Source organism: Leptodactylus fuscus, chromosome 11, assembly GCF_031893055.1.
Source record: "Leptodactylus fuscus isolate aLepFus1 chromosome 11, aLepFus1.hap2, whole genome shotgun sequence".
NCBI lineage: Eukaryota > Metazoa > Chordata > Amphibia > Anura > Leptodactylidae > Leptodactylus > Leptodactylus fuscus.
In genome coordinates, this window is record NC_134275.1 from 10,660,790 (window position 1) to 10,725,092 (window position 64,303).

Consider the following 64,303-nt stretch of genomic DNA (forward strand, 5'->3'; position numbering starts at 1 on the left):
GAGATAGATAGAGAGATAGATAGATAGATAGATAGGAGATAGATAGATAGATAGATAGATAGGAGATAGATAGATAGATAGATAGATAGATAGATAGATAGATAGGACATAGATAGATAGATAGATAGATAGATAGGAGATAGATAGATAGATAGATAGATAGATAGATAGGAGATAGATAGATAGATAGGAGATAGATAGATAGACAGATAGGAGATAGATAGATAGATAGATAGATAGATAGATAGATAGGAGATAGATAGATAGATAGATAGATAGATAGATAGATGATAGATAGATAGATAGATAGATAGGAGATAGATAGATAGATAGATAGATAGGAGATAGATAGATAGATAGATAGATAGATAGATAGATAGGAGATGTAGAGAGAAAGATATGAGCTATATGATAGATAAATATTATATAGATTTAGAAATAGATAGAGAGATTAAACTAGAAATTTCGATACGTGATAGATAATTATTTCTGACATAGAACATATTAGTATTCCTCATTATCGTCTAATAATAGATGCAATTATTCAAGACCTTGGACCTGAAAACAATAATCTCCATTTTCCTGAATATTAAGACTTCATGTGTGATGTGAAGATATTTCCATTAATTGAGCAGCCGGTAATGTGCGCTCCGGACTCCGGGTCAAGTAAGCAGTTTAGAAACTCCATTTTGCGTTAACAATGGGGCAATCATAACCCGGCACTGTAGCTAATAGAGAAATGTTGTGCATTGTGCCCGCATCCTCCACCATAAATCCTGCATTGTAGATGACATAAAGCGGGTCAACAAGGAACAAGGTTACCGCAGAAAACATTCCATTGTATCCGGATACCAACAATTGTCAAGTGCATGAGGATGCGGCACGAAGGGAACGCCACCCAGACGTGAGGACTTTCAGGCATGTGCTCAGAGCGCACTGGTCTTTTTGTTGTGAGATTTACAGGAAAATCACAAAAGGAAGATAAACGCTGCAGAAGTATCATTTCCCTTCCGCCAGAGCAGCGTGCGAGTCACACAACACTCAAAATACACATTATCAGAATTACCATCTCCAATTAATACAATATCACAATTATCGCTTCCCACCTGCAAATTCATCAGCACATTGCCGGCGCCGGATACAAGGGAGTGATGTCCGTGTGTGGTACAGAGCGGCGGGAAATAGAGATGAGAGATATTATATGTCATTACTGTGAGGATTATATACTGAGATATACCCACGCTGCCTCGTGTGTCAGAGTAAACTGCAAACAACAGGCAGAAGAATTCTATTCCTACACGTCTCCCTTCACATTATTCTAATTCTATAGATTCTATAACAACTCTCATTACTGCGACGGGATTTTCCGATAATTCATTTCATATTTTTAGAAAGTTTGTTAAGACTCCGATTTATTTCCTTATTCTATAATTTTACCGTTTTAACAATTGTTACTTTATTTTTTTAGAAAACATCGTTTTAGATTTTCTGAGCGTCGTCGTAGCAACAATGATTTATTCCTTCAGAATTCTAGTAAAGGAATTTTTTTTTTAATTTTTGCGTGTGAGATCGTTGGGATTTATATCGGAATTTTTCATAATTTTTTTTTTACTTTATTGATAAATATTATTGCATAATCCTGAAATTCCGGCACAGATCTCCGCGGCGACCGCAGGGTTGGGGTGGTTTAATTACTTTATTTCTTCATATTTTATATTTGTAGGAATTGAAAATAAAAATATTTGTGTTTTTTTAATAACATTTTTTAAAAATAACAACAATAATAATAATAATAAAATAATAATAATAAAATTATAATAATAAAAATAAAATAAAAATAATAATAATAATAATAATAATAAAAAATAATAACAATAATATAAAATAATAATAATAATAATAATAATAATAATAATAATAATAATAAAATATATAGATACATAATATCACGCATAGATACATAGTCTAATATTCATGAATTGTACGTTACTGACAATCGGCCTTATGGATGTTTAACACATTTATTTTTTTATTGTTCTTTTATTTGAAAATTTGGTTTTATTAGAAAAAATATTCTGTTGCAATTTCAGCTTCTCTGTGTTACTTGATATATTATATTATATTTTATATTTTCTATCTATTTTCTATTATATATCTATTTCTCTTACAAAGATTACTGAATCCTCACCCGCAACCTAAAGCGCGACAGCGGCGGCCGGAGATTGATTAGACATAAGGATTATGGAGGGAGCGATCGCTTCTTTTGTTTTCTTATCGACGGATCAATTTTCTACACTTTGAAAATACAAAAGAACGTTCCGGGCTGCGCCGGAGATGATGATTTTATAGACCGCAGAGGAGGAACCTTTTTGTTTTTTAAGAGTTCTTTAAAAAAAAAGAAAGAAATAGGGAATATAAAAAATCCTGTAAATTCTATGTAATCGTCTAATTCAGGGCAAAGTGTTAGCGCCAAAACATTAGAGCGAGGATACAATATATCCGGATAGCGATAGGAAAGGAAACGGTTACAGAATCTGTAACCTGATCAATGTATATTAAATCCAAAATTATATATCTTAATAAAAAAAATAAAATAAGAAATAATCAGCTGTGATAGAGATGGATAGATAGATAGAGAGATAGATAGATAGATATGAGATAGAGAGATAGATATGAGATAGATAGATAGATAGATAGATAGATAGATAGATATGAGATAGATAGATAGATAGATAGATAGATAGATAGATAGGAAGATAGATAGATAGATAGATAGATAGATAGATAGAAGATAGATAGCGATAGAATAAGATAATAGATAGATATGAGATAGATAGATGATAGATAGATGATAGATAGATGATAGATAGAAGAGAGAGAGAGAGATAGATAGATAGATAGATAGATAGATAGATAGATAGATAGATCATAGATAGATAGATAGATCATAGATAGATAGATAGATAGATAGATAGATAGGAGATAGATAGATAGATAGCAATAGAATAAGATAATAGATAGATAGATAGATAGATAGATAGATAGATAGATAGAGAGATAGATAGAATAAGATGATAGATATGAGATAGATAGATGATAGATAGATAGATAGATAGATAGATAGATAGGAGATAGATAGATAGATAGCAATAGAATAAGATAATAGATAGATAGATAGATAGATAGATAGATAGATAGATAGAGAGATAGATAGAATAAGATGATAGATATGAGATAGATAGATGATAGATAGATAGATAGATAGATAGCAATAGAATAAGATAATAGATAGATAGATAGATAGATAGATAGATAGATAGATAGATAGATAGATAGATAGATAGAATAAGATAATAGATAGAATAAGAATAGATAGAATAAGATAATAGATACTATAGTTCGTGTTCAGAAACAAATAAATAAAAATAACAAAAGGAAATAAACTTAGAATTATTAGTAATTAATTTCACAAAATAAATTTCCTTCTTTTATTGGGAATATCTGATAGATACAGCGAGGTACAAATTACTTACAGATATAATACATAGAATATCAGCCGAGAATAGCAAAGATTGTACATAGAATATTTACAGGATATAAAGTGACGTGTTCGAGGCTCCTCCTCCTTCTCCTTGCAGTGGAGCTGTATATATATATATACTCTAGAAGCCATAGATAGACTCTGGACTTGCTGTCTATGTATAGATATGTATAGATATTTATATAGAGATTTATAGATATATCTTTATACACTCCTATATACAACCAGCCTTAGAATGTGAGAGTAGAAATTCCACAAAAATTCCAGAAGGGAATTTTTTGTTTTTTTTAACTTTGCCATGGTCTGTGTCGGTGACCGGTATCGCGTCTTCTGCGAAGACATTCAGTGGTATTAGAGACGGTAACTAGCGAGCGGATCCGCCATAGTCCAAGGCCGTAGCTTATACTAAATCAAGTCTCTGGATACGTCTCTTCACAACACCATGGTGGGGATGTGGTGCGCCAGCGAGGCCGGGTGTGGCACCGGCAGGGTGGGGGAATGAGCCTGCATGGAGTTGTTTGGCGGACGGTGCCTTGCGCTTTTCTGGTGGGCGCGGAGGCCGGCCAGCTGTGAGTAGGCGCTCTGGCAGACCTGGCATTTGTACGGGCGCTCCCCGGTGTGCAGTCGGACGTGGTTGCGTAGAGTGGAAGACTGGCTGAAGCGACGGTTGCAGAATCGGCACACAAAGGGTTTGTCCAGGGTGTGGATCCTCATGTGAGAGCGCAGGTTGCTGCGGGAGTTAAAGCCTCGATGGCAGATGACACAGCGCATGCGGCCGGTCAGTACAGGCCCCGAGGAGTCAACACCACCAAAGTCATCTGGGGGAACAAAGAGGGGAATAACGGTTAAATACTGAAAAGAAAAGTCATGTTTTTTATTTCCTTCAAGTCCATTTCCCTTCATACTACACAAAACTTGACTGATCTGAGTCCTGCCTCCTGCTGGACAGCACAAGATAATGCAGGGGGGCTGCCATGTAAAATTCCATTATATACCCACTATACCCAGGCCCACCCTGCAGTGACCCCCACCGCTCACCATGATTGTTCTCCTTCAGCTTCTCCTCCATATTTGCACCCCAGGCCCTGTCTATACCCACCCCCGCCCTGCAGTGACCCCACAGCTCACCATGTTTTTACTTCTTCTGCGCCTCCTCCATATTTGCACCCCGGGTCCTGTCTATACCCACCCCCGTGCTGCAGTGACCCCCACCGCTCACCATGTTTTTACTTCTTCTGTGCTTCCTCCATATTTGCACCCCGGGCCCTGTCTATACCCACCCCTGCCCTGCAGTGACCCCACCGCTCACCATGTTTGTTCTTCTTCTGCTCTTCCTCCATTCCGGGCACGCCAGGGATACCAAGGAAGGTGTTCTGAGAATTGCTGTACCACACCAGCAGCTCCTGGTCCGGTGGAATTGTCTGTGGGGAGAGATAGCGGGACATGAAGGATCAGTGGCCATCACTGCAGGGGGTCATTCACATAACCCATAATGCATTGCAACAGCAAATAAAACAGAGATAAATTACAAAGATCGGAGATTGTCTGGACTGGCGCAACCGAAAGTAAAGAAGTCGCCCAGAACAACAAATATCGTGAGGGAGGTGGAGAAGTGGAGCAGGGAGGGCAGACCCCAAGGACTAGAGACTGTCTATCCATATGTCTGTCTGTCTCATATCTATATATTTATTGATCAGTATCTAGATCATTCTAACTGGTTGATAACAGAGAGCGATAGCTTTTACTGCTCTGTTAGGGTAATAGTTGGCAGTATTGGGTTGAGCTCAGCAGTCAATGTGATTGGACTTGAGAGAGAGAACCTTCCAGATATCTGGTCCTGTGTTGTTCCCCCCCTAGTGGTGGTGGCAGTAGAGGCAGTATCCTCAGTCGGTGCCTCCTCTATCGCTCTCTCTCCTGCCGGTGTTCCATCTGCCTGGCGTTTGCTCCGGTGTGTGCCGCCTGGTGTCTCCTCTGACTCCCGGTATTGGGCTCCTTGGTTACCAAGGACACTCGGTGAATAGGGGGGTTATTAACAAGCTCCAATTAAAATAATAAAGCAGGGAGATGGTGATGAATGGAGCGCGCGCCGCGCCGGGTGTCTGTGTGGTGTCGTACGCCGGCTTCCAAACAATGCGGCAGAGCGGTGACCTTGAGCCGACATAGCGGGATGTAGAGTAAGGGCTGCGCCAGGTTTAGGGGGTCTGTGATCCCAGCTCCAGTCCTTTGTATGGCAGGTTACGTGAAATGTAGGAGCGCCGCGGTACAGCCGGCCCCTCCCAAAAACAGAAAAATGACATCAAGTGTCAAAAGCAAATCCAGAAATGGCGGGGTGCTCGGAGGCTTCTATTAGGTAAGTGATGTTTATAGACGCGGCCGCACTCAAGGCTCGTATGGAGGAGACGTCTGTAAACATCGCTTAGCTCGCCGCACTTCACCGTAACCTGCCATTTGTTAGACGCCAAATTGATTTTTTCCTGTTAGAAGAGAAGAGTCGCCCTTCCCGCTGTGCCACGGAAATACCAGCGCGTCCTATTGTGAGCGCAAAGGACTGTGCACGTAACCATCAGCGGAGGCCATTACCAGCCCTAGGGGTGGGGTGACAGACCACGACACAGAGTGAACCCTACGTCCTATAGAGGCTACATCAATATTCTAGAACTTTCCGTGCATGACCTAGAATGGCCCTCATGGCAATAGACTGGGCCCAATGTATTACAGGAACAAATTCAACCTAAGTGGACTGGATTCTGGAATGTTCTAGATACAATTTACAATGACTTCCCAATGGCGAGCAGAGTATGGCGAGTATTACCTCAATGGCCTTGTAGAAGATGCTGTTCCCAATCTGAACCACCTCCAGGTTCTGCTCCTGCTCATTGCGGGCACATTTGATGTAGGTCATCCAGCTGCGGTGATCCTCCTGACTGGCATCAATGAAGTAGCGCACCGTACTGTCCTCATTGAAGACCTGGAAAGGAGCAACAAATGGTTAATAATGTGATAGAATACAAGGCCTGATACATAGAAATATCTAGAACATATCTGTTTCCCTCTGTTACTTCCATCTAATATCTATCTGTATAATATCTATCTATCTATCTATCTATCTATCTATCTATCTATCTATCCATCTATCTCCTATCTATCTATCTCCTATCTATCTATCTATCTATCTATCTATCTATCTATCATCTATCTATCTATCTATCTATCTATCTATCCTTCTATCTATCCTTCTATCTATCCTTCTATCTATCTATCTATCTATCTATCTATCTATCTATCTCCTATCTATCTATCTATCTATCTATCTATCTATCTATCTATCATCTATCTATCTATCTATCCTTCTATCTATCTATCTATCTATCTATCTCCTATCTATCATCTATCTATCTATCTATCTATCTATCTATCTATCTATCTCCTCTCTATCTATCTCCTATCTATCTATCTATCTATCTATCTATCTATCTATCTATCTATCTCCTATCTATCTATCTATCTATCTATCTATCTATCTATCTCTCCCTCCTATCTACTGTCTGTCTTTCCATCTACTTCTATTTCCAGAACTATCCGCCAGTCCCGGCTTCCTCTGGGGTCTCCACTTGCCCCTCTGGCCATTGTGTTGGGTAATTGAAGAGCACCAGATCATCACCTGCAGGTGACTGAGGAGGTTACAAGGGGTAATTGATGCCATTGTTGGGGGTGCAGCCCCCTCCTCATACTACATGGGAATCTGCTGTGGTGACTACAACTCCCAGCTGGAGCCCGGCCTGGGATTTTGGGAGCTGTAGTGTGACCACATCTTGAGATCGCTGCCCTTTTCTGCAGACAATGGGGATGTATTCAGATGATGGACACCCCCCTCACCCCCAGCCCTATTATTGACATCCAAAGGGTCAATTTAAGCCAATTGGCCTGACAGCAGAGACAATGGAGCATCAATGCTGCTGTGTAGTGGACATCAATGGACGCCATTTATCTCATTCAATTAGTTACTCCCCTGGGGAGGATTTATCACCTGATCTTATCTGAGACCCCCCCCCTTCCTGCAGGCCCCTAGATAGGTGAAGGTGCAGACCCCCAGGTAGGTTCACCCCTCTCTATCTGTATACACCCAGGCAGATGCATATCCCAATCTGCAGACCCCGGTCGGTGCACTCCCACCCTGCAGACCACGGTAGGTGCACTCAGCCCCCTGCAGACCACGGTAGGTGCACTCACCCCCCTGCAGACCCCGGTAGGTGCACTCCCCACTCTACAGACACCGGTAGATGCACCCTCCCCCCTGCAGACCAGGGTAGGTACACCCCCCACCCTGCAGACCGCAGTAGTTGCACTCTTCCCCCCTGCAGACCCCGGTAGGTGCACTCTCCCCCCTGACACCCCGGCAGGTGCACTCTCCCCCTGCAGACTACGGTAGGTGCACTCTCTCCCCTGACACCCCGGCAGGTGCACCCTCCCCCCTGCAGACCCCGGTAGGTGCACTCTCCCCCCCTGACACCCCGGCAGGTGCACTCTCCCCCTGCAGACTACGGTAGGTGCACTCTCTCCCCTGATACCCCGGTAGGTGCACCCCCTGCTCTCTCACCTCCCACATGAGGTTGTTGTTCTTGCACAGGTCCACATGCTCGGGGGAGATGACTCTGCCGGTGAAGGGCCCCATCTCTGTCCCGGCTTTGATCCAGGTCTTGGAGAAGATCCCTAATCCTTCCCCGGGGATGGAGCTCTGGGCGATGATGACCTCTGTGGGCAGGACCAGGCTGGACAACTTCTGCACCTCTGCGGGGGAAAGACAAAATGTCAGGAGAACTTTCCACTGCCGGGAACAGCTGATGCAGCAAAACCTCCAGAGCACCGCAGCGACAAACACGCTTCACACTGTGCGCCTTGTTACCGCAAACCTTGCACCCCCCCATATCTAGGGAGTAATAAATCCCCAGGGCGCCCCGACACCTGCAGAGCCGGAATAGGCAAATCTACAGCCCGACAGCCCCAAATACAATGCATCGCTTAGTATCTAAATCGTTTCGATTAAATTATAATTGTATAAATTTCGTAGGATTTCTGTAGATTTCCCTACAATTCTGCAGCAGATTATTTAGCCCCGATCACAGATTACTAACGCCGATCACAGATTAATAGCCCCGACTACATATTATTAGCCCCGACCACGGATTGTTAGCCCCGATCACAGATTGTTAGCCCCGATCACAGATTAATAGCCCCGACCACAGATCCCTCTAATCTCAATGATTGACAATAAATTGGTTTAATCTCATTCCTCTAATCCCTTTCCAGTGATTTTTGGGGATTTCACGGGACATTTCTGTTTTTTTTCCAGATTCCGGCATTTGCAACAAAGTTTTTTTCACATCAAGAAATCGAAATATTCTTTGCGGAAACCAAAAATCCCGACAAATCTCCTTGAGGACATCTCACCGGATTGTGACAATCTGTAACATCCTGAAATCCGCAAATTTATAAGAAGCGGCAACGAATTCAACGAAATAATGAATAATGCGGAACCGCTGCGGCTTCTCCATAACATCAGCCTAGTATGGACAGGAGAATCAAACAAAAACTTCTGAGAAAAAGGCGCAGGGAATGGGAGCGAAGGATTTTCTATAACAGGAGCTGCGACAATGGGGCGGATTGAGGCTATTTGTTGCCCAGACAGAGGTGAAGTCGCCCCCTCTCCCCGGCCAGCCATTTGTCACAGCGCTAAAGTGACGGCCATTCATGAAACCCAACAAGAAAGAAATGACTCATTCTAAATTCATTAGTCTGTATGGAAAGTGTCGCAGAAACATCGCAGCATCATGTAGTGAGGACTTGCTCCAAAGCTGGAGGAATTCCACCAACAAAATGGGGAGATTATGCGGCTGACACCCGGAGAATGAGGGGGAATTAGGCTTCATGGTCAATTAGGAAAGGAACAGAGAGGAGAATGGGAGTCCTAATCCCCCTTCACGGATGCCAGGACAGGCGAGCTGGAGGACTGAGGCTCAGGACCTGAGACATCGCGAAGAATAGCAGACTTTTCTCTGCCCGGGAGTCTTTTTAAGTTGGTTTAAGTGGAAACTTTTTCTCAGGTCAAACTCAAGTTAACTAAATGAATGTAAAAGCTTTTCTGCCCCAGCCTGACTCTATTACATGCGGGGAAGTCAGGGGGGAGGAGGGGGAGACTGGGGGGGAAGACGGGAATGTGATGGGAACCACAGCCGGAGAAAGAACCATCATCCTCACCTCCATCACTACTATCCTCATCATCATCCTCACCTCCATCACTACTATCCTCCTCATCATCCTCATTATCATCCTCATCCTCACCTCCATCATTACTATCCTCATCATCATCCTCATTATCATCATTATCATCCTTACCTCCATCACTACTATCCTCATCATCCTCATCCTCATTATCATCATCATTCTCACCTCCATCACTACTATCCTCATAATCATCATCCTCATCTTCATCCTCATTATCATCATCATCATCCTCACCTGGCTCCATCACTACTATCCTCATCATCCTCATCTTCATCCTCATTATCATCATCATCCTCACCTCCATCACTACTATCCTCATCTTCATCCTCATCACCATCCTCACCTCCATCACTACTATTCTCATCACCATCATTATCTTTATCCTCATCATCCTCACCAGCATCATCATAGCCTCATCACCATCATCATCATCAACTCCATCACCATCCTCATCACTACAATCATCACCATCATCCTCATCATTCTCACTATCATCCTCCTCAGCTGACAAACACTTTTAGGAAACTACAAATATTTTATAAACAAAATTCAAAATAAATTCAAAAATTGCAAACAAATGTTTAAAAAACAAAGCGAGGAAAGAGGAGCAACGGAATGTGAGAGCTGTGGGGACTGCAGTAGAGGAGGGCTGGGGGACTGGGGGACTGGAGGACTGTAGGGTAGCTGTACTGTAGGGCTGGGGGACTGGAGGACTGGAGGGTAGCTGTACTGTAGGACTGGGGGACTGGAGTACAGTTGGGCTGTAGGGCAGTTGGACTGTAGGGCAGTTGGGCAGGCTCTGCCACTTTGGGGCACTCACCTCCTGAGAAGGACTGTGCCAGCACCTCGGCGGTGAAGGCAGTCTTGGGACTGCTGTGGTTGCTCTTCTCCTCAAACAGTTGCTCCCCCAGGACGTTCCTCCAGCGGCCATAGAGGAAGCTGTGCAGGATGTCTGAGGTGATCATCTCTGCCAGGGACAGCCCCTGCTGTTTGAGGCCGCTCTTCAGCACCAAGGCTTCTGCGGGGAGCACTGAGCCCATCATGGGTGTGCTGGGGCAGCTGCTGGTGGTCGTAGTACAGTAGGAGTGAGCAGCCTCTACCTCCTCCAGGCAGCAGACTTTGGCACAATCCTCCCTGCAGCAGCCCCTTCCCTCTTTATATGGGCCTGAATGACCCTCCTAATTGGTTATTAATGACCTCCCTGACGTGCAGCTAAGAGAGAGAGAGAGAGTGTGAGAGACCCCTCCTCCCTGAGAGACTGCCAGATAAGAGGGGAGGAGGGAGAGACAGCTCAGGAGCCCCCGACACCTGCTGCATTATCCCCCAAACTGCCCAGACCCATAAGGGGTGCAGAGACCCGGCCCCACATCTCACACACTCTCCACTCTAATTCTTCCCCATTCCTTCTTTTCCTTCCTTCTTCTTTTCTTTCCTCCTCTTCTCCTTCTTCGTTTCTTCCTTTCTTTTCCTGTTTGTTTTTTTATTTTATTTTTCTTCCTTTCGATTTTCTTTTTATTTATTTCTTTCCATCTTTTCCATTCTTCCAGTCTTGACCTTCCTCTTCCTTCTTTCCTCCTGTGTCTTTCCCTCTTTCTTTCCTTCTTTTCTTTACTTGTTTCTTCCTTTCTTTTCCCCTCTTTTCCTTCCTTTCATTTTCTCCTTTTTTCTTCCATCATTTCTTCCTTTCTTATATATGTCATTTTCCTCAGTCCTCATTTTTTTCTTTTTCTTCCTCTTCTATCCTCCGATGTATCGCACATATATATGGCTGCGGTATATACACGCCCGTGCACACATTGCACTTCTCCCGCACTTCTGCGCTATCGGACCGGGATTTCTAAGTTTCTATCTTCCTCCTTACCTTGATAAAACTGAAGACACAATTCCCAGACCTGAGGTGCCCCCTCCCCTCCCCCCATAACCCGGGGACTCATCACCTTTGCTAATTATTGTTTTGGATAAAGAGAAATATCTAGATAATCCGCAGGTCATTTCTCCTCCGTCTTCTCCATCTCACGGACTCGGGTTCGTTCACAAGGAAACAAATCAAACCAAATCCTCAGCAAAATCCCGATTATCCCCCCCAGAGGAGGCAGAAACCCCCCAGACCGGGGCAATTACCGGAGCGGTAACTGAGAGAGAAGAAGAAGAAACCCAGAGACTGAATAACGGAGGAAAAGCTAAGAAATAATGTGTTACATCAAGAAAACAGAAGAGAAAACCGCAAATACATAGGAAGGAGCCCGGTAATTCATAGATAGATAGATAGATAGATAGATAGATAGATAGATAGATAGATAGATAGATAGGAGATAGATAGATAGATAGATAGATAGATAGATAGATAGATAGGAGATAGATAGATAGATAGATAGATAGATAGGAGATAGATAGATAGATAGATAGATAGATAGATAGGAGATAGATAGATAGATAGATAGATAGATAGATAGATAGATAGAAAGATAGATAGATAGATGATAGATAGAAAGTATTCACATCGATAGATGATAGATTAATAGAAGATAGATTTATACAGTTTTAGAAATCGATACATATGTATATATAGATGGGTGAAAGTAACTATAACAGATACAGACAAATATTAAATAATTTATAGAGTCTAAAAAACTATAAATATGAAATATATAGAGAGATATAGAGCGCTGATGTATTTTTGTGTAAGAAAGAAGAACAGACAGATAGATAAGAGATAAATAGGTATTAGATAGATAGATAGATAGGAGTTATATCGATAGATAGGAGATAGATATATAGATAGATAGGAGATAGATAGATAGATAGATAGATAGATAGATAGATAGACAGATAGATAGATAGGAGATAGATAGCTAGATAGATAGATAGATAGATAGATAGATAGATAGATAGATAGACAGGAGATAGATAGATAGATAGATAGATAGATAGGAGATAGATAGATAGATAGATAGATAGGAGATAGATAGATAGATAGATAGATAGGAGATAGATAGATAGATAGATAGATAGATAGGAGATAGATAGATAGATAGATAGATAGATAGATAGATAGGAGATAGATATATAGATAGATAGGAGATAGATAGATAGATAGATAGATAGACAGATAGATAGATAGGAGATAGATAGCTAGATAGATAGATAGATAGATAGATAGACAGGAGATAGATAGATAGATAGATAGATAGATAGACAGGAGATAGATAGATAGATAGATAGATAGATAGATAGATAGGAGATAGATAGATAGATAGATAGATAGGAGATAGATAGATAGATAGATAGGAGATAGATAGATAGATAGATAGATAGATAGATAGATAGATAGATACAGTTATGAGATAGATAAATGGATAGATATAAACAGATAGCTGGGGGTTGCAGTAATATTTTTGGCAGTGTATGATGTCACATGTACCCCCCCCCCCCCCCCATGGTTAATGATGTATCTATGGGTTGATATAAATATCCAATGGCCTGTAGATAATTCCCCGCCATTGAGGACATTAAATATTCATGACCATTAATAGAGCGGGTGAGTGTATGGGGCATTGTTGCGGGTGTATGGGGTGTCTGTGGCCGGCTCTGGCTCCTTTCTTCCCCCTGTTAAGTCTCTTTTGCAGGGTTGATGGTGCAGGAGTAAATGCCCGTGTGACGCCCCCTCCTCCTCCTCTCCACTATACGTCTCTATCTGCAGAACCCGCAGGATTGTCAGCACATCAATCTGACACCCGGGGCTGGGGGCTTCATGGAGGGGATGGTCAGAGGACAGCTCCGGCAGCGGAGCATGGAGCAGAGTGTGAATGACACTGTAAGAAAGGAGATTAGTGCTCTACAGCTGCTTCTTACCATGGAGGAGACCCCCCCCCCATTCTTTACCCTGGTGGGGCCCCCCCTCAGCTCTGGGCCCCATGAATAGGATCTGAGCAGCCTTTAGACTGATTTATATGTATTATGGTTAAACATTTATTGCTGTCACTGAAAAGACTGAGAAAAGCGACACAAAGAAGCCATTCTGAGACTGCAGAGACAGGACAGAACTTTCTACACTCTGCACCCCCTGCAGGAGGTCTATAGGGGGAGCCCTAATATCTATCCTTCTATATCACACCCACCTTTCCATCTGATTAGCTATCTATCTCCTATCTATCTATCTATCTATCTATCTATCTATCTATCGCCTATCTATCTATCTATCTATCTTCTATCTATCTATCTCCGATCTATCATTTATCTATCGCCTATCTATCTATCTATCTATCTATCTATCGCCTATCTATCTATCTATCTATCTATCTATCTATCTATCTCCTATCTATCTATCTATCTATCTATCTATCTATCTATCGCCTATCTATCTATCTATCTATCTATCTATCTCCTATCTATCTATCTATCTATCTATCTATCTCCTATCTATCTATCTATCTATCTATCTATCTATCTCCTATCTATCTATCTATCTATCTATCTATCTATCTTCTGTCTATCTATCTATCTCATATCTATCTATCTATCTATCTATCTATCTATCTATCTATCTAGCTATCTCATATCTATCTATCTATCTATCTATCTATCTATCTATCGCATATCTATCTATCTATCTCATATCTATCTATCTATCTATCATCTATCTATCTATCTATCTATCTATCTATCATCTATCTATCTATCTATCTATCTATCTATCTATCTCCTATCTATCTATCTATCTATCTATCTCCTATCTATCTATCTATCTATCTATCTATCTATCTATCTATCTCCTATCTATCTATCTATCTATCTATCTATCTATCTATCTATCTATCTCCTATCTATCTATCTATCTATCTATCTATCTATCTATCTCCTATCTATCTATCTATCTATCTATCTATCTATCCATCTATCTATCTGACCGAGCTCCTCTATATGAGGTGGACATCACTGATATATATTGGGTGTGACTGTTCCTGCCCTGCACCCTGTGAGGCCGAGTCTCCCCCCGTCAGAAGCTTCTATTGTTCCATCTAGTAAATACAGTTTTAGTGAAGATGGATTCCTCACACTTCCCTTTGAACTCCACTAAAAAGTCTCTAATATCCTCCCTCCATGAAGGATGATGGGGCTTCCCCCCCCCCCCTCCCCAAACATCTGCTGGAGAAATCCAGACCCCAGGGCAAAAATCTGTAAACACAGCAATTCATTAAAAAGATATTAGAGCAGGAGGGAGGCAGCAGCGGGAGCGCGATCCCAAATCCGGCCATCAGCAGAAGTTTCTATACCGGGGCCTTGTGAACTTTACAGAGAATATCCCCCAAAATCTGCAAAATTCCTAGAAGTTTCAGTCACTTTTTGGGCAGCTTTACAATTATGACGGACACTTTTGATATTTACTTGATCATCTATTTTGTTTCTTAAAGGATATCTATGGTTAGGACCCCTTTAAATAGCCTTAATGGGCCCACAGTATTTGGGAGTGTCCATCAATGTGTCCCATCAGCCCCCTGGCTCAGTGCACTGGGAGAGTGGTCACCATTTATGGTTAGAAGAATTCACAGCCACCCCCCACCCCACCTCCACTTAAAGGGGTTGTTCAGGATTAGATAAACATGGCAGCTTTCTTCCAAAAATTGTGCCACACCTGTCGCCAGCATTGTGCACATCAAAGGAGCTGAGCTGCAATACCACACACAACCTGTGAACAGGTGTGGCACAAATTTTGGAAGAAGACAGTCATGACAACCCCTTTAAAGGACATACTGCTAGCAGAGCCCTTATACTACTTTACATACAGAACCCCCCATAACGCCAATGCCCTACTCACCCCCCCCCCCAATGATCTGTACCCTACATGCAGATCTATGGATCCTATTGGCCAGCTAGAGGCAGGAAGTGCCCACAACATATTTGACAGTGTCATGTGATCCCCTTTGGAGATCCAGATTGGCTGACAGGACCCTACAAAGGGGCGGTACCATACTTTGCCCCACCTCCATCAACATTTTTCCTAACTCCTTAGTGGATACAATGGTACCTAAGGGGCGGGGTCTGCTAAGGTGACAGGTTCCCTTTAAATCTTGGAATTTTTTTTATTTCTTACCTATTTGTCCATGAGGAAGTTTACAGAGGTCACATGACAAGGTCCATCGCCCCCGCCGCCGCCGTGTCACTTCTAAGGGCCAGCACTGGTTCATTACCACAAAGGCTGGAAAGTGATTTCATGAAGGTGGGGGCCGGGGCCCGGGGGGCTTTATAATGTGATTAAAATAAAAGAGCCCCCACAAGGGACAAAGAAATCTGCAAATGTTTTCAATAGGTTTCCTCAATGAGGGGGCCGTGCATTGAAGGCCGAGCGTGGCGCTGAAGGCCGGGCCCACTTTAATGGGAACTCGCAAATTTATTTGTTGGGAATCACATTTAATTAGCTTCGTACGACCCTTCACAGACAAAGACGTCTCAATCTGGAGCCAATCTAAAGCTCATTTCTAAACCAAGGCTTCTGCAAAAGTCAAAAGAAGCCGGCAAGAGAAAAGGGCCAAGCCTGAAAAGAGGCAGGAGGGTCCGCGGGAGGGGTCTGCAGGTGACTGGCACGCGTAGAGACAAGGGGCCCTCTACGCTACAAAGCTCAATTCATACAGAGTGGAAACAAATGGGGTTTTCCTCAGGTTCTGCCTCTTTAAGGCTCAGCAAAGACAAAAGATTCGAGGGGCTTAAGAAGGAGAATCTCCCGGCGGCTGGGCGGGCAGGGGCCATTAAGAGAGCGTCGGAGCAGCAGGGCCACCATTGGTTATGGGAATGCTCCCAAATGGCACCTGAAGTAGTGTTATACCTAGCCATCCCCCTGCCATTAGTGAATGGGCACGGGCAGGGGCTCGGGGTAAGGGGCCTCTTTGTGTTTGGAGAAATAGGGGAGGGGGTCCTCAATATATAGGTGCTAATTACTGACCTGACAGCTGCACAACTCACCGACAAGCAGTCAGGAAACATGGCGGCACATTCAGGTGCTTCTGTATACAGACAAAGGTGGGGAATGTGGTGGCGGGGTATGTCAGTGTTATCTTAGTACTGTGTGGCGCTATCACCTGGACTTTTGTCTGTATATTATCTTAGCACTATATGGAGGTATTATCTGTAATATTAGTATCCTGTATATTATCCTATATGGCCTTGTGGGGGGAGAAATGTTTGGCACTATATGGCAGTAATCTCTGGGCTCTTCTAGAGAGTGTTGTTGGGGTGGTGCTTATTATCTTGGCGTTATATGGCAGTAGTATTTTTTGGATTCTGCATATTATATTGGCACTATAAGGCAGTATTATGTCGGCATTTTGGGGGGAGTATTGGTTAGATTCTGGACATTAGAAGTTCCTTGGTATGGGTATTAGTTAAAAGGTGGACAATTCCTTTAAGTGTTCATTAACCCTTTGATGTGACCTTCTGTGACCAGTAGAACCCATTTACTATAGTTGGGACTTTTACACTTTCTCTCCCTTTAGGGCTTATCTACAAAGACTTTACCCCTCTCCTCCCTCCCCCCGCCCTCAGGGTATCATATCAGGGCAGGTATCAGCCAATCCCCCCTGGACACCTGAGGTCTGAAATAAGGAAAGTCCTCAGAGGCCGGGGCTGAGATCTAGCAGAAGTAAAGACCTGGGGCTGGTGCATTATCTGCAGTGATCTCTCCTTCTACCTCTCTCCTGTCCTCTCCTCCCCGGGGACCCAAATACACTTAATTGTATCTAATGATCCTTAAGCTTTTCCATCACTGGGATGACTCAGAAGAAGCCGAAGAAGACGCCAAGGTGTAAATATATGGATTAGGGAAGACGAGATCACTAAGAGGGATCAACTCAAGAGGAAAAGATCTCACACACAGAAGGGAAACAAAAGTATCTCACAGAGGATGGAGAAAAGAACTCCTGATATCTATGATATAGCTGTACGGGAGATAAAGATATTAGATGTATGGCAAATATGTATGATATAGATGACAGATATGAGATAGAAATTGGAGATAGATAGATAGATAGATAGATAGATAGATAGGAGATAGATAGATAGATGATAGATAGATAGATAGATAGATAGATAGATAGATAGATAGATAGGAGATAGATAGATAGATAGATAGATAGATAGGAGATAGATAGATAGATAGATAGATAGATAGGAGATAGATAGATAGATAGATAGATGATAGATAGATAGATAGATAGATAGATAGATAGATAGATAGATAGATAGATAGGAGATAGATAGATAGGAGATAGATAGATAGATAGATAGATAGATAGATAGATAGATAGGAGATAGATAGATAGATAGATAGATAGGAGATAGATAGATAGATAGATAGATGATAGATAGATAGATAGGAGATAGATAGATAGATAGATAGATAGATAGATAGATAGATAGATAGATAGAGTGTTGGCCAAAAGTATTGGCACCCCTGCAATTCTGTCAGATAATACGCATGTTCTTCCAGAAAATGATTGCAATCACAAATTCTTTGGTATTATTATCTTCATTTAATTTGGCCTCAATGGAAAAACCACAAAAAGAATTGTCAAAAAGCCAAATTAGATATAATTCCACAGCAAACATAAAAAGGGGGTGGACAAAAGTATTGGCACTGTTTGAAAAATCATGTGATGCTTCTCTAATTTGTGTAACTAACAGCACCTGTTACTTACCTGAGGCACCTAACAGGTGGTGGCAATAACTAAATCACACTTGCAGCCAGTTGAAATGGATTAAAGTTGTCTCAACCTCTGAAAGAAGACCAAAGAACTGTCTGAGGACTTGAGAAGCAAAATTGTGAGGAAGCCTGAGCAATCTCAAGGCTACAAGTCCATCTCCAAAGACCTGAATGTTCCTGTGTCTACCGTGCGCAGTGTCATCAAGAAGTGTAAAGCCCATGGCACTGTGGCTAACCTCCCTAGATGTGGACGGAAAAGAAAAATTGAAGAGAGATTTCAAGATTGTGCGGATGGTGGATAAAGAACCTCGACTAACATCCAAACAAGTCCAAGCTGCCCTGCAGTCCGAGGGTACAACAGTGTCACCCCGTACTATCCAGTGTCTGCGTCTGAATGAGAAGGGACTGTATGGGAGGAGACCCAGGAAGACCCCACTTCTTACCCAGAGACAGAAAAAAGCCAGGCTGGAGTTTGCCAAAACTTACCTGAGAAAGCCAAAAAAGTTTTGGAAGAATGTTCTCTGGTCAGAGGAGACAAAAGTAGGAAAAGGCCTCAACATAGAGTTTACAGTAAAAAAAAAAGAGGCCTTCAAAGAGAAGAACACGGTCCCAACAGTCAGACATGGCGGAGGGTCCCTGATGTTTTGGGGTTGCTTTGCTGCCTCTGGCACTGGACTGCTTGACCGTGTGCATAGCATTATGAAGTCTGAAGACGACCAACACATTGTGCAGCATCATGTAGGGCCCAGTGTGAGAAAGCTGGGTCTCCCTCAGAGGTCAGGGCTCTTCCAGCAGGACAATGACCCAAAACACACTTCAGGTCAGCACAAGAAAATGGTGGTGAGAGAAAGCACTGGAGGCTTGTAAAGTGGCAGCAATGAGTCCAGCCCTGAATCCCATAGAACACCTGTGGGGGAGGGGGAGAGATCTCTTGGTGGCAGTTTGGAGAAGGCCCCCTTCACATCTCAGGGGGGACCTGGAGCAGTTTGCCAAAGAAGAAGGGTCTAAAACTCCAGCAGAGCCTTGTAAGAAACTCATTGCTGGTTAGCGGAAGCGGTTGTGTGCAGTTATTGTGTCTAAAGGTTGTGCTACCAAGTATTTAGGCTGAGGGCGCCAATACTTCTGTCCGCACCATTTCTGGAGTTTTGTGTAAAATGATCAATGATGTGACTTTTTTTTCATTCTCTTTTGTGTTTTTTCAATCATTTTGTGGAAGAAACTGAGTATTATCTGACAGAATTGCAGGGGTGCCAATACTTTTGGCCAACACTGTAGATATGAGATAGATAGATAGATAAATAGATTAGCCTTTAGATCAATATTGGTTAGATATCTGCATGTGTACAGTGGTTCTCATCAGCCACTGTACACATGGGCACAGGTCAGAGGAGTATCTTGGTGTCACGCTGGGGGTAGTAGTGGCGGCTCGCCTCTGTATGGGCACAGGTGGGAGCAGTCTCTTGGCGTCACACTGGGGGTTGTAGTGGCGGCTCACCTCTGTATGGGCACAGGTGGGAGCAGTCTCTTGGCGTTACACTGGGGGTTGTAGTGGCGGCTCGCCTCTGTATGGGCACAGGTGGGAGCAGTCTCTTGGCGTTACACTGGGGGTAGTAGTGGCGGCTCGCCTCTGTATGGGCACAGGTGGGAGCAGTCTTTTGGCGTTACACTGGGGGTTGTAGTGGCGGCTCGCCTCTGTATGGGCACAGGTCGGACCACTATCTTGGCGTCACACTGGGGGTAGTAGCGGCGGCTCGCCTCTGTATGGGCACAGGTCGGAGGAGTCTCTTGGCATCACACTGGGGGTAGTAGTGGCGGCTCGCCTCTGTATGAACACAGGTGGGAGCAGTCTCTTGGCGTTACACTGGGGGTAGTAGTGGCGGCTCGCCTCTGTATGGGCACAGGTGGGAGCAGTCTCTTGGCGTCACACTGGGGGATGTAGTGGCGGCTCGCCTCTGTATGGGCACAGGTGGGAGCAGTCTCTTGGCGTTACACTGGGAGTTGTAGTGGCGGCTCGCCTCTGTATGGGCACAGGTGGGAGCAGTCTCTTGGCGTCACACTGGGGGTAGTAGTGGCGGCTCGCCTCTGTATTGTCACAGTTGGGAGCAGTATCTTGGTGTCACGCTGGGGGTAGTAGTGGCGGCTTGCCTCTGTATGGGCACAGTTGGGAGCAGTATCTTGGTGTCACGCTGGGGGTAGTAGTGGCGGCTCGCCTCTGTATGGGCACAGGTGGGAGCAGTCTCTTGGCGTTACACTGGGAGTTGTAGTGGCGGCTCGCCTCTGTATGGGCACGGGTTGGAGGAGTCTCTTGGCGTTACACTGGGGGTTGTAGTGGCGGCTCGCCTCTGTATGGGCACAGGTCGGAGGAGTCTCTTGGCATCACACTGGGGGTAGTAGTGGCGGCTCGCCTCTGTATGGGCACAAGTTGGAGCAGTATCTTGGCGTTACACTGGGAGTTGTAGTGGCGGCTCGCCTCTGTATGGGCACAGGTGGGAGCAGTATCTTGGCGTTACACTGGGGGTTGTAGTGGCGGCTCGCCTCGGTATGGGCACAGGTGGGAGCAGTATCTTGGCGTTACACTGGGGGTAGTAGTGGCGGCTCACCTCTGTATGGGCACAGGTGGGAGCAGTCTCTTGGTGTCACACTGGGCGTTGTAGTGGCGGCTCGCCTCTGTATGGGCACATGTGGGAGCAGTCTCTTGGCGTCACATTGGGGGTAGTAGTGGCGGCTCACCTCTGTATGGGCACAGGTCGGAGGAGTCTCTTGGCGTTACACTGGGGGTAGTAGTGGCGGCTCGCCTCTGTATGGGCACAGTTGGGAGCAGTATCTTGGTGTCACGCTGGGGGTAGTAGTGGCGGCTCGCCTCTGTATGGGCACAGGTGGGAGCAGTCTCTTGGCGTTACACTGGGGGTTGTAGTGGCGGCTCGCCTCTGTATGGGCACAGGTGGGAGCAGTATCTTGGCGTTACACTGGGGGTAGTAGTGGCGGCTCGCCTCTGTATGGGCACAGGTCGGAGGAGTCTCTTGGCGTTACACTGGGGGTTGTAGTGGCGGCTCGCCTCTGTATGGGCACAGGTCGGACCACTATCTTGGCGTCACACTGGGGGTAGTAGCGGTGGCTCGCCTCTGTATGGGCACAGGTCGGAGGAGTCTCTTGGCATCACACTGGGGGTAGTAGTGGCGGCTCGCCTCTGTATGGGCACAAGTTGGAGCAGTATCTTGGCGTTACACTGGGAGTTGTAGTGGCGGCTCGCCTCTGTATGGGCACAGGTGGGAGCAGTATCTTGGCGTTACACTGGGGGTTGTAGTGGCGGCTCGCCTCGGTATGGGCACAGGTGGGAGCAGTCTCTTGGCGTCACATTGGGGGTAGTAGTGGCGGCTCACCTCTGTATGGGCACAGGTGGGAGCAGTCTCTTGGTGTCACACTGGGCGTTGTAGTGGCGGCTCGCCTCTGTATGGGCACATGTGGGAGCAGTCTCTTGGCGTCACATTGGGGGTAGTAGTGGCGGCTCACCTCTGTATGGGCACAGGTCGGAGGAGTCTCTTGGCGTTACACTGGGGGTAGTAGTGGCGGCTCGCCTCTGTATGGGCACAGTTGGGAGCAGTATCTTGGTGTCACGCTGGGGGTAGTAGTGGCGGCTCGCCTCTGTATGGGCACAGGTGGGAGCAGTCTCTTGGCGTTACACTGGGGGTTGTAGTGGCGGCTCGCCTCTGTATGGGCACAGGTGGGAGCAGTATCTTGGCGTTACACTGGGGGTAGTAGTGGCGGCTCGCCTCTGTATGGGCACAGGTCGGAGGAGTCTCTTGGCGTTACACTGGGGGTTGTAGTGGCGGCTCGCCTCTGTATGGGCACAGGTCGGACCACTATCTTGGCGTCACACTGGGGGTAGTAGCGGTGGCTCGCCTCTGTATGGGCACAGGTCGGAGGAGTCTCTTGGCATCACACTGGGGGTAGTAGTGGCGGCTCGCCTCTGTATGGGCACAAGTTGGAGCAGTATCTTGGCGTTACACTGGGAGTTGTAGTGGCGGCTCGCCTCTGTATGGGCACAGGTGGGAGCAGTATCTTGGCGTTACACTGAGGGTTGTAGTGGCGGCTCGCCTCGGTATGGGCACAGGTGGGAGCAGTATCTTGGCGTTACACTGGGGGTAGTAGTGGCGGCTCACCTCTGTATGGGCACAGGTGGGAGCAGTCTCTTGGTGTCACACTGGGCGTTGTAGTGGCAGCTCGCCTCTGTATGGGCACAGGTGGGAGCAGTCTCTTGGCGTCACATTGGGGGTAGTAGTGGCGGCTCACCTCTGTATGGGCACAGGTGGGAGCAGTATCTTGGCGTTACACTGGGGGTAGTAGTGGCAGCTCGCCTCTGTATGGGCACAGGTGGGAGCAGTCTCTTGGCGTCACACTGGGGGTAGTAGTGGCGGCTCGCCTCTGTATGGGCACAGGTGGGAGCAGTATCTTGGCGTTACACTGGGGGTAGTAGTGGCGGCTCGCCTCTGTATGGGCACAGTTGGGAGCAGTATCTTGGTGTCACGCTGGGGGTAGTAGTGGCGGCTCGCCTCTGTATGGGCACAGGTGGGAGCAGTATCTTGGTGTCACGCTGGGGGTAGTAGTGGCGGCTCGCCTCTGTATGGGCACAGGTCGGAGGAGTCTCTTGGCGTTACACTGGGGGTTGTAGTGGTGGCTCGCCTCTGTATGGGCACAGGTCGGACCACTATCTTGGCGTCACACTGGGGGTAGTAGTGGCGGCTCGCCTCTGTATGGGCACAGGTGGGAGCAGTATCTTGGCGTTACACTGGGGGTAGTAGTGGCGGCTCGCCTCTGTATGGGCACAGTTGGGAGCAGTATCTTGGTGTCACGCTGGGGGTAGTAGTGGCGGCTCGCCTCTGTATGGGCACAGGTCGGAGGAGTCTCTTGGCGTTACACTGGGGGTTGTAGTGGTGGCTCGCCTCTGTATGGGCACAGGTCGGACCACTATCTTGGCGTCACACTGGGGGTAGTAGCGGTGGCTCGCCTCTGTATGGGCACAGGTCGGAGGAGTCTCTTGGCGTTACACTGGGGGTTGTAGTGGTGGCTCGCCTCTGTATGGGCACAGTTGGGAGCAGTATCTTGGTGTCACGCTGGGGGTAGTAGTGGCGGCTCGCCTCTGTATGGGCACAGGTGGGAGCAGTCTCTTGGCGTTACACTGGGGGTTGTAGTGGCGGCTCGCCTCTGTATGGGCACAGGTCGGAGGAGTCTCTTGGCGTTACACTGGGGGTTGTAGTGGTGGCTCGCCTCTGTATGGGCACAGTTGGGAGCAGTATCTTGGTGTCACGCTGGGGGTAGTAGTGGCGGCTCGCCTCTGTATGGGCACAGGTGGGAGCAGTCTCTTGGCGTTACACTGGGGGTTGTAGTGGCGGCTCGCCTCTGCACAACTTGTGCATGCTGCAGCTAGGACACTTGTCTGGAACCGGGCATGTAAGGAGACTTGTGCAGAGAAGCTTAATATCTGGAGTGAAAGGGGAAGACAAGGATTCCTGCAGATCATGGTGTGTCCAGCAGGGTCGCTGACAAGGAGCTGACACTCCAGACAATGGCGGGGCGGCAGATAATCCCAGTGATGAGCGTCACCTGCACCAGATTAGGGCACTGCTGCCCCCTACACATTAATAACGAGGATCCAATATCTGACATTATCACATCCATCACTTTACATTACATGCTCTGCTACTACCCCCAGCCTCCAGGGACAGGCCAGTAACACTGCGTGATGGGGGGTGTAGTGCCGTATGCTGCTCTGAGATGAGACATGACTGGCTGAGATACAGCAGACACTATTACACCCCATAAACTGAGATACATCAGACAGTAATACACACAATAAGATAGTATGACACCTAAGAACATGAGATACAGCAGCTAAACAGACATCGGGCTGGCGAGTACAGCGGAGTATGACATATAATGGGATTAGATACTGCAGTCAGTATTAGGCATGATAGGATGAGATACAACAGACAGTAGCACACCCCATAAACTGAGATACAGTGACTCAACAGTTAGTATCACACATGGAAGACTTGGATACAACAGCTCAGCAGACAGTATCCCACATGATAGGTTTAGATACAGCGATAATGTACAGAATCACAAATGACAGGTTTGGATACATCGGCTCAGCCACATGATAGGATTATGTTAGATACAGCAGCTTAGCAGATAGTATCCACAAGATAGGTTTAGATACAGCAGTTTAATACACAGTATCACATATGACAGTTTAAATATATCAGCTCAGCAGACAGTATCTACATGAAAGGATTAGATACAGCAATAATGCACAGCATCACAAATAAGATGCTTGAATGCCCCGACTCAGCAGAGCAGACGTATCCACATGATAGGCTTAGATACAGGCTTCTATCTGTCAGCAGACATAACCACATGATAGGCTTAGATACAAGCTTCTATCTATCAGCAGACGTATCCACATGATAGGCTTAGATACAAGCTTCTATCAGCAGACGTATCCACATTATAGGCTTAGATACACGCTTCTATCTATCAGCAGACGTATCCATATGATAGGCTTAGATACAGGCTTCTATCTATCAGCAGACGTATCCACATGATAGGCTTAGATACAGGCTTCTATCTATCAGCAGACGTATCCACATGATAGGCTTAGATACACGCTTCTATCTATCAGCAGACGTATCCACATGATAGGCTTAGATACAGGCTTCTATCTATCAGCAGACGTATCCACATGATAGGCTTAGATACAGGCTTCTATCTATCAGCAGACGTATCCACATGATAGGCTTAGATACAGGCTTCTATCTATCAGCAGATATAACCACATGATAGGCTTAGATACAGGCTACTATCTGTCAGCAGATGTATCCACATGATAGGCTTAGATACACGCTTCTATCTATCAGCAGACGTATCCACATGATAGGCTTAGATACACACTTCTATCTATCAGCAGACGTATCCACATGATAGGCTTAGATACAGGCTTTTATCTATCAGCAGACGTATCCACATGATAGGCTTAGATACACGCTTCTATCTATCAGCAGACGTATCCACATGATAGGCTAAGATACACACTTCTATCTATCAGCAGACGTATCCACATGATAGGCTTAGATACAGGCTTCTATCTATCAGCAGATGTATCCACATGATAGGCTTAGATACAGGCTTCTATCTATCAGCAGACGTATCCACATGATAGGCTTAGATACACGCTTCTATCTATCAGCAGACGTATCCACATGATAGGCTTAGATACACGCTTCTATCTATCAGCAGATGTATCCACATGATAGGCTTAGATACAGGCTTCTATCTATCAGCAGACGTATCCACATGATAGGCTTAGATACACGCTTCTATCTATCAGCAGACGTATCCACATGATAGGCTTAGATACAGGCTTCTATCTATCAGCAGACGTATCCACATGATAGGCTTAGATACAGGCTTCTATCTGTCAGCAGATGTATCCACATGATAGGCTTAGATACAGGCTTCTATCTGTCAGCAGATGTATCCACATGATAGGCTTAGATACAGGCATCTATCTATCAGCAGACGTATCCACATGACAGGCTTAGATACAGGCTTCTATCTATCAGCAGACTTCTGCTCCTCGGTAAACATAGAGATGTTTTTAGCCGCAGACAGGCTTAGGATGCGCAGGTGGAGTAGAGATGGATGGATAGTGCCGCGGGCCCCGTGGACTGACAGCCATTGAGCGGCTCAGACAGCCTGTAATGCTGAGTATCGGGATGGGAATTGAAAGTGCAGAATTACAGCAAACATTTCCTTGTAATTCATCTTTGGAGCTCTGTGCCAAGATCACATTTGGCCGGGTTGAGGGGGAGTAATTGAGCAGTAATGAACTCTGAGGTGTCCCGTAATTGAGGACTGAGCATTGCGCACCGTGCCAAAACCATAAATGTCTAAGAATTTGCGGGCGGATGCAATCTCGTAGCTATCTGTAAGTACAGCTCAGCGCCGCTCCCTGTGGTATTCCCATACTATGAATTATAGAAATCCTTCATTAAGACTCTTAAGCTTTTATCAAGGGTGGGGCGAGATTCGGCCATGGCCCATGACTGGCTATCATGTGCGCACATCTATTAGGATGGTACTTGGGCGTCTCGTTGGCGCGTCCATTACCTGCCATCAGTGGCCATTTTTATAGTCTAGGAGGGGAACGCGACCAATGGAGGAACAGAAAGGCTCGCACCACCGATCTGATGACACGTAAAGAGGGGCTGATGTTGTTTTTAGTCACCCCCGCGGCCTCGTAATGCAGAATGATAGATGACGCTTGGTGCTTGGCGCCCGCCTACGCCATATCTAGTTGCTTTGCAATTTGTACAATACAGAATTGGAAATCTTTAAAATGGCGGACACACGACGGCGTCAGCCATTTTATATAGCCAGCACAAGCCAATAACGCTTTACCTCAGAGCGCCGCCTCAGTCATTGTCGCGGTGATGGACGCCGTCGCTCACTGGACTCTCTAGACCAATCAGGATCTCTCGTTTCCAGACATATTGGCGTCGTGAAGTGCTCTGAACAAATGTACGGAAATGATGGCGTATATGCCCTGCGCGTCTGTGTGACAGGAGTACGTGTGGGGGCGGCCATACTGTGGCGTCACATCTGTATGTGCATGGGGTTTCCCTCTAAGACCCATCACATCTTATCTGCCAAGTGTCTCACATCTAAGGCTCTACAATGCAAGGCCTACAATGGCGGTGTCAGACAAGGCCGGCGGGTTTCTCCACAGTATCTGCTCCTTCAGCAATGAAGCCTTGTACTCACAGGTGAAGGAGTCACCTCCATCTTATATCATAGCCAGGCCTCAGGTACATACAGTCTATGAGCTGCCCACAGCAACCAATCAGGTCATTACTTTCATTTTACCACAGAAGGCTTCTCCTAACAACCAATCAGAATCCACTGCTGCTTAGAAATAGAAGCAGTCATGTGACTGGTTGCTATGGGCGACACCTCAGCCTGCTCTGGGAGGATAGACGCAGTGAAGTGATAGGTTGCTAGGGGCGACCACTGGCTTTCATACATGAGGCCTAGTATGTTATGGCTCATCACACAAAATGGCCGCCCTCAATCTCTGAGGAAGAAGAGACGAGGACAAGCACCTACTGATGTCCACAGCCCAGAGTGAGGGGAAACGTCCGGACTGACCATATAATGGACGCAGCACATCCTGGACGTGAGGGAAAGAACGGAACGTTATCAATACTGGAGGAATACAGAAGAAATCAGAGGTATATCTAATATATCCTGTATCTGTCATATTATCTCCTATCTATCTATCTATCTATCTATCTATCTATCTATCTATCTATCTATCTATCTATCTATTATCTATCTATCTATCTATCTATCTATCTCCTATCTATCTATTATCTATCTATCATCTATCTATCTATCTATCTATCTATCTATTATCTATCTATCTATCTATCTATCTATCTATCTATCTATCTATCATCTATCTATCTATCTATCTATCTATCTATCTATCTCCTATCTATCTATTATCTATCTATCTATCTATCTATCTATCTATCTATCTCCTATCTATCTATTATCTATCTATCTATCTATCTATCTATCTATCTATCTATTATCTATCTATCTATCTATCTATCATCTATCTATCTATCTATCTATCTATCTATTATCTATCTATCTATCTATCTATCTCCTATCTATCTATTATCTATCTATCTATCTATCTATCTATCTCCTATCTATCTATCTATTATCTATCTATCTATCTATCTATCTATCTATCTATTATCTATCTATCTATCTATCTATCTATCATCTATCTATCTATCTATCTATCTATCTATCTATCTATCTATTATCTATCTATCTATCTATCTATCTATCTATCTATCTATCTCCTATCTATCTATTATCTATCTATCTATCTATCTATCTATCTCCTATCTATCTATCTATCTATCTATCTATCTATCTATCTATCTATCTATCTCCTATCTATCTATCTATCTATCTATCTATCTATCTATCTATCTATCTCCTATCTATCTATTATCTATCTATCTATCTATCTATCTATCTCCTATCTATCTATTATCTATCTATCTATCTATCTCCTATCTATCTATCTATCTATCTATCTATCTCCTATCTATCTATTATCTATCTATCTATCTATCTATCTATCTATCTATCTCCTATCTATCTATCTATCTATCTATCTATCTATCTATCTATCTCCTATCTATCTATTATCTATCTATCTATCTATCTATCTATCTCCTATCTATCTAGCTATCTCCTATCTATCTATCTATCTATCTATCTATCTATCTATCTATCTATCATCTATCTATCTATCTATCTATCTATCTATCTATCTATCTCCTATCTATCTATCTATCGATCTATCTATCTATCTATCTATCTATCTATCTATCTATCTATCTATCTCCTATCTATCATCTATCTATCTAATCAATCATATTATCTAATACCTGTATCTATCACCCAGTATCTACCATTTCTCTCTATATCATATCTATCTACCTACTACCAATGATCTATTATCTATAGACAATTATGATAAGATCTATTTACTATCTATCCATCCAGTATCTACCATATTATCTATGTCTATATTGTATCTATTAACCAATCATTTATTATCATACAGATATTATTATAGATTTATTATATCTGTCCATCCATATTCTACCATCTCTCATATACTGTACACTTATATATCTATCATATTTTCTTATATCTAACTCATACCTACCTTCACATCATGACTTAATATCTAATATCATCTACTATCATATATTGTATCATATTATTCAATATTTATATTTCTAGATTTATTCATCCATCTACTATATTATCTAGATTATATCAGCCTACTAATATCTATCACCCATTGTATCCACCTCATACATGTATTATCTAATAATATATTTCATATACTGTCATATCTAATATAGCTGTAATATCTAGATTTATCTATCTCATAACTATCCATCATCTACATATACAGTGTACGTTATGTCATATATCTAATATTTATCCCATCCCATATCATCACCTCCCTATATTATCTGTCTTCTACATATCAGTTATCTAATATATCTCTGCCAATCATCTATTAGCTATTTAATATCTTGTTTCAAGTAATATCACATAATATCTTATATGTATAATAGCGACCACATTATCTATCCTCCCATCATCTATTAGATATTTAATACATTATATATCTAATATCACCTATTATCTAATATGTAGAATATATTTACCACTTTATGGATCTAATCTCATGTGTGATATATCCATTCTATCCATGCGGCTTATAGCTATGAACAGAATATCACCCATTATCCAATATGTCTATCTATGATATTATCTATGTAGCGCATAGCTATGACTTTAATAATATATATATATACATATACACACACAACATATCTCTGCAGCTGATATCTATGACTATTATCTAATATGTATAATATCCCCCCTATTGTTTATGTGGCTCCTCCCTATGATCCTATTATCCCCCCCATGATCTAATACATGTGATATATTTGCAGTATTCTCCAGCTCTTGGCAGATAAGTGGGTGTGGCTCAGTGGACAAGGGCGGGGCTTTGCCGAGTCATATTCTCTATAATTTGCGCTAGTAATCCATGTACATTATAGCGCCACCTAGGCCTGCTTGTAGCTCCCGTTCTGGCGTACAGACAGCTGGATTTATTAATGGCTGTCTTACTGTGGGATAATAATGTAATATAAAATGTGAGCATGAACCAGCAATGTATAGCACCCCCTCCCCCTCATAGGCCTTAGTCACATGGTACACGTGGGCGGTTACCTGCGCCTCGTCACAATGTGCCAGGAAACGGCGGCTGCTATTTCTGTACATGACGAATCCTTTTATTCTCTGACATTTAGATTTATTTATATTCTTCCATCCATCACCTAGAAAAGTCACTGGCCATGGCCGCCATTTTATATTACATTGTGGACAGCCCCTTTAAATCAAGGCTTTACCTAAATGATCCACAACCTTCAGCTTCTGTGGAACTACAACTTCCAGCATTCTCCATTCACTTCCATGAACTAGAGGTGCTGGGATTTGTGGTTCCACAACAGCTGGAGCACCAAAGGCTGCTTACTTGTGCGTTACCCCCTTAGAAGCAGTCACCCAGCTTTCCCAGATAGAAGACAACACCAGGACCTGTATATACAGTGGATAATCAATGCCACAGATATCACCCCCGCCCCCACCTGAGCGATATACATTATCATTCTGAGGATCAACAGTAAAGTGGATGTGACAGCTGTGAGTACAGGAATGATGGGAAGAGCAAGAAAGTTCCCAATTGCAGCACTCCGCTGATAATGGAGCATTACCCAGACCCCCTCGCCCTCCCCATAGGCCATTTATTAGTGACAGCGCGGATCACAGAAACCTGCAAAGAGAGATGTATGTAAGTAAGGACTGAAGAGGTGACATCATAGGGCTGAGCTCCGACTGCCGGGATACAAGGGGGACCCCAATTATTAGTCACACAGAATTAGCTCATGTTTAGTCCCCACATTAACATACAAGTCATTCATATCACAAGGCGGGTGAAGCGAGGTAAACATGGCGGATTTCCCATTCCTATTCACTTCCATGAGAATTGGGGAGGGGGAGTCTCTGACCAGAGACTGGGGCAGAGCGCTTACCCTCTATCTTCTATCAAGATGAACCGGATGCTGAATTTTTTGCAGCAGTTTTTGCACCTAGGGCTATAGTATAACCAGGGCTGTAGCCAGAGGTGCAGTGACTGCCCCCAACCCTCGAGCCTGCAGGATGCAAAGAACCCTCACCAAACAAGTCAACACCAAGATCAGGGGAACCATTAAAAATTTCACACTGGGACCCAAGAAATTCAGGTTACCCTTCTTCCCCATGGCTTGTAGCAGAACATGCAAGAATCCAAAATATGACAGTCAGAGGGGTCAATAAGATATAGAAAACTGATCAAACCACCCTAAAATAAGTCCGGGAGATACCGGCAGCGTCGCCCCAAAAAAAAGGGAAGGAAAAAAATATACACAGTATACAGTATAGTACAACACCCCCTGTGAGTAATTGTAAGAGGACGAGTCCATTAGGCCGCCCTGTCCTGCAGGGCTCGGTGACACCGATAATTGTACGACGACTTATGGGCTGCACTTTAATTATTCATCTTTCTTCTTTTCATTTCTTTACTGTCGGCCTGAAATGTTATTTTAATTACCACAATACACAAGGTTAAGGCGGCGGTCACCGGGGCAACACATCGCCAGATCCCAAAAATAAATCGAAAATAAAAATTAAAATGGGCAAATCAAATTAAAAAAATTAAAAAAAAATTCACATTTAAACAAAACACCAAAATAAAAAATTTCCCCAAAAAAAGCGATGAAGAAACCAGACCGCAGAAGGTTTTCATCCACAAGCAGCCTCGTGGCGTTTTTATTATATAGAGTGTAAAATGCAATTGTCAGATAAGACATCTCTCTGTAACATAATGAATATCATCCAATTGTGAATTTTATTTTATTTTATTTTTTTAATAGTTAAACATTTTAGGAATAAAAGAAAAAAAAAAATTCAAACCCAACACTCAAAAAAACCAAACCAAAACAAAAAAAACGGAATGTTCCCAAGGATTAAAGTCACACGATTCGCTGCAATTCCGTTTTTTTTTCTCTTCTCCAAACGAAAAACAAAAAAAACCAAGAAGAGTCGTCTGTACAAGAAGAAAATAAAACTACAAACATTCAAAATCAGATCCCTTTTATTAAATCAAAACTTTGTTTTATTTTTTTTAGCACATACTGTGGTTAATACTAGGCTTTTATTTTCTAGGATAAATTTGACAATTACATAAGAAAATATTTAAAACAAAAACAAAGAAAAAAAAAAAAAAAATCAAAAACAGACATGAACAAACCCTGGAGTTAAAAAATAGTTATTACGATTCTTTTTTAAACTTTTCCGCACGTGTTAAAGATTCCACAGTGTTTGCATTTAAGATTCTTACAAGATGAAACTTTTCTTATTTTTTTTTCATATTAAAAATAATAGTATTTATTCTGACTGCACAAAAAGTAAATTTCTGTTATAGCTTGGAAGTCGGATATACAGAGGCATCTTCAGAAGTGATAAACATTGCTTTATAAAATGGCCCCCCTCCCCAGACCGCCCCCCCCCCACCCCCCGTCCTGCCAGGTGGACCCCCAAACACATTGCACCGCGACGCGTTTCATCTCCGTCCGGAAGGACAGGGGGGAGGGGAGGAAAGGAGGGGGTTAACAATCATAATTTTTTTTTATTTTATATTAACCCTTCAAAACCCTAGGTATTGTACAAAGCCTACAAAAATGACCCTGCGCCCCCTCCCCTTTTACCCCCAAACACACAATACTTGTCTCAAGAAATAGATTCAAATATTTGCTTTTTTTTGTTTTCCCCATTTCCGAGTAACATAGATCGATACTTCTCTTTAAAAATAACACCAAAAAAAAAAAAAATGCAATAAAATCAAATACAGTCATCATAACCAGAAAAAATTAGACGTAAAACACTTCATGAATTTACAGTTAAGAATATTTAAATACACATTTAAAAAATTCAGGAACTGTGTACAGAAATTTTTTTATATCAAGAACTCATCTTCTTATTTTTTGTGATAAGACCTCCAAGCTGCACGGTCCGATAAGACAGAATGCTACAAAAAAAAAAAAAAAAAAATTCCAAAAATAATAATAAAAAAAAAAATTGAGACAAATATGTTGCAATAATCAGCACCAAAAAAGGGGGGGCAGGGGCTACACAGTGGAGGAATATACAGAATGGATTTTTTTTTTGTTTTTTTTTTCGGTGTTTTAGATTTTCTCTTTTTTTTTTTTCTTCAATATAATCTGCTCTGTTCCAAAAAGAATTCATTTTAACACTTTTTCTTCAAGGGTAAGAAATGCATACAAAAAAAAAATAAAAGGAAAAAAAAAGTTAAACGAATAAAAATACTCCCAGCACATTTATATCTTTAGTATATTATAGAATCCTGATTCTTAGCAAAGTTCAGTATAGATTTAACCCTATATCACTAGTGTTTTACAAACAAAGGAAAAAAAAAAAAAGAAAAAAAAAAAAATTCTTCTTCAAAAACAAATCTAGAAACCGGTTACAAATGAAGGTTCTTCTGCAATGATTCCAAGGGGGGAAAAACAAAAAGGAAATGAAAACTGCCGGGATTATTGTTCTACTGCTCCTGCAAGACAAGAGGGGACACAAGGGGGGTCAGGTCACAAAAACTCTCCACAGATACAAAACTATGAAAAAATTCACATAAAATAATGCAAAATATATATATATATATATATATATATATATATATATATATATATATCTCCACACGTCCGTGTACTAGCAGGTGCAGCAGGTGACGGGGCCGCTGGGGACACTCACCTGGCTGTGGGTTTGTGTCTGTCCCAATGACTGTCCGTAGTAAGCAGCTTGCTGTCTATAATACTCTGCCCACGCCATGGTATAGTCAGGCTGGGAGCTTGGCTGAGACGAGGCGCTGGCCGCTTGATCTGCAATAGAATAGAAAGAAAAATACTGAAAATATCCGCATAATACTTGTCAGACGCGGAGAGAAGAACATTAGATCGGAGCAGGAGCGAATATCTGGGAAATCTCAGAGGTAACACAGAGGAGGGGCCGCGCCGCACAGCCATGACATCATGGACACAACTCACTCTGCTTCTTGTAGTACTCCTCCCATGCCTTGCTGTAATCCGGCTGCGCGTTCTGCTGCTGGCTCTGCTGACCTGCGGGCCAAACAGGATAAGGGATAAGAAGATGGGGCGAAATATACTGAGGTACGCTATAATCACACATACAGGGAGGAGTATACGCTATAATCACAGATACAGGAAGGAGTATACGCTATAATCACAGATACAGGGAGGAGTACACAATATAATTACATATACAGGGAGGAGTATACAGTATAATCACACATACAGGGAGGAGTATACAGTATAATCGCACATACAGGGAGGAGTATACGGTATAATCCTACATACAGGAAGGAGTATACGCTATAATCACAGATACAGGGAGGAGTACACAATATAATTACATATACAGGGAGGAGTATACAGTATAATCACACATACAGGGAGGAGTATACAGTATAATCGCACATACAGGGAGGAGTATACGGTATAATCCTACATACAGGAAGGAGTATACGGTATAATCACACATACAGGAAGGAGTATACGGTATAATCACACATACAGGAAGGAGTATACGGTATAATCACACATACAGGAAGGAGTATACGGTATAATCACACATACAGGGAGGAGTATACGGTATAATCACACATACAGGAAGGAGTATACGGTATAATCACAGATACAGGGCGGAGTATACGGTATAATTACATATACAGGGAGGAGTATATGGTATAAGCACACATACATGGAGGAGTATACAGTATAATCGCACATACAGGGAGGAGTATACGGTATAATCACAAATACAGGGAGGAGTATACAGTATAATCGCACATACAGGAAGGAGTATACGGTATAATCACACATACAGGGAGGAGATACACAACGTCTGTCCTATATGGATTTGATTCCTCCAGGACCCTATGGATGTTTCCAGGCTAACAGACGCCACATATTTGACGTTTCTCAGTTATTTCACAGAATAAATCAGCTCAAGAGAAGTGAAAGGCGTCCTCAGTGACCATGGAAACAAGCGGCCACCGTCTGCACTCACTGAGGTGAAGGCCAAGTCAGTGAGCGGCCGCTACGCGAAAGTGATCAATATCAGGAATTAGCTAATTAAATGTCGCCACAAACAAGGACCGTAACCAGGGAGCACGGCGGCCCATACAGCGCTACTGCTCTGACTGCTCATGGAGGGCAACAGATCAGGACAGAAAGTCAGTCTACCCGTCCGAACTACCCTCTGAAGTGAATGGGAGCAGGAAATCCTTCTGCCGCCGGCCGGGTTCAGGTGTAAAATCTGCCATAAAGATTCACAGATTTTTAGAGGGTTTTCATAGGAGACACCACTAAAAATCTCCAGCTTTGCAAAAGGTGACCATACATGATACAAAGGTGAGGCCTGTGACATTATATATATATATATATATATATATATATATATATATATATATATATATATATATATATATATATATATATATATATATATATATATATATATATGAAGAGCTCAACGGAAAAATGGCCTAAGTCCACATTTTGTCATATTTCAAATTATTACCTAGAAAGCTTCTTTGTACCTCGTTCTATGCATTGGGTTTACAAGGTACCTAGGATTAATGACCTAAGTCCATATATTTCAATGCAGAAGAATTTACATTCAATGGAATAATGGCCTAAGTCCAATACACACTTACTTACTTCACTCTCGTTGGTCATTTTTTCATTGAAATCGTGACTTCCGGTCTGTTGTTTATATTAGTGAAAAAACTTTGTCTTATTGTTTAAAAGGCTCTAAATCGACTTTTGCACATATTTAGCGCCGAAAAGGGAGGCAGGTAATTATTATTCTTCATCGTTTAATAATTTTTACGGTATATTTGACGATATTAGCATAAGATTGCACTTAAGCCGACTGCTGCGGCAACCATAAAGATACGTGTGCTGTAGCACCTTCGATGTGTAAGCCATATTTAAGATGTGCCTTTATTTCTGTTATGCAATTATTATTATTATATAATAATAAATAATAGTAGTAATTAATTAATAATATTAAATAAATAATATATATATATTTATATATGAAGTTGCAATTTTTTTAAATAAATAATACAATTTATGATTAGGATTAACGGTGTTCATTAGCTGATTACATTGGATAGATATATTACACAATAATGCCCGTTTGCTTTACGCTAAAACTTTAAATTTCGTTTTTCTCACAATATTGATTTTTGGACTTAGGCCATTTTTCCGTTGAGCTCTTCATATGTAAGTCTGTCTGTACCTGCCAACCGTGCACACTATGGCGGCCATAAAGAGAAACGTGGGCATTGCCCAGGACTTCTATACTGATGGCCTAACCCTAGTACAGGTCGCCATTGTGTGATTGGTGGGGTCAGACATCCAGGCCTGGAGCCTCTCCCCTGTGTCCGACACATTCATCAATCACATGGTATAGCAGCGGCTCAGGACCATTCTAGCGAATGGGGCTGAGCTGCAATGACAAGCCGAGTCATTATAACACCCAGCCCCCACACAGATCAGCAGGATGCTGCTGGTGAAGAGTGAACACAGGCTGTTGCTATTCTGGCATTGGACCATCACAGCAGCCCTGTCCACCGCATAGTGCTGGTTCCAGGGAATTGCAGCAGTGCTGGTGTTACTAGGTCAGGAGCGGTGCTGCACAAGCTCCCCGCGCACTAGCTGTGTCAAAGGCAGCTAGTGACCCTGACAGATCACATACTGATGACCTGTGGATTACAACTTAGGCTAGTGGCCCCCAGGAGAGATTAACTCTTGCATAGGTCCGTAGTATCAACCTTCCACTTTCTTCATTGCTGAGGATCTGTGCTGAGACATTCGGGGGAATTTGCAGTCACAGTCCAGAAAAATACAAGAATAAAAAGCAGAGAAATCTGCAAAAAGCAGCCGCGACTGAGCAGGAGATGGTCAGAGCCGTGGACTGACCGTTAGCACAAGTCAGGCCGATGTCCCTTCATCAATGACACAGGGTCACAGAAAGTGCCCACCTGCCAATGGTCACAATAGGGGGCTCAATCAATGGCCTTTCTTTGGGAAGTGATTGAGGGACACGCCAATTAATGGACTGCAGGCCGGCATGTGGGAGCTCATTGGGCGCTTTATGTATGTGCTGAAGGGTCTGTAAGCGGCAATAAAACTCTCAATGTTTAGATCACTGCTTAGGACGGGAGGGGGAGGGGGGGGGGGGTCTTGCTCGCTCAATTTGTTCACCAGTTGGGAGATGAATAGTTACAGACGCTCGCTGCTTACATACAATACGATCAGAGGAACAAAAGCCGCGGCAATGGGACTCGTTTTCAAATAATGTAGTGGGAAAGGATTACAGCAGCCAAATCGAGCACATCTCCCAGCTTGCTTCCTATATCCCTCTCTGCGGGACGCCTCGGGACGGATCAATAACTCATACCACAATGTTTAAGTGTTCTGAGGCGCGCGGGCGCTGGGAACAGCCATCTTGTAGGTTTGATAACTACCTCACCTATTGGTTTACTAAACATTAGCCCGGCTTCACACCTCAATGATTCTGTTATTACAAAGAAAATGGCTGCCTCAGTCCTGGCGAGCGAAACGGTCGGGGTAACGGCAAGGACACATATAATGCTGACTCTACTCCTTCATTAAAGGGGATGTCTACTTTGCACAAACCTTTCAGATCACAAATTGCCCTGAAACCTAAGGACTGTGGGGGAACCCTGCAGAAAGTGTTTGACTCCCCTGCAGCGCCACCAGAGGAGAAACAAGGAATTACAGAGCTCACAATAAAATCGACGTGTTGTTCCTGTAATGCTTTACTATGGGCGAACATTTCCTCCTATATTGTGCAGACATTAGCATGCGAGCTCTGCAGGGGGTGATGCGAGTGCGCTCTTATACATCAATTATATTCTTGCTTTGCATCGGATACGGCAGAATATGTCCGAGGAGGAAGGCAGTGATACCTAACGTGACTCCTCCGCCAGAGCGGGAGCCATTGCGTAGGAGTATGGGAGGAAGGAGGGAGGACTTGTCACTGGTATACATGATCATTTCACCTAGGAAACTATGAATAGAGAGAAGACAATAGACCAGTGCAGGGACGTATGACCAGTGATGTATTGTCACAGCCATTATCACTCACAAATCCTCTCCAACAAGGATGGAAGAATACGGCTCTGCCCTGAGGATGAACACGTTACCTACTACTACAAGTACCAGCATGTGATGGCATCTGTAACATCAAGGGCAACCCCCTCCTTTACTCCTAAATGACGGAAACTAAAGCAAATGAGCAAAGCTTGTACCCACCTGGAAGTTGCTGGCCAGGCTGCTGCCAGGCTTGGTAAGTGTTTCCCCAACCCTGTGTTACGAACGCCTGAGGACCACTGAAAAGAGAAGAGAATTAATGACACGGCCCGTACAAGGAATGTGCATAAATAGCAATCCCCTATAATACACACAAGCATGTGCTATCCGATATAGGGAATTGCTCGGTATGAGTCACACTAAATGCAATGCAAATAGGAGTTAGGGGAGATCCTGCTACATATGTACACTGTATACATAGCAATGCCCTACTACTTCTTACAACTCCCCTCTGCACAGGCACACTTTAAGGAATTGCTTTTAATGCCCTTGGTGATATGTAAAGTCTATGGCCGCAGTAATAGTGAGAGCACCAAGGACCAGACCACGTCACAATAAAGCACTTACTTTTGATGAGGTGTCGCATGTGCCTGGTTGAAAGGACTCTGACCAAAGCTGCTCGGAGCTCCAATGGCAGATCCCTGGAAGAGGAAAGGTAAAACGAGACAGAGGAGTGGTCAGTAAGCAGCACGAAGATGACAATATGGCTGCCATAGAGTCATCCCCCAGCTTCTCCAACACTGGATAGCAAAGTAACAAGGCATACAGAAAGGAGGATTACTTATCACTGTTCAGAAAAGTAGTAATAGCAGCCGTCACCCAGCTTTCCCAAAACAGACATAAGACGCACTGCAATGCCTATACTGGTAGCCGCCTTACGTTCTCAGTAGGACAGGCAGAGATCTCAGTAACGGCCCTTACTGCAGCCTCCTCCATAGAAACTTACCCCAACTTTCTCATCAATGAGATGCCGGGCCAGCTCGATCTGCTGCGGGAGGCCCCGGATGGTGAATATCCGAACGCCAGGGTCCGTATTAGGAGGAGGATTTCTCTGAAGCTCCACGTGGGCCCCGGATTGCTGGTTTATGCTTTTAATATTTTCACCTCCTGCAAAAAACCAAAAAAATAAATTAAAAGATACTTAAAAATTTACTAGCAGAAAAAGTTTTACTGTCCCCCCCCCTCCAAACCCTGCCCCATAGAGGCCGCAGAGACTACAAGGGTAAAGGCATTAACTCATTAGCCACAGATTACTAGTCATAGACCAATTATGGCGGTAATGACATCTAATAAGAGCATACTGTCGTGCGCCGCCGCCCCAGACGCGGAGCATTCATGTACACAACAGATTGTGAGGAGCGAGCATATGGAAGCGAGGCGTCTGCAAACATGTCAACAGGGTATGGATAATGGATTAGAGCGTATCCTCTGTATCAACCCTCGAGATGAAAGAGACAACACTCAGCAGAGAGGAGCAGCAGGGGGCGCTCCGTAGGTGAACCCTCATTACTTAGCTATTCATTACTGGCACGCCTCCCTCCACTACACCCTGGTCTTGTATTCATGACCGTCACACACAGCAGATAAAGGGGACGGAACAGAGCGAGGCCGGCCGGCCACCAGTGCGGGATGGAGAAGAATCCTGCAGGATGGGAAGGGTTAAACCTACACATGTATCTCTGTACTGGTCACTAGTCTACTTTCTGTATACCCCCCTGTACACACGGCACATATTCTAGCCCCCCAGTAAGTAGGCGCCAAATAGCTGGGGTCCCCAAGTCATTGCTCTCAGTTCTATATACCCTGACCTGAAAGGGACAAGAAAATGGCGCAATGTTGTGATATCTACGAGATGCTCCATCCGAGCTCGGAGGGCTCCGGGTCCTTCTATATGGAGGCCTGAGATGCTTTCAGCTCCTTCTATATATAACGCAGCTCACTTTACATTCCCAATCACTTAGCAACAGGCACGGCAATGGCCATGGTATTAATAGCCGGCACTGAATGGATCTGCATGGCCGCCATGTAGGAAGTGCGGGTAATATCTGTGCTCCATCCAAGGAGTGCGCAACCCTTATAAGACGCCCTCAAGTGTCTCATATGGATGAAGAGTTCCACAACTTGCAGATAGACAAGGATTCCTTAAACCATTGTCAGGGCCAATCAAAGGTTAGCTAACGCTTCTCACAGCTGAGGGTTTGGTACAAGTGCATCTAGTCTACACGAGCTTAAGGTTGATACATAGTAACAAACCATCAGCACTGCACTATAATGCATACAGAGTCTGGGATGCTTGCACATGGGATGGCGCAGTAGAATCGCTGCCTTGGTTGCCCGGTTTGCAGAGTTTTCTATATCTGGTGGCTCCTGACACGATCTCCTGGTAGTCCGAGGGGCTGTATCCCAATTAGCTCCCTATTAGCCTGGGAGAATTCCAATTCCACGCTCCCTCCCCTTCTTTTCTATGTGTTGGTGGGGACGTTACAGGGATGGTGGGAGGAGGTGGAGAGAATCGGGGCCCTCAGCGGGTGGCAAATTGTAAAGCAATTAATCAAGGCGGTTAAAAGGCAGAGTGGACAGGGCCGGGCCGAGCCCCTGACTGCACTGACACACTGTTTATCATGGAAATGTGAATGAGCTCACAAGAAGGGGAGGGGGATGGGAGGAGGGTGACCCATTCAGCTTCCGCCCCAAACATACCGACACTGCTAAAAACTTCTCCGCAAACCAGAGGAAAACGCAACTGAACCGCAAGTCTGCACCCGCCTCACAGTACAAGCCACGGGACGTCGGTGAACAGACTGCAGACCTGTATGACGTGCAACACAAGGATAGACGTCAATATGAAAACACTTAGTGGCAGCAGCTTCTACCTAGCACAGACCAATGTAAATGGGCCCACCAATTCCGCTCACCTTCTCTTATGACAAGGGCAATCCTGGTAACAATGCCTCAAAGGAAGTTTTCCAGCTACAGGCACATTTTTCATACTATTGATCTTATCCGCCTGCACAGATCCACCGATCCAGTTCCCTCTGGGTGAAGAGTCTATAGCAGGGGACGCGGAGCAGAAGCAGCTCCTATCAAATAGCCCCATCTACAGTATAGCGGTGTTGTCAGGGTATTGCACTCTGCAGATATGTCATCAGTACAGATGAGCGAGTACTGTTTGGATCAGCCGATCCGAACAGCACGCTCGCATAGAAATGAATGGACGTAGCCGGCACGTGGAGGGTTAAGCGGCCGGCCGCCGTCAAAGCGGAAGTACCAGGTGCATCCATTCATTTCTATGGAGCGTGCTGTTCGGATCGGCTGATCCGAACAGTACTCGCTCATCTCTAGTCATCAGTGTGAAATATGCATTTGGGGCCAGAACACCCCGTTACCCTGAGGGTCTTGTTTTCTATTGTTGCAGAATTGAGTCAAAGCCAAGAATGGATATAAAAGGAATGGGAAATAACTAGAAAGTTCTTAGATTTCTCCCTTCTGCTCAATCCACTCCTGGCTCTGGTTCAATAACTTGCATCAAAATCTGCAACAACAAAAAAAAGCTGCAATCACCGCAACGTGTGGCCTTAGTCTGAGCGTGCAGCTCCATAGGGTGAACATTAACATGAATATACCACACCGGTGAATTATTACCTGACATGATTCAGCACATCAGAGGTTAAGTTGACATATCCCAAAGTAAGCCTGGCACATAATCCCAAAATTAAGCTGTGAATGGCTGGCACAATGCCAACCCTCACCCCATACGTGCAGGGCAAAAAGAGAAAAAAAAATAAAATAAAAGGCAGTGCTGTTCTAGTCCATTAAAGCGCCCCGCCGTGGTATAAATGAGCGCTATATGAGCACTCTGTACAACACATTAACCGTGCGCAGCTTTACTGAACCCGAGAAGGGAGCGATATTTTACAGCAGGGGGAGAGGGCAGGCTGGGTAAGCAAATTGGTTCTAAATATACTTAAGTGCCCGGCTGCTAATCGTTATGTGATTATAATCTAATTACACCGCAACGCTTCACCAGGCAAAAGAAGATTTATGGACGCTGGGAGCAGACTAAACGCCGGAGCTACCGCTGAACACAACAGCGCCAACGCCAAAAACGCAACAATCGCAACCAGGGAAACCACAATGTGATGGAAAACACCAAAAACAGAAGACAATGCTCAAAAAGGAAAGCGTGGTGCTGTATCTAGGAAAGCTGGGCGACAACTAATATGGCCACCTGTACAGAGCTCACCTAGATCTGCAGCGATCTATTCAATATGCCGGACCCTGACACCTGCCGGTATGGAGGGGACACACAACATTTAGTGGGGGCGAGGCGCGGTACCTTTGCCTATGACGAGTCCACATTTGTCTGCTGGCACTGTGTACGTGATCTCCTGCATTCCTCCTGTACAATAATTCCAATCGCTTCGAGTGCGCCCTTTTCCTCGTGTCATGGCGATACTCCCAAAGCCGTCCCGTTCCTGTAGTGGAAATGCAGAATAAGATGAAGGCCGGCGTTTCACGCTGTCACTTGTCACATGACCAACCTCCTAGAGCGCCAAAGATCATCACAAACCCTAACACCTACCTGAAAACTTCTCTGCTGCTGCTACGAGAGCCTGACTAAGTGAATGTGAGTTTTTTTCATTTTGCAGCATACCCTATCCTTTATAGGGGTTACCCAAGGAGGGTCTCCGCACTTCCTATTCTATTTGGGATGAACCTTGGGTGACCAGACTGGTCCCAACCTTGAGTCATGTGATCAGAACCAGCATTTGACCCCCGTGTCACGCCACCTCCTGTTACCTGTAGCATGGGCCCCAATAGTACCAATAACTAAGTGAAGAGACTCAGGGCACACATGCTGGTTCTGATCATGTGACCCATAACCAACCAAGAAGCCCCAAGATTTAACCCAAACAGAACCGTAGTAAGTGTTTTAATGCTCCCTGGATAACCCCCTACAACACCAGACCCATTACGGAAGGGCTCCGCATTCATGTCATGAAGCTTCCACTTAACACCACAGACCATGAATAGGTTGCAGAGTCTGGAGAAACAATAATAATAATACATTTTATTTATATAGCGCCAACATATTCCGCAGCGCTGTACAATTTGTAGGGTTAAAATACAGACAGATACATTACAAAGAGAATCATTTCACACAATGGGACTGAGGGCCCTGCTCACAAGAGCTTACAATCTATGAGGTTCATAGAACATAACATAAAAACCAACGTTCCCATCCATTTTTGACATTCTAGCAGGGGGCTTTACGCCGGACAGCCCGCTCACGTACTCCCCTGCAGCCACGTGCAATGTCTGCCGCCTCACCTGTGCAGTCAGGATCAGCTCGTTGATGATGTGTGCCGCGTGCTGACACCGGTCAGGGAGGCCCATTACTTGCGCCACTCGCTCAGGGCTGATTCCGTCATCTGCAGGAGGGAAACACAACCAAAGCAAACCATTTAGCCCCCAGCAGTCGTGCAGCGATGCTTCATACTGACAGCAAACCCAAAATCAACAGCAGTAAACACAAGCCTGGAACGTGGCGACCTGCAAGAACCCACAGCCAGAGAACTACGTGGCGGCTCAAATATACTTAACCCCTTTTACGATCAAACAAGATGGAAGAAACGGCAGGCGAGATAACGCCATACCAGTCACACAAACCTGGCTTGAATTGAATTCGTACGCCGGCGTCATTCTGAATCTTTTTAATCATCTCGCCGTTTCTACCGATTACAATTCCTACGGCAAACCGTGGTACAGAGACCTGCAAAGGATCGAGAGAGAGAGGACATGAATGAGGAAAGTGACATCAGCTGCACAAGGACTCACTACAGCGGCCTGCAGCCAAACATATGCCAGCATGCTGGGAGTTGTAGTGTCCTATCAGCTGGGACAGAACATTATGGATTATACTAGGGGCCAATGTACTGATAAACATATAGGAGCACATGACTATAAAACCGTGAACAAGCGTCTGATGAAGACGACCAGAAACCTGAACGTCTACAGGCGCCTTCCTTCAAGAAAGCAGTCACTGCAGCCATGATGGTGCGCACCTCTATACTGCCCCCCATCCGGGAGCTCAGGTCACTGCGAACCCCTCTGAAGTCGGCCGCATCTTTTTCTCTGATGATTTCTAGGACCAAATCTCTTGCTTGCTGCAAAAGAATAAGAATAAAGTGAAGATTCACAGATGTTTCTAAGACTCTATTCACACCTCATTTCTTAGTGTCTACTCTTCAGCCATGACGCACAATGACCCGGACCTTGGGCCACCTGTTACAGTCCCAGTAAAACTGGTGTTTGGGCCACTAACAATATTTAGAACCCCCTAAGATTAGATCCATTCCATGCAGCCTATTGGCCAGGGTCGGGTGTGCAGAGGCGAGTGCTGCAGCCAATTACTGGTCACATGACAGGACACAGTGACATCACTGCCGAAACGTCATTACCCAGCACGTGAATACTGAGGTCAGTGGTTGGCCACAGGGGTCACCTGACCATTTGCACTTCTGGCCCTGACAGTCCATGGTCCAGAAGGAATGGAGAATGTTCTGCCTGGGGAGGAGCATTTACTCGCCCCCCCCTCCAGTGAGTTTAATTTGTCCCCTACTACCCTTTCAAGCTGATGGGACCTGCACACAAGGAGTGTCATGGCGGCCCAGTGATTGTAGTCTCTGTACAGCCCCCCCCCCCCCTGCCCCCCCATCCCTTATCAGACCCCTGTGAGTGAAACTTTTACAGTTTAGCTGGTGCAGAGCTTTGCGTTCCACGACAAGACTGGCAGCAGACGCGGCTTCTGCGAATTTACTGTTTATTTTTCCTAACGGGCGCCGACCTCCCCCTCCCCCCACATTGTACTTTGTGCGCAAACAAACTATTATATATTTTTAGCCATGGAAAGGATGTGAGGGCACAAAGAAAATAAAAAGGAGTGAAGTGAAAAGCGTGCGTGGCCCTTTAATATTCTACCTCCTAAATGACTGCGTTGCTCTTGCTGCTAAAATGACACATAAATGCCTGTCGTTACAGAACGGTGCGGGGCGGACTGGTGCACGGTAACAGTGGTGCGGGGTACCGGCTGGCGCCTTAACTCTTTATGGCTCCCGTCACCTTGCCAGCACACCAGAGAAGTGTCCAGGGTATACAGCGGCAGCCATGACTCCCCTCACCGCTGACATCTTTATTGTCATGGCTAGAAGCATTCCTCTATTTACAGTCCTGTCTACCCCGAAACCTTAAAGTGGTTTTTCCCCTCAGAGGGAGACGATAATTTGCTCCTTCCACAGCGGTCAATAGCCCTTTTATTGCTGTACCTGCACTTTGTAAGGGTCTCCCGTGATGCGAAGGGGTTTGTCAGCGCCGGTTGGTAATGGGCCATCTTGAATCATGATCATTTTTACGCCGGTTCTCTCCTGCGGAAACAGATCAGAGGTTAGTTTTGCAAGCGCAGGAGAAAATGACATTTTATTCCCTTCTCTAAAAGCTGGAGTACGGCTCCCGTAACTGGATCATATAGATGGCATATGGGTGATGGCAGCTGGGCGGCAATGACTGCCACAAGTGCCATAGAGGAGCTGACAACTGGCCATGGCTTGTGTCTGGTATTGCACATGAGCCCCATCCACTTAAATACCAGACGCCACCAATGGGGGTCTCCAATATGATTTCTAAGGCCTTCTGACTATTCGGATACGTCCACCCAATAGGTATAGAACACGGATTTCCAAATTGTCTAGCTTTCAGACAGATTTCATAGCGCACTTGCTGTTAAAGCTCACCCACCTTGCTGACTCTGCTGCAGCACCTGCGCGGTATACGCTCTGTGTGGACACAACCTTAGACTGAGATTTGCTGCACTAACGCCAAAGACGTCCTAGGCCAGGACTGAATGTTGACGTGATATTGGACGCTCTATGTCGCCGCTTTCACGCCTGCACTCTGATACTCTGCACTTCCTCCTCCACACTTCGGTTGACATGGTATCAATTGCGCGCTCAATCACCCGTCCCCTCCTCACTACACAATACTCTTCAGGCAGTGACATTTGCCGTACCTGTCACCTGGGTACATGACTAGCGAGACTTGTGATCCAGATCGCTCATTACGTAACTGCAACCGGTGATTAACATCACTCAGCGCTCGCCCCGACTTACAGCTACCAGTAAAACGCCTACTTTTTTTGATTAATTTTTATTTTTTTTTTTTATTTTTTTTTTTTTTTTTTAAGTAAAAACAGAAGAAAGACCAAAATAGAATTTAAGAATTAAGAAAAAGAATTTATTTTTATTTATTATTTTACGGTTCTGGAGTTTCAGGGGAATTAAGTGGCAATTAGCGGCAGCCTGCACTCCGGCAAATGAACATCCGACAAAGGCCGCACCACACTGAGCGTAATTACACACTTATACCTGCTGCAGCGCAAAACTATTAGCAAAATAGTGTAGATGGAAAAAAAAAAAAAAAAATGGTAGTCCTGGGGGAGGATGATGAGGATGGTGGTGGTAGGCCTGAGTGAATAGCAGATTAACCCTGGCAGTGCTGCCAACTCTCACCTGAAGCTGTTTGATGGTCTCCCCTCCTTTGCCGATGACCAAGCCAACTTTGGAGGCCGGGATGAGGATTTCCTGGACGGTGCTGTTTCCGTCCATGTCGTTATGGAAACCAGGACCGTTCCGGCAGCGTTCCACGATCTGACTCAGGAGCCGCTTTGCCTGCCTGTAAGGACACAAGGTCAGTCATAAGAGCCAAAACCATCGGAGGTCGCAACAATCAGTATAAAGTTAGGGCAGCCTGGAGATCTGGATGGGGACACCCAAGGAACATAAAAGATGACACTTCAACTATGCTACAGTGAATGGGTTGCGTTGCGGCCCTACAGTCACGAGGGGTCAGACCTTGTAGGATTTCTTGCAAGCGCAGTTTCACGGTCACAGCAACACAGCCCATTTCACATAGAACAATCTTTGGACATGGAGGTGTGTGGCTGGAAAGATCTCCATGTGGTCCTAACATAAGGCAGGTATTATACTCTATCCCCCCGCCCTCCCAAGGGCGTAAAATAGTATTCCTGAAAGAAAGTTTGAGGGGGAATGTGCCCCTCCGCCAAAATTCACTTGTATAAACTTTACAATGGTGAGGCAGTGTCAGAAAGCGACACCACTACCTGAAGACGGCAGCTACAAAACCCCAAGGAAGAGTCTTAAAGGAACGGTCCCCAGATCCCCATATTGCAGATCACTGATGAGCAACGAGCCAGGCCAGAAGCGGTTAAAAAGCGGCTGCTGCCCCGATGATTTCATTGCACAGTAATGGGAATATCTTCAAGGAAAAAAAACTCAAAACAAAGCAGAACCTCCATAGCTTGCTGTGTAATATGCAGTTGCCAATAACACTTATTCCAGTTCAGCAGTCACAGCAGCCTGGCATGAATGAGGGGGCTACCGAAACGCCCTGAAAACGCTGCAGACTGGCTGGGGTGCAGAGAAACCAGCTATCTGTACAGAGTCTGGGAACCGCTGGGAGGACGGACGGCTACTGCCGGGGCTAAGTCCTGAGCTCGTGACGGGGCCCGAGAAGAAAAAAAAAACCTGCCCGCAGTGACACCTCCGCCTGCTGTGATACCTTTACTGACTTTTGTCTTCACTCGCCAAGCGGAAAGAAAAAAAAAAGTACAGCAATTGTAGAAGAGATTGTAGGGAACGAGGCGGGGAGGGGGAAATTGAGATTTCAGCTGGATTATACGTAGCAAGGCGGCAGCGTGACAAAGGGAAATGGCTACTTGTACTGCAGGGGCTTACTCAATGCTCTCCGGTGCTCCAGTAAGGACGCAGGGTCTCTCGGGCATTCCACCACTATCTGAAACACACAATGTAAGAGACTGCGTCATATACAGACATATAGTCATAACGTAACGTCTAAGGCGCAATCCACACTAGGCAGTCCAACGCCCTCCATGGCAGATCTGTTGCATTCGGGACACCCTACTGACCTCAAGGTGTCTCTGCAACAGAAGGAGCAATGGTGTGAACATCGCACTAAATAGAACACTTACCTGGAGCAATCTGAATCTTACATCCGGATTCTGTCTGGATTCTTGAAATCTGTTCCCCTCCCCGTCCGATAACTAGGACAGAACAAATGGATCACGTGATCGGCAGCGAAAACCACAAACCCATTAAATCCCCCGGCCATTAAGAGCCACTTGGTTTGGCCTCTGTACTGTTAGAAGTGAAATATTGGGGTGCAGAGAGTCGGCCATGTTACCGGGCAGCAGGCCGCACTATTTCAGTAGAATCTGAAGCTTTGACTCAGGTGTGTACAAAGCCCAAGGGGACACTGAGTTCTGTTGTCTTAGAAAGATGGGTGATAAACCATACAGCGGGTAAGGTGTAAGTCAGGGGGACCCCCACCAATCACCAGAACCCGTCTGAATGGAGTGACTGGTACAAGTCAAGTTCAATTCTATGGGAGATGGCCGGAGCTGGACGTTGCAATCTTCTGCACACCCCATTCTGGACCCCACATAGCAGGACTATTGTACAGCACCAGGCACTTACTGAATCCCACCATCTTGTCAGGCACTTTAAATTCTTCTGTCATCACAGTCCTGGAAAAAGAAAGAACATCAGAAGCAGAAACTGGGCCCATCCAGTGCACAAGATGCAAGGGTGTAGCTGGGATACTCAGGGGTACACAAGCACCCCCACATCCTTTATGTGAAATGTAGAGATTCCCCCTGGGACTGCTGTGGTCCATGGGGAGGCTCGGTAGTCTCCTCACCTGTGCACAGCGCCCCCTGTCTACAGATACCAGTCTATTACCAATCAGGTAAGGATAGGTCATCAACTAAGAAGTCTGAAAACCTCCAAAGGGCGATCAATGATCAGGTGCAAATTATTCTATAGAACTAGACCTCGGAAACTGCCAGATACTTGGTCGCCATGTATTCCAACCAGTATTCATAGTAGGCGTCTGGTGCTGATAGTACAGACTGTACCACTGTGATTGTAGGGGTTTAGCTCAATCACAAACACTGTAGGCCTCCCCTTTAAGGGTCCCCGTCATTCATTGCCCTCCTTCACTAATGTCTACTCCATCACTTCTGCTTTTTAACAACACTCAAAAATGTCCTTTCCTGCAAAAAGTCTGTGACATCATGGAGCTGGGCCCTCGGCCTGCAGGACCCTGGTCAGAAGAACATCATAAATCAAAAACTTTATCGACCCTCCCCCCCCCCCCCCCCCATTTCTCCAAATGCTCCACATTATCTGTATGAACGACTCCCCCCCACCCTCCCGGTGTCTCCATCTACTTGCGGCCCTCATAGTGGAGTACAGATGGCGGATCAATACACAATTAGATTCTGATCAATAAATAATAAAACGGAGCCCACAGCTTACCTTTGATGTACGAGGGCCCCGAGCTGGTTACCAACTGTGGAGGAAAAGAGGGGAAAAGAGACAAAAGCAGAAAAAAGAAAAAACACATAAGTATTACTTAACGATAAAATAATACACTGTCCGTAGGAGAGCGGGGGAGGGGGGCGACATTTAGGCTCAGTGTCTGGGGGGGGGGGGGGGGGGATGACCAGTCTATAAATCTCATGAACCAGCTGGACGAGAGCGATGACATTGATCGCAAGCTTTCATGCAGGATGAGAAGGGGGGGTGAGGGTCAGAAGACATACTGTTAGCCCCCCCCATAAAAAAATGGAGAAATGTAAAAATCTTTAAATCCTCCCCACTGGCCACCAAATTAAAGATGATGTAAAGAGCAGGCAGATTGGTGTCCACATTAACGTGGCCGGGACATATGTCTGCTCTTGTAAACGCCGATCGATACGTGACAAGCGCGGATCCTGCTCTCTGGACATGAAGGCGTCCGCTGGGAGCGCCGACCACAGGCCCTGCGGGCTCCACCGTCACTGCGTGCGCGCTCCTCCATTACAACAGGTGCGACTAATGTGACGCACAATGAACAGGTGTAGGACTGGTCTGAACACGGGCCCAGGGCGACACATGCACGGGCCCAGGGCGACACATGCACGGGCCCAGGGCGACACATGCACGGGCCCAGGGCGACACATGCACGGGCCCAGGGCGACACATGCACGGGCCCAGGGCGACACATGCACGGGCCCAGGGCGACACATGCACGGGCCCAGGGCGACACATGCACGGGCCCAGGGCGACACATGCACGGGCCCAGGGCGACACATGCACGGGCCCAGGGCGACACATGCACGGGCCCAGGGCGACACATGCACGGGCCCAGGGCGACACATGCACGGGCCCAGGGCGACACATGCACGGGCCCAGGGCGACACATGCACGGGCCTGTGTACGGAGCCTCAGAAAACAATGGGTCACATGTATGGAGACCTGTCCCCGGGCCTTGGCTCCAGAACCACCAAACACATTACATCACCATTGCCAGTATCTCTGCTCGCTGTCATTGAACGGACACCTTCTTACACCCACATATATAGCCCTGACAAGCCGCAGAGCTAAACCAGCAACAGTTTGCTACAATGTGTCAGTCTGGAGATCACAGAGGATAAAACTGTAACAACCCTACAGCTGTGAGAAGTATTAGGCCTGACAGCAGGAGAAGGGGATGAATAAAGACTGGCTGAGGATGCTCCTAATAGACTAACTAGCGTCTCTAATGTCAAGGGGGTGGAGTCATGAAGGAACAAGCAAAGGGGCGTGACTCTGGAGTTGAGGCAGGAGTAGGTAGTGGGGGGGTGACTCAGTCACCCCTCCTTGCTCCTGCCGTCACCCCTCCTTGCTCCTGCCTGACAACACCCACTTGAGTAAGAGCTCAAAAACAGGGGAGTAGAGACAAATGACAATTGTGCTGGAATCTGGGGAGGGGGCTATTAAAGGATGAAACTAGTGCGAGTTACTGGTGGTGGAGAAAGGGCCTCTAATCGACATTAACCATTCAGGGATTTGGAAAAGCTGGATGTTGATCAGTAATGGGGCCTGTTCTAGAGCTAGCGCACCATTTGCATCCCATGCAGATAGTGAGGTTTGCTCCTGATAATGGAGGTTATTTATACCGCAGGCCGCCGCAGCTGTTCACCCGACTCCTGCCTCTCACTCCATGAGACTTTCCCAGAGCTCGGCGGCTGTGCAAACCCAGGACTCCAGCAGATCAGATGACACGGCAGATGTTATTTATACGCCAAGCTAAAGGTGAGTAAACAGCGCGGAGAGAAGCGGCTCAGAGAGACGCAACACTCCCGGGGCTCCCAACTACATCACTGCCGCCGCAGCAGAAGAGTCAGACTACAAGATCACAGACTAAGTCAGCCGTATACAGCAGCCAGAAGGAGCCGTATACAGCGCGCCTCTCCAACCTGAAGAAGGCGGAGCAGATGATAAAGTCGTGTCCTGCCACTGGCGTGACTTATAAATGTATTGGCAGCGTATGAGATGGCAACTGTCACAACCTGCAGCTAATCTTACTATGTCTACTACGGTGGCGGAGGCCGAGACATTGGAGCCCTTTACAGAGTAAGCAGGTCAAACACTTGCACTGCAAATGTGCAGCCAAACAGCACCCTATAGGGTACCGAAATCTCAGCCTCCGGGACCCCTATTGCATCAAGGCAAGTTCCCAAGTCCGGACTCCCATAGGCCCCAATGCACATAGAGCAATCCGGACCACTACATTTAACTGTGCAAACCTAGTGATCTATGATGCTGGGAGCCCGGGTCTTATCGTGCTCTACTCTCCATGCCATATACAGAGCATAAACAGTGCAGTAGACCCATGTAGAGACAGGGACCCCCAGCATCACAGACCCCAGGGACACCCAGCATCACAGACCCCTACGATGCAAGGACTCCCATCTCCTAACTAGGTTCAGGTCAGGAAATATGGCCAAAGTACAAACTAGATGGACCGAGTCCGGACTACAGGGTAGTGTCATGTAACCCCTAATGAATGGCATATGAACCCAGCCCGTGACTTGCACTGCGAGGAAACCCTTTTTAGGAACTACATATGAATATTTGGGATACACAATCCCACTGAACTCATTCCATGTCCACAGACACTGGAGCCGCGGGCTATGAGACTGTGAAATCACAAACTTCAGTATTGAAGCTCCCCCTGTGCATACATAGGACAAGTGGACACCGTACCACAGGCCCCAGAAAAACCCAATTATTTCAGGGTGACCACCAGGTGAACCCACAAAACAACCCTTTAGGAGACTTACTGCGCCTGCTGCAGGGTTACTCTGGAGAATAAGGAGTATTTGTAGCGCATCTCCTGCAGCGGACGTCTTACTTACCAGCAGACATGCCTTTCCCCTGCTGTGCCAATTCTAAAGACTTTCTAGCCCTGTCTGGAGGGAAGGGGGGGGGGGGGGCTAAAACTCTACTAGTCCTGATGGCTCGGATCATGTGACTGATCCTGCTCTACTCCTCTGCTTGTTCTTGGAGTAGAGCTGGTCGGTCATTTGGGAAGACTTCAAGCCTGGGATCCGTGTACAGAACAGCGAGCTCTGAATGTGACCAAGCACACCATTCACTGCCAGCCAGCAGAGATCTTACCAGGCAGCAGAAGACTGGACAAGCGCTCACAACCAGGAGTACACGGCATACACTAAGGATTTACAAGTTTATCGCTACCTCCTGCTCGCTCATGGTGCGGGACGCAGAGTGAGGTGTCACCAAGGATCAGCCGATCAGTTAGAGCCAGCACATGACCTGGATTGGTAACAAGTCACCGACTACACCAAGACTTGCATATAACTACCTGCCGCACGTTGGAGGCTCTATTGACCTTGCTGGGCCTCCAAAATCCAGTAAGAGGCGGCAGCAGCTGATGCTACACCCCACACTGGAAGTGACTTCCCACATTATGATACAATGCAATAAACTGCAAGCTAATTCCCTGCTGTATGAATACAGACTAATGACAGGACATGTAAAAACAAACAAGAGATAAGCGGCGCTACCTCCGTCATCGAGCGGTCTTTTCCCGATGCCATATCCATACAATGAAGGGTCCACAAGTGGTCCAGAATTATTCAAGTGAGGGATTCCATCAATTTTAGCAGCAATCTGTAAGACATAAAAGACAGAAGGTGATTGGATGGAAAGGGTTACAGCAAGTCCTCAGCACTGGCACCTGTGGATACCCCCGGGGTGATAGACAGAGGGGTCTGACCGGCCTGGGAGGGGGCAGTGGTCACAGCACAGGCTGAAAGCCAAAGTGACACCTGGGGATAGAAGCCACGCTAGTCCGCTCTCAGCCTTAATCTGGCCGTGTGACCTTGGAGCGAGCGGCACATCCCTGCCCCCGACCATAGTGAGGACAATGTATTGTATAATTATCCTGGGATATGTCATCTGCAGGCATGCTGGGAATTGTAGTGCGGCATCAATGGACCTCTATTACTATACACAACAGGAATGTTCTAGACATTCGTAGCAGAAGGACCTGAAAAGACCGCCTGCGATTCAAGGCCGAACATCATGGCTGCTTTGTGTCTGCAGCCGATAAACGCCAGACACAGGGCAGTGCGAGGAGACAGCGCCATAAAGAATCCCGACAGTCACATGACCTACAGAGAGAATACATGTATACTACCGCCATCTATACTCCCTGCACAGATTCCTATGATGCTGCCACTCTGCTAACAGTCTTCTATATGGGCAGTGCTGCACTAATACACCCCGAAACTGAAGAGGTGAGTCCTGACACCTGCAAGGAACCACTTTGGAGACTCTGAGGACAAGCATGGCTTCTTACAACACAAGGGTCATCATGACAAGAGACAACAGACCACATTGGAAGTCACCGAGGGCCAGCGAGTGCCTGGGGGGGCCGCTACGTGACCGTCGTGAACAGAGCCGTCCTGCCATGTGACACCTGCGGCCAGAAGTTGGCGGCGCACAAGAGATAATGGCGACATTGCTCAGTTCACAAATGGAGATATTATAGCTCCACCCCCATTTTCTGGGGAGATCGCCCCCCCGCCATAGAATACCTCAGAATGGATCCCGCACCAATATGGAGGTTTTACCCACAATTCTTACTGACGTTACATCCAATATAAATTCAGGGGTTAGTAACACATAGAACAGGCCCGACTGTGGTGTGGACAGGACGGGGAACCTGAAATAGGGGGAGGGGCTCCAGAGGAAACGCCACGTCTTTCACCTAAATATTAGCAGCGGTGTGATGGCGCAGTCTATGCCAGGGATCTGCAACAGCCACCAAACTACAAGTCCCAGAAAGCACTCGGGGCATGCTGGGAGATGTAGTTCTGCAACCTATAGAGCCTGCACACTTTCACGCCAAGTAAGTGTCAACGTAATGAATGCAGAGGATGTAATGGCGGCCATCATGGATGCACCCAGCTTTCCTACAAACCGTTACAACTCTTATCTAGTGATGCAGCCCCCTACTGGTGACCTCATAACTCAGCTTTCCTAAAGTACTGAAAAGCAAGACGTAAAAAGGAGATTGAAACCTATGTGACCCCCAAAGAGCTGACGTCACCCAGCTTTCCCAGAAGGCGACACTAAAATAACCCTCACTGCAGATTTTTCTGCTTTTGCTAGTGCTGCGGTCTGGACTGTGGCGAGTTCCCACCATCCTCATCCTCAACCCCTGAAGAAAGGAGCGGCAGATAAAGGTGGGACACAGCGGAATTAAGAAGGAAAACTTTATTGGTTAGAGAGCCAGCGACAGACACAAGCAGGAGTGAAAGAGAAACCTAATCAAAGGGTAGGAGAGAATGTGTAAGAGCGAACTACAACTCCCAGCAGGCCTTAGAGACTGTGAGGGCGATGCTGAGGGTTGTAGTTCCATTGCAGCTGGAAACATATAGATTGCTGATCACTAAGATAGAAGGAGAATGAGGAGGGGGCTGTTAGTTTAGGATCCAGGGTGTGCTGGGACTTCTAGTTCTGAATCTGCAAAGATAGAAATTGCATTTTTACCAGTCGCAGATTTTGTGATGTAAAGTGTAAAATCAACAGAAATTCTCAGAGATCAAAAGTCCCAGCGTTACTAGGAGTGTGAGGGGCCCCGAAAAGACACCATTGTGGGGGCTGCAGGAAGGACGTCATCCCACGCTAGGAGGAGAGTAAGCTCTGCAGACAAGGCAGCGGGGGCATGCTGAGGGCTGGAGTGCAACCACAAAATATTTCCAAAACTTGTTATTCAGGGAGCACAGAAACCAAATAGAGGTTATAGAACTACAAAGCCCAGCAGACACTAGCAAATATGGGGATCATAGTTCTAAGATGATGCTACTGTACAGAGGTCAAACGTCCCTGCATTCCTAGTAGAGTGTAAGCTCTGCAGGCAAGATACTGGAGAGGGGCATGGAAGAGAAAAGGACCACAAGTCATGCAAGGGTCTGACACAGCTGCTGGGGCTTGTAGTCAGCACCCGGCTTCCCTGGGCAAGTGCCGGGGCCTCAAACTCCTGTGGGGGCCCACAGGGCAGTGGCGCAGAGTAGGGAGCCTGTGGAGAGCTGGAAAAGCCTGGTTCCCCAACCTCTACACACACTGCTAATGGAGAGAGGCCTGGCGATCGCTGGACCCCTTTCAATTAGATGCCCAGGGGAGGTGATTAAAAATAATTTAAAAAACAAACAAAAAACTTATAAGATAATCTTTTAATAGTCCCGTCATGGGGAACTTATACTCACCTCTCCTGGCATCAGCATCCACTCCAGAGCTCTTCAGAACAGTGACTGAGGTGACGCGACCCAGGCCGCACTGCTGGGGCTCGTGATTGGTTACTTGGATGCAATGGCATAATCAGGTCATTGCTCACCATGTGAACGCTGAGGCCCAATCAAAGGCCCCAGCAGTGACGTCCGGCGCGCAGGACGTCAGTCACAAGGTAGAAGAGGAACGAGGATGCCCCAGAGAAGTTACGTAAGGTGAGTATATGTGTTTGTTATTTTTAATTGCTTCTCCTGGACCTCTGGTCATTATACTCTGGGCTCTTTGGAACATATAATACTGTCTGTGGTCACTGCCGAGCACAGAATGCTTGGTGGGGGCCACTGCGGAGTGGCAGTATTAATAGCATCAGGCCCTGTTCACACACTGGAATCTGGCATTGATGTCGCCCCTATTTCAGCAGCAGATTCCTCCCTCATTTTACCTCTTAATGAAACTAATTGGAGCTAAGAAAAAAAATAAAAAGTCCTGCTGGTTCTTGCCGCAGATTCTGCAGCTGATTCTGTGGCCGCGGCTGGAGACTCCGTCACATGGGCCTGATCTGTGGTGGAAAACAGCAACACAATCTAGAGGTACCCCGCACCGAGAGCCGGAAATAAAGAGGAACCCGGGGAAGATCTCGCCTCTAATTCCTCTTTACGTTCCGATATCTCAGCAGGTTGTATCTACTTGTGTGGAACGCCCTGTATTACACTCCAGTCGGCCTCAGCAAAATACACACAATTTTGATAGTTTTTTGGCTGCATTGTCCAGGAGTTACTGCAGGTGGGGCCCCCACAAACCTGCCCTGTGTGTAAGTGCTGCACATGCAGATAGAAGGGTTACACATGGGGGGGGCTGCAGTATAAAACAGGAGGGGACGCAGATAAGATACTGAGAGAAGGTCATGTGACTGTGGAAGCAGAGAACCACAAATCCCAGCATGTGAGGATCTGAAAGGCATGCTGGGGTTTGTAGTTCCATGGAAGCGCCTCATGAGGGGGACGCAGAGAAAATTTCAGGGTGAGTAAAAGCGAGCCATGCTGGGGGTTGTAGTTCCACAACTTTAAGGAAGGTTCAGATTACTATCACTTAATATACAGGGGGCAGAGAAGTGAAGGAGAGGTCACAGAACTACAAGGCCCAGCATGTAACATCCGTGCAGGCCTGCTGAGAGCTGTAGTCCCTCCACTGGAGCAGTAAAGAGCCGAGTGTTAGCTCTGCGGACCAGGCCCTGGTGACAGTTGGGGGATGGGGCAGGGCTGGGCCCAGGACCAGGCCTCAGGCCTCCCCTCACTATAGGGCGGGGGTGGTCGGTGTGCAGGGGCCCAGGTACCCTACCCCCCCAGGATCCCCCCGGCCGCCGCAGCAGCTCAGCCCCCAGCCACCCCCTCCCCCAGGGCCGAGCCGCGGCCTGCTCCCCTCCCGCACTCTGGCGGCCTCACCTGCCGGACCCGGTGGTGCAGCGCGTCCGCCAATGCCTCGGACTTGATCCCCACGGGAGCCGCGCTCTGTCCCTGCACCAGCTCCGCCATGGTACCGGCCACCCACAGGAGGAGGCCGCCGCCGCTACACCGACCTCCCTCACTGCGCTCGGGGACCCGGAAACGGAAGCCGAACGTGCGAACTACTTCTGGCGGATACACGTCACCAACACTGGCTCCCTGCGCAGAATCAAATGGAGGGATGTCAAGATGACGTCACGTGGACTCAAAACGAGGCAGCGGCGGAGCGAAAGTAGCGCGTGAAGAGCAGAGGGAGCAGCGCGGCCCCGCCGGCCCGGAGTCGTGCTCGGTAGTCGGGGAGTGCACAGATCATTAACTCCTTACTCTCCGGTGTCTCTCAGCTAGGGCCCCCTGGAGGAGAGCTTGCATTCAGTCCTGCCACGTGGCCCCCTGCTGCTTACCTGGCACAGGAGCTATGGCCTCCAGCTGCTGCACCACGACCACTCCCGGCATGCACTGCCTGCTCAGCCTCCATTAAGCCTGTGTTCACACGGTGCAATTTGGTATAATTAAAAGAAAAAAAACCCTCATAATTTTGAGGCGGCTGCTTTACTGTATATGTGATTCATATGGAATAAGCCGCGTTATACACAGCCTCAGGGTATATTCACAGCAAGCAGTAACACCCCATGCCCTCGGATTACAGGGCGACACGCTCACGGCTACTACAGTCTATATTCTGCAGCCACATCTGTGCCCCATTCACTATTATTGGGCATAATGTAGTAGTGCGGCATTACATGGCAGCACGGTGGCTCAGTGGTTAGCATTGCAGCACTGGGGTCCCAGGTTCGAATCCTGCCAAGAACAACATCTGCAAGGAGTTTGTATGTTCTCCCCGTGTTTGCCTGGGTTTCCTCCGGGTACTCCGGTTTCCTCCTACACACCAAAGACATACTGATAGGGAATGTAGATTGTGAGCCCTATATGGGACAGTGACTGACAATGTCTGTAAAGCGCTGCGGAATATGATGGCGCTGTATAAGTAAGCAAAATAAATAAATAATAATGACACCGTTACGTGGCGCAGCGCCCTGGTCACAAGCCGACTACTGCATCACAAAACCACAGCCTCAACCGCTGCATGTGAATACATCCGTATAACTAGCCCTGCCCGTCCTCTACACATGAGACTGTCACCCCACTGCACCCGTGTACAGTGTCAGATACATCATAGCCTGCCCTAAATATGTGCCATCCCGAGGCCTAAGTCTCCGCCCTATTACTCCCACTTCTGTAAAATATAGCAACTGGGCGCAAAAGGAACAATATGGCGCATCTGTGGAGTAAAAAAAACGGGCCGTGCACCAAACAAGTGACACATTTACCCCCAGCTACGCCAGAAGTATCATAGAATACAGTTCTGTCTGTGTCCCGGGGCCCTCCTAATGGAGCGGGTCTGTATAGTCAGTGGCTGGCGGCACTACCACCCTCATCGTCCTTGGCAAGGGCGCCAACTGGAATCAATAACCGTTTGCATTTTATAAATGGCGTCTTCAGTCCTCCAGGTCCGGTAGATGATTTTGGCGGTTCACTAAAACACTCAAACATGGTCATGGAACGGCCCAGAGAGGAGTAGGTGAAACCTCCAGTGGGTCCTTGAGCAAGGGTGGGCCCCGCCGCCCAGGCTCCCCACCCTTCCCGGCACAGATGGTGCACAGCCCAGTACACCCACATCACTACATACATACAGAAACCCAGTTTACTATTCTATAAAACATGGGGGTATCCTCCTGCCTTGGGCCCTGTATTCTCAGGGGCCCAGTCACCAATCATCTGCAGTCTGCGTGTATCTAAGCACGTATCCCAGCTCACAGAGATGAGAGGGGCCCTAAGCAAGAGCCATGTAGCAGGTTACTGATAGAGCCCCAGGATAAAAATAACTTAAGACAAGGGTTGGGGTGCACAAGAGGGTCAATTGATATGTGTGTAGTGCACCGGGGGCCCCAAGCTGATCAGTTATATACTACTGGAGCAGAGCTGTAGTGTAAAGCAAAAGGGATGGACATAACAGATCCCTCAGCCACTTCCTCATAGATCTTCAGACTATGGACTGTATCAAGGACTAAAGCTTAATATTTTTTTTTCTTTTGGAGCAGCAGTGTGGAACGTGTCGGATGTAGAGATCAGTTTGACGGTTCATAATGAATGTGACAGATAACGGTGCGACCTCAGCGGCGCCATCTGACCGACCCTTCAGCATTCAGCCGCTGATCCTCCGTCCGCTCAGCTCTGCTGTATCCAGCAAACGGAGGGTTTTGTCACATTTGCCAACATTTGGCTGGAGTATTCTGGAGAAAGTGCGGTACGCAGATATTTGGGAAAGTCCAGGTCCCTATTTCCTTGGCCCTCCCCTTTAAGGCACGGCACAACCCTTATTTATGTATATCACCCCCACTTTTTTTCTGCCCCCCCCCCCCCTTGTTTGGGAGGTGACCAGTAATGAATGAGAGTAATGAATCGCCCAGGATTTCCAGTCCTATCCCTCCTCAGCTGACGCGGATTTACATGTCTGTCGCCGATTACTCATCCGAAGTTCCTGCCACGAAAACTGGGAAACATTAGTTCTGCGATTAGTAAAGTTAATACGACGTCAATTACAGAACGCTGGCAGAGAACCGCGAAAGAAGAGTCGTGGAAAGATGCCATGAGAGTCTGCCAAGATCACAGAACGGCGAGGTGGGGCGGACGCTGTCTATACGCGAGGACGCCGGCTGCCAGGATTCATTAAATGTAAAATATTGTCGTCGTTCTCATCCTCGTATCTGATCAGCTCCATCATCAGTAGTCACTGGGCCTCATACGTAAAATGGCGACTTTGCTGACATTCAGTGGCCCTGCACCTCCCCATGGGGCGTGATGACTTTATACCACGGCTAGTGAGCAGGCTACGCCGTCAGAAATATCGCACTGACCCGTGTGTGGCAGCCATGACACTATAGAAGCCGGTGGTATTTCGTCTCCCCCTTGACAATGAACCCGCCTGACCACACTGCAGGTTATGGGGTTTCCATTGTGAGATTTCGGAGATGAAAAGGTAAAAAATTGGAATCAAATTACTGCGCAGCATTTCCATTGTGTGAATGTTCTCCTGCTGACAGGTCACTTGGCCGCGGCTCCCAGGGCCGCCATTATGGTGTCTATCACCTAAGTCACCTAATGACAGATGTGTATTTAAACCTTCTTTGTGCTGTTGGTGAGGGGGCGCTGCGAGACTTGCAGGAGGGGGCACAACCTCATATACCAATCCCATGTTTCCCACCATGTACACCAAGGAGGTGAGGTACACGAGGAGAGACGTGACGTCACCAACGCCATGCGGGATACCAGCGCTATAGGGTGGAGGATAGGACTTGTGCTGTATGTATGAGGCAAGAGGGGGGGCCGGCACTGTTGGTCTTGGGGTCCCACTGGAGGATGGCGCAGACACTTAGGGGGAGATTAACTGAGACGGTTATTAGACATTATGAGGCATCGGGCTTGGTGGTTGTCACAGTCTCTCGGTGAGGACACGGGCTTGACAGTCACACAGGTTATAATAATGGTATCCCATTTATAGAGGAGACGCAACTCAGGACGTTGTGTGGAGCCGCTAGCAGTGCTCCCACATGTGACCGCAACTCAGCACGGGACACGTGTGCTGTACATCAATGTTACATGTGTGTCAAGACCCCCACAAAGGGGCACATACATTGGAGGCATCATATACAATCACTTATAGTATATACAGTCCTATGAAAAAGTTTGGGCACCCCTATTAATCTTAATCATTTTTAGTTCTAAATATTTTGGTATTTGCAACAGCCATTTCAGTTTGATATATCTAATAACTGATGGACACAGTAATATTTCAGGATTGAAATGAGGTTTATTGTACTAACAGAAAATGCGCAATATGCATTAAACCAAAATTTGACCGGTGCAAAAGTATGGGCACCTCAACAGAAAAGTGACATTAATATTTAGTACATCCTCCTTTTGCAAAGATAACAGCCTCTAGTCGCTTCCTGTAGCTTTTAATCAGTTCCTGGATCCTGGATGAAGGTATTTTGGACAAACAATTCAAGTTCAGTTAAGTTAGATGGTCGCCGAGCATGGACAGCCCGCTTCAAATCATCCCACAGATGTTCAATGATATTCAGGTCTGGGGACTGGGATGGCCATTCCAGAACATTGTACTTGTTCCTCTGCATGAATGCCTGAGTTGATTTGGAGCGGTGTTTTGGATCATTGTCTTGCTGAAATATCCATCCCCGGCGTAACTTCAACTTCGTCACTGATTCTTGAACATTATTCTCAAGAATCTGCTGATACTGAGTGGAATCCATGCGACCCTCAACTTTAACAAGATTCCCGGTGCTGGCATTGGCCACACAGGCCCAAAGCATGATGGAACCTCCACCAAATTTTACAGTGGGTAGCATGTGTTTTTCTTGGAATGCTGTTTCTTTTTGGACGCCATGCATAACGCCTTTTTTTATAACCAAACAACTCAATTTTGGTTTCCAAAATGAAGCTGCCTTGTCCAAATGTGCTTTTTCATACCTCAGGCAACTCTATTTGTGGCGTACGTGCAGAAACGGCTTCTTTCTCATCACTCTCCCATACAGCTTCTATTTGTGCAAAGTGCGCTGTATAGTTGACCGATGCACAGTGACACCATCTGCAGCAAGATGATGCTGCAGCTCTTTGGAGGTGGTCTGTGGATTGTCCTTGACTGTTCTCACCATTCTTCTTCTCTGCCTTTCTTATATTTTTCTTGGCCTGCCACTTCTGGGCTTAACAAGAACTGTCCCTGTGGTCTTCCATTTCCTTACTATGTTCCTCACAGTGGAAACTGACAGGTTAAATCTCTGAGACAACGTTTTGTATCCTTCCGCTGAACAACTATGTTGAACAATCTTTGTTTTCAGATCATTTGAGAGTTGTTTTGAGTAGCCCATGATGCCACTCTTCAGAGGAGATTCAAATAGGAGAACAACTTGCAATTGGCCACCTTAAATACCTTTTCTCATGATTGGATATATCTGGCTATGAAGTTCAAAGCTCACTGAGGTTACAAAACCAATTTTGTGCTTCAGTAAGTCAGTAAAAAGTAGTTAGGGGAATTCAAATCAATAAAATGATAAGGGTGCCCATACTTTTGCACCGGTCAAATTTTGGTTTAATGCATATTGCGCATTTTCTGTTAGTACAATAAACCTCATTTCAATCCTGAAATATTACTGTGTCCATCAGTTATTAGATATATCAAACTGAAATGGCTGTTGCAAACACCAAAATATTTAGAACTAAAAATGATTAAGATTAATAGGGGTGCCCAAACTTTTTCATAGGACTGTAGCAGGGTCAGTAGGCCCGATGGTCACCATAGCAACAGTATACTACTCCCCGTAACATCCAGGAATCCCTGAAATCCCATCATCATCATCATCACAGCCTCACGTAGGGTCTTATGGAGGAACATCACAACCCCCATCATCACCTGGGGGGGGGCTATTCCTCAGTTATTTAAGATGGAGAATGGTATAATTGATTGGTAATTGGTTAGTAATAGATTGGTAAGCCATGGGACAGTGCACTGAATCCCCTCCCCAACACCCGGTGTCAGGAGGCAATCCCAAATAGTCAGACACCCTGCTATCTATCCTACAGCAGCATGTTATCACACAGGGTAGGATTAGATACACAGCTCAGCAGACAGTATCACACAGGATAGGATTAGATACAGCAGCTGGGCAGAAGGTATCACACAGGATAGGATTAGATACACTGACTCAGTAAACAGTATCACACATTAGATACACTGTGATGTGGGTGATAGATCTTCCCATCTATGGACAGCTCAATGGCGAGTGGTCAGACCCATATGCAGTAATACTGAGTAATTCTGCTGGTGGGTGGCCGAGCGCTAAGCTGTGACCCGGCCATCACCTGCTATATACACTGTGGCCTCCACCTGCTATATACTCTGTGACCTCCACCTGCTATATACTCTGTGACCTCCACCTGCTATATACACTGTGACCTCCACCTGCTATATACACTGTGACCTCCAACTGCTATATACACTGTGACCTCCACCTGCTATATACTCTGTGACCTCCACCTGCTATATACACTGTGACCTCCAACTGCTATATACACTGTGACCTCCACCTGCTATATACTCTGTGACCTCCACCTGCTATATACACTGTGACCTCCAACTGCTATATACACTGTGACCTCCACCTGCTATATACACTGTGACCTCCACCTGCTATATACTCTGTGACCTCCACCTGCTATATACACTGTGACCTCCACCTGCTATATACTCTGTGACCTCCACCTGCTATATACTCTGTGACCTCCACCTGCTATATACTCTGTGACCTCCACCTGCTATATACACTGTGACCTCCAACTGCTATATACTCTGTGACCTCCACCTGCTATATACTCTGTTACCTCCACCTGCTATATACTCTCTGACCTCCACCTGCTATATACTCTGTGACCTCCACCTGCTATATACACTGTGACCTCCACCTGCTATATACACTGTGACCTCCACCTGCTATATACTCTGTGACCTC

General features: G+C 46.0%; 2 protein-coding genes across 2 annotated transcripts; both read right to left on the bottom strand.

Annotated features, from left to right (window-relative positions):
* Positions 1–3,925: 3,925 nt before the first annotated feature.
* Positions 3,926–10,919, bottom strand: PRDM12 (PR/SET domain 12). Its single transcript, XM_075258948.1, has 5 exons — positions 10,644–10,919; positions 8,139–8,329; positions 6,354–6,509; positions 4,851–4,962; positions 3,926–4,359 (listed from the first exon to the last, which is right to left on the bottom strand). Exons 1-5 carry the CDS (start codon positions 10,864–10,866, stop codon positions 3,974–3,976), a joined length of 1,068 nt encoding a protein of 355 aa, XP_075115049.1. The 5' UTR covers positions 10,867–10,919; the 3' UTR covers positions 3,926–3,973.
* Positions 10,920–32,103: 21,184 nt separating this feature from the next.
* Positions 32,104–57,856, bottom strand: FUBP3 (far upstream element binding protein 3). The gene is made up of 18 exons (XM_075260042.1): positions 57,663–57,856; positions 53,490–53,595; positions 49,915–49,948; positions 49,072–49,121; positions 48,567–48,638; positions 48,313–48,370; positions 47,068–47,230; positions 45,829–45,927; positions 44,569–44,670; positions 44,174–44,276; positions 43,835–43,935; positions 42,840–42,978; positions 39,450–39,610; positions 39,071–39,144; positions 38,666–38,742; positions 34,343–34,414; positions 34,050–34,177; positions 32,104–33,852 (listed from the first exon to the last, which is right to left on the bottom strand). Exons 1-18 carry the CDS (start codon positions 57,750–57,752, stop codon positions 33,844–33,846), a joined length of 1,638 nt encoding a protein of 545 aa, XP_075116143.1. The 5' UTR covers positions 57,753–57,856; the 3' UTR covers positions 32,104–33,843.
* Positions 57,857–64,303: the final 6,447 nt, after the last annotated feature.

What these genes read in the sequence shown, in the direction of transcription:
- PRDM12 (XM_075258948.1), bottom strand. Translation starts at nt 10,866, where the DNA reads ATGATGGGCTCAGTGCTCCCCGCAGAAGCCTTGGTGCTGAAGAGCGGC. An exon ending in ACAACAACCTCATGTGGGAG is followed by an intron (nt 6,510 to 8,138) that starts GTGAGAGAGCAG and finishes GCTCCTTTCCAG; the next exon opens with GTCTTCAATGAGGACAGTAC. An exon ending in TCTTCTACAAGGCCATTGAG is followed by an intron (nt 4,963 to 6,353) that starts GTAATACTCGCC and finishes CTCTCCCCACAG; the next exon opens with ACAATTCCACCGGACCAGGA.
- FUBP3 (XM_075260042.1), bottom strand. Translation starts at nt 57,752, where the DNA reads ATGGCGGAGCTGGTGCAGGGACAGAGCGCGGCTCCCGTGGGGATCAAG. An exon ending in GGAGCACCGGAGAGCATTGA is followed by an intron (nt 47,231 to 48,312) that starts GTAAGCCCCTGC and finishes GTGTCCTTACAG; the next exon opens with GCAGGCAAAGCGGCTCCTGA. An exon ending in AGCTGATCCTGACTGCACAG is followed by an intron (nt 42,979 to 43,834) that starts GTGAGGCGGCAG and finishes TTTCCACTACAG; the next exon opens with GAACGGGACGGCTTTGGGAG.